The sequence below is a fragment of the Elaeis guineensis genome, chromosome 8, assembly GCF_000442705.2.
Source record: "Elaeis guineensis isolate ETL-2024a chromosome 8, EG11, whole genome shotgun sequence".
NCBI classification, from domain to species: domain Eukaryota; kingdom Viridiplantae; phylum Streptophyta; class Magnoliopsida; order Arecales; family Arecaceae; genus Elaeis; species Elaeis guineensis.
The window spans coordinates 111,410,234-111,482,322 of NC_026000.2; the positions used below are offsets into that span (position 1 = coordinate 111,410,234).

The 72,089-nt window shown below is 38.9% G+C and overlaps 1 long non-coding RNA gene and 1 other non-coding gene across 2 annotated transcripts in view; both read left to right on the plus strand.

The window, feature by feature from the left end:
• LOC140851036 (uncharacterized) overlaps positions 1–3,971 on the plus strand; it is an 11,250-nt gene extending 7,279 nt beyond the window's left edge. The window contains exon 3 of the long non-coding RNA XR_012133820.1: positions 3,555–3,971. This is a non-coding gene — a long non-coding RNA (uncharacterized lncRNA). The remainder of the gene's footprint in view (positions 1–3,554) is intronic.
• Positions 3,972–34,668: 30,697 nt separating this feature from the next.
• Positions 34,669–34,774, plus strand: LOC140851372 (small nucleolar RNA R71). Its single transcript, XR_012134125.1, has one exon. It is a non-coding gene; the product is annotated as a small nucleolar RNA R71 (small nucleolar RNA).
• Positions 34,775–72,089: the final 37,315 nt, after the last annotated feature.

Genomic DNA, 72,089 nt, shown 5'->3' on the forward strand with positions numbered 1-72,089 from the left:
CTTTTCTTTTAGAAATCAAATTTCAAATCCAATTCAATCTGATCTATCTTCTAATCCTAGTCTCATTGAATCAGAGTTTCCTTATGATTCAAAAAAGAGGAAAAGATCTAACTCTGATCATGGACTTTCTGAACCTAGAAGAAGCACAAGGGCTAGAAAAGAAAAAGATCTTGATGAAAGCTTCTTTACCTTTTTTGTTGAAGGTGAATCTTTCACTTTTGTGGAGGCAATGTTTTCACTTGATGCTCCTTTTTGGAAGGAAGTCATTAACTCTAAATTCAACTCAATAATCCAAAATAAAATATGGATCCTTACTAATCTTCCTCCAGGTAGTAAACCATTAGGTTGTAAGTGGATATTTCGCAGGAAGCTTAGACCTGATGGATCAATAGAAAAGTATAAGACTAGATTAGTAGCTAAGGGGTATAATCAGAAAAAAAATTGGATTATTTTGATACATATTCTCCTGTAGCTAGAATATCTATCCTTAAAACTCTTCTTGCCATTGCTTCCATCTATAAGTTGATCATTCATTAAATGAATGTGAAGACTGTATTTCTAAATGGAGATCTAGATGAAAAGATCTATATAGAATAACCTGAGGGATTCATAGTTAAGAGATAAGAGAATAAAGTTTGTAAACTTGTTAAGTCCCTGTACGGTCCTAAACAGGTGCCTAAACAATGGCATGAAAAGTTTGATAGAACTATTCTTTCATTTGGTTTTTCAATCAATGATCATGATAAGTGTGTCCATTTCAAAATCATTGATGCTGATTCTGTGATCTTCTATTTATATGTCGATGATCTTTTGATTTTTGAAACTTCTCATAAAGTCATATCTGTAGTCAAACAATTCTTTTCAAATCACTTTGATATGAAAGATTTAGGTGAAGTTGATGTTATCCTAGGAATGAAGCTGATCAAATCTCCTGAATGGATAGTCCTCTTTCTCATTCTATCAAGAAAATGATTGAAAAGTTTGGATATTCTGATCAGAAATCTATATCTACTCCTTATGATCTAAGTATCCATCTTAAAAAGAATTTAGATGAACCAATTGATCCACTTAGATACTCTTAGATTATAGATTTTTTTCTTTATGTGGCAAAGAGAACAAGATCTGATATTGCCTATGCTGTAGGGAGATTTAGTAGATATATCCAAAATCAAATGAATCTTATTGGTCTGCTGTTGAAAGGTATTTCGATATCTTAAGGGAACCCTTGATCTATCTCTCTTGTACACTGGATATCCTAAGGTGGTTGAGGGTTATAGTGATACAAATTAGTTTACTGATTAACTTGCTCTTAAATCAACCATCGGATATCTTTTTCTTCTCGATGATGCTGCCATAGCTTAAGGATCTTCCAGGCAAGTCATTATATCTTGGAGCATCATAGAGGCTGAATTGATTGCTTTGGATACCACCTATACTAAGGTAGAGTGGATTAAAAATTTTATCTTAGAGCTATCTTTAATACTTAAACTAGTTTTGGCCATATCAATTCATTGTCATAATAGGGTTGTATTCAAACTGACTAATCAAAAAAGTATAAATAAAAAGATGAACCGGCATATTTGGATTTATCATAAATTTGTAAGACAACTCAAAAAGAGTAATGTCATTTTCTTGGAATTTTTTGAGTCAGAGAAAAAACTTGGCAGATCAATTAACCAAGGATTTGTTTAGGAATGGAGTCCTAGAATCATCGAGGGGGATGAGGCTTAAGCCCACTATGCGATCACCGATAGTGGATACCCAACCTCTATGATTCGAGATCTCATGAATGAGGTTCAATGTGGTAGAAATAAAGCTTATTGAGTGATCATTTCTAGAGCATATTATCAGAGTATATTTTCTCCCATCCTTATGATGAGTGCTCTTATTAGTGATAAAATAATTTGAAAAGGATGAGCTAAGCTCTTAATGAGTTCAAGATAAAAAATCTGTAGGGTGTTAGATCACAAATATCCTTGGATGACTTATCTATATGAGAATTATCGTATAGATCGTGACTAGAGGTTTGGGTTAACCCCAACAAAATTTTCATAAAAAAATCAAGATACTAAGCGCAAGGCCTCTAAATGGCATTGACCGCGTAAAGACCCATTTGATCCATTTTATTTGTGTGAAAGTTGAAGTCTGAGTTAAAGGACCTAATTCAAAGTCTAATCCACTATAGTTTCTTCAGATGAATACTATCAATACTAAGTGAAGTTCAAGTCTAGAGGACACTTTACCTATTGTACAATATAAGATGCCTAAATATTTATCTTTCTAATTTTTAAAATTTAAATCTTTTGTTGGGGATTGTTAAAGTTTTATTTTAAAATAAAAAGTAAAAATATTTAAATTTTATTATTTAAAAATATTAAAACTCTATTTTTAAACTTAAATGGTTCTTTCTGAAGAGATACAACTCTTCGAAAGAGAATGTTAGTTTCCTTCCAAAAAAATATGATGTTTCTGAAACATCGTATCTCTTCAAGATCATGATGCCTCTTCGATAATCTGGATAGAGTCTATAAATAGGTTCAGCATCCGACTGTTTAAAAACAATAAAATCTCTCTATCTCTTCTTATATTCTGTTTCTCTCTATTACTTTCTGAGATAGAGACTGTCTTTCTCTTTTTCATTTTCTTTTATTAATTGGGCATCTGAAGAAAATCTCTTGGGTCAGTCTCCCCAATGATTGTGCTCATGAGAGAAGTATTAGACTGAGTAGGGTCGTTGTACATTGGGAATAAGATCGTCGAAGACCCACACGTAGGGGGCGAATCATGTTCTTAGGGTAGTGTTTCATACGCCTCGATTCTGGTAAGGTCTTTTCAATCTCTTATTTGTTTTAGTATTCTATTTTTCTTTATAAAACCATTTAAGAATATAAGAACAATAATCATAATTTCTAGATTTTTTGAACGTATTTATTCCAACACTATTTACCTTAATAGACAAAATGTTTTGACATACAAGGCTTACGGTTCTCAGTTTTTGACACTTTTGTTGTGACTTATGAGTAAAAGTATTCTTGACTAATCTTGTATTAATGCCATAGATGTGTTGGGTCCATTTGTGTTTTATTTAGAAAAACTACGCAAGGAATTGATAGGTCTTAAGACCATGGCCTAGAAAATTAACCAAAGATATTATTTTTCCATCTAGGGCCTTTTTTTCTGAAAAAAAGGGTAAAATCCAGTACACTAACAATACACTCTTTCTTTATATGATTCGCAATAACTTGATATGGTGCATGAACCACGAACTAACTGCATCAATTTACATATTATATAAACTTTGTACCTGTATCAACGATAACAATTCTTTGCTACTATTTCTTGGAAGACCCTTCCTGCCTAGTGGTATATTTATAACTCATGATTTCTTCTCCGAAATGATATTTATCACTTGGTGACATAGGGTTATGCTCTATTTCATCATATAATTTTCTTGCAAAATTTGTTATTGTTCCATATGATTTAAGAAATTCATTCTTACAAATTTTCTGATCATAATTCTCTTGAATTTTCTCTCTGTCTATTCTTCTTTTCAGGCGGTTTAACATTTCATGTTGTGTGAGGAGTATCTATTTTTGGCATTTTCTTCCTTGTCCTCCTACACATGGTTAAAAATGTGATCGCATTGCATGCTGATCTCTCTCATGACCTCTCTCTTTGCGAAGTGAGAGCAGGCATCCATCATTGAAGGAGCAGAACAACAGTCTCAGACCTGTCAACAAAAATGCTTCCTGGCAGATGCTGCCAGCCATCAATTGGGTATCTATGAATCCTGCCAAATTGGTGGTTTAGTTTGTTTATGCTGTGGCATACTAATAGTCTATATGTGATTGCTGCTACAGAGGGTCATGATGTTGACCTCCATTTGGATTTGGTCAGCTTCTCTTGTGTGATAAAATGAAAGGGGATTCAGTTTCTTTTTGTAGCATTTCTTTCATGTGATAAGCAATAACTCTAACGTAATGGTTTTGCAATTCAACAACTGCATTCGAATCTGGACTTTTTTCACATATGACGTTTTTCCCTTCCTTGGACTTGAAACTTATAAATAAGAAATTAAAAATGTGATCAACTCCTAAGTATGTAGTCCTGAACAATGTTATGTAATCATTAACGTCTCTATCATTTTCCCCTAATTTTGTGGGAGAGGCTTGTACCGGGCACCAGCATTCGCATGATCTATGGGTCCTGATCGAGGTTAGCTGTGGATTCTTTCCTGATTCTTAATGAGCTTTCGTTCAGGTAATCTTATTAGTCTTTGATTTTTTTTTTCTTTTTTTTTTTAATGTTATTATCTATTGTACTTTCAAAGTTATGAATTGCAATAGGGGATGGGTAAAACAAGTATAGGAAAAACAATTGCTCAAAACCCGACTTAGGGTGCTGAAACTATCTATGTTAGCATAGAAATGTATTAATTTGGGTTATATCTATTGCATGGACGAGCGATTCACCTTCGATTGTTATGATGTCACCCATTGGATTGTACAATAGCCATTTCAAGATCTATAAAAAAAAGATGAAAGAAATGTATGGAGTGCTTTGAGATCTATGCGATGTGCAATCTAATGGTGGACATCATAAAAGAAGATGAATCGTTTTTTCATATGAAAGGTAGATATATCCGTACTCAGTGGAACTTGGGGTTTTTTTTTTTATTCCCATTGAGGTGGTCAAAAAATGATCTTTCACGCGTCTCTTTATTTATAGTGTAAAAATTTCTGTCATTTAACTGGCATGGTCACATTTTTGGGGTGGGAACTGAAAAAAATAGATTAGATGTGGACATACATTTGCCTACCAATATGTTGGGTGGATGTCTGGTCAGGACACCACCTCCCAAGATCCTTTCAGTACCACGCGATGCAGCAGGAAGAAAGAAGAAACAAAACTAAAGAAAAACAATCAAAATACGTGGATCAGCCACAAAAGGGCTCGCCTTCACGGGACATGCAAACTTCACTATGAAAAAGAAATTTTACAAGAGGAGACCTCACCCTCAACCCTTGTACACCCAATTCTCTCTCATCTGAAGTTTCCCTCACAAAAGCTCTCTCTCTCTTGGAGACCCCCCTGAACCCCTGAAGAGCCTGGCGACCGCTGTCCAGGAGCCTCCTGCTCCTTCTCTCACAGCGCTCTCGCCTTTCTCTCTCTCTTCTCGGATTCGTACGGCTCCGTACGATGCGAAAACCGAACCCCACTCCTCTCTGTTTCGTCACAGGACCCTTTTAAAGGGTTAAACAGGGTTTAAACCTAATCTAATTAGGTTTAAGAGTCCTAAACAAGCCAAATCAGCCTCCTGAACCGTCGGATCGTCACCGGAATCTCCCTGGGCCGTCCGATCGCGCTCCGGTCCATGGAATAGTGCCGTGGACCGCGAGAAACGCGTGGGAAACGCCCACGCGGTCCACAGGCCCGCCGTGGACGGTCCACGCCGTGGACCGCCCGTCCACGGTGGACCGGGGCAAGGGGGCCAGCAGGCCGCTGGCCTGGGCTGGCCCGTGCGCCGGGCATGCGCGCGCCTGGGCCGCGCGCCCGGCTAGGCCGCGCGCCCGCCTGGGCCTGGGCCGCGCCCAGCCTGGGCCTGGGTCGCGCGTCCCGGCGCCGCCGCCTGCGGCCGCGCCGCTGCCGCCCGCCGCCGGTCGCCGGCGGTCCTCCGCCGCCTCGATTCTCGTGCCGACTTCAAAAGCTCGTTTCTCCTCCATCCGAGCTCCGATTCAGGTGATCTTAGTCTCGTTGGACTCCATTTTTCACCGCGAACCTCGCTGTCGGCTCAATATGGGCTGAATCTCGAGGCGTCAAATCCTAACAATCTCCACCTCGACTCGATATTCGGTCTCCTCCAAACTCTGAGAGCTTCTGGATCTCCTCGCCCCCATGCCCTGGAGCAATTGCCTGCTGATCATGGATGGGCAAACATGGGAGTCGAGCCAGGCTGCTCGATCCCATCTCCGTCGTATGCTGTGCTCCTCCTGACCTGAGACCTGCTCGGGGCATCATCCTGCGGCAATAGGAATCTTACCTTGCGACGTCGCCTCTCGTCCTCCCGAGTCTCCTGTCTCGTGCCCGATCCGCCTCCTGGAGCTCCACCTCGCTCTGGGCTCCACCTGGCTCCCGAAGCTCCACCTCGCACTGGGCTCCCTGCCAGGTAATAATGTCCTCTGCTCCCCTTCTTCCCCTCCAGCACAATCCTATTGCCGCGTAGCACCCTCAGGATTCCTCCACCAGCTACCGTCCTGTAGCCTCTCGAATCCAGTCTGCTAAGTGAGATAAGATTCCGCCTGAAATCGGGTATGTATCGGACCTCCCCCAATCTCCTCACTGCACCGTCATGTGTCCTCCAGCTGACCGTCCCAATGCCTCTGATCGCACAGCTCGATCCATCCGGCAGATATACAGTGCCCTCACTGTTCTCCAGGGAGTCAAACTGCTCCTCTCTGCAACACACATGATAGGGGCATGCAGAATCTAATATCCACTGCTGGGAAGAAGTAGATACCTCGTCAGATATCTCCAGGACATCTCCATCTGAATCGCTGCCGGCCGTCGCTACAGCAGCCACCGTCCGATTTTTCAGTTGAGGGCAATCTCTGGCTAGATGCCCCAACTCCTCACACCGGTAACACCTGGTTTTGCTCAAGTCCCTTCTGGACTTGGACCGCCCTCGTTGCGATCTCCTGTTGCTCCGTCTACCGCCTCCTGCACCTCCAGAAGCCACCAAAGCTGAGCTACCGCCACCTGAGCTCGAAGCTGGGTTCTCCCTCCTGAGAACCTCGTTCTGGAGTATCGCCGCGGTGACCTCGTCCATCTTGATAGTGCTCTTCCCCACTAGAAGAGCAGTCACCAAGGACTCGTACGAAGGGGGAAGCGACGCCAGCAAAACCAGCGCCCTGGTCTTCTCCTCAACGTTCTCACCAACGCTGAGAAGGTCGGTGAGGATCTTCTGGAAGTGGCTCAAATGCTCCTGCACGCTCTGTCCTCAGTCATCCGCAGTTGGTAAAACTGCCTCCAGAAGAAAAGTGTGTTGGTGAGAGACTTCGCCATGTACAACTCCTCGAGCTTCGACCACAGCACAGTCGGGGAAGTCTCGCTCAGCACATGGATCACCACCTCATCCGCCAGGTACATGCGGATGGTACTCACCGCCTGCATCTGTAGCCATTTCCAATCCCGCACCTCCATGGTGGTCGGCTTCTCATCGCACAAGAGAGCATCGATCAACCCCTGTTGGATGAGCACGTCCTTCACCCTTGCCTGCCACAAGGAGAAATTGCTCTTACCATCGAACTTGTTGATCTCCATCTTGATTGTTCCTGTTTTCTCCATCTTCAGTCTTGCTCACCACCACTGCAATCTGCGTCCTTGTACCAACCTGGCTCTGATACCACTTGTTGGGTGGATGTCTGGCCAGGACACCACCTCCCAAGATCCTTTCAGTACCACGCGATGCAGCAGGAAGAAAGAAGAAACAAAACTAAAGAAAAACAATCAAAATACGTGGATCAGCCACAAAAGGGCTCGCCTCCACGGGGCATGCAAACTTCACTATGAAAAAGAAATTTTATAAGAGGAGACCTCACCCTCAACCCTTGTACACCCAATTCTCTCTCATCTGAAGTTTCCCTCACAAAAGCTCTCTCTCTCTTGGAGACCCCCCTGAACCCCTGAAGAGCCTGACGACCGCTGTCCAGGAGCCTCCTGCTCCTTCTCTCACAGCGCTCTCGCCTTTCTCTCTCTCTTCTTGGATTCGTACGGCTCCGTACGATGCGAAAACCGAACCCCACTCCTCTCTGTTTCGTCACAGGACCCTTTTAAAGGGTTAAACAGGGTTTAAACCTAATCTAATTAGGTTTAAGAGTCCTAAACAAGCCAAATCAGCCTCCTGAACCGTCGGATCGTCACCAGAATCTCCCTGGGCCGTCCGATCGTGCTCCGGTCCACAGAATAGTGCCGTGGACCGCGAGAAACGCGTGCGGCCGCGGCCTGGACGGCGGGCAGCGCCCGCCTGGGCCGCGCCGCCTGGGCCGCGCGCCCGCTGGGCCGCGCGCCCGCCTGGGCCTGGGTCGCGCATCCCACGCGGGCCTGGATCGCGCGTCCCGCGCGCCGCCGCCCGCCGCCGGTAGCCGGCGGTCCTCCACCGCCTCGATTCTCGTGCCGACTTCAAAAGCTCGTTTCTCCTCCATTCGAGCTTCGATTCAGGTGATCTTAGTCTCGTCGGACTCCATTTTTCACCGCGAACCTCACTGTGGGCTCAATGTGGGCTGAATCTCGAGGTGTTAAATCCTAACACAATAGATTAGTGTGCTTGTTGCTGAATAATACCAAATTTTTGGGTAAAAGATGACCCCTACGATGGACGACATGCGCATTCAATATGTTTATTGATACTGCAAGGCTGATATGTTTTTCTCAACTCATGTTGGAGCACGATCCCGGCTCCTCCCATGGACCTTGGGTGCAGCGGAACCAGCAACGAACAAATCTGGAGACTTCTGGACTCGATCGAAGGCCCTTGACGAAATCAGCCTGGTTGCTATCTTCTTCGTCAGCCTTTCGTTCCAGATGAAGAACGCCTCTAAGATCACCTCTAAAAAATCCAAGATCTGGTACCCAACCAGATCAGGATCTGGACCGAGGTCTTTCAATTCGTAGATCTTGAATTGGGGTGTTCTAGATAGGGAAGAAGGTAGATAGAACCAGACCTTGCAGATCTGTCCTGCTGCAGCCTTTCCTGTAGATCTGTTGATGGAGATCTCACCCGCGCCTCAAACGACCTCAGATCAACTCCAGATTTGAGAGAAACTTGTACCAACCTCGTAGCAAGAGATTTCAAGTCCTGGACCTGATGTTTGGATGGCTGCAAGAGAGGGAGAGGCAATATGGTTGGTGGCACAAAGGGGGAGGGGCTAGCACCTCCCCTGCTTTTCTTGCCTTCTATGGACCTGGCGGCAAGAAACCCTAGGGTTTCTTGCTCCTGGGGCATGGAGAATAGTTGAAGAGAGAGGGAGAAGAGAGAGAGAGACTTGGGAGAAAGAATTTTCGTATTCCTTGGCTTAATCAAACCTATACAGTGCATGTATATATAAACACAGGGTCAAGTGACCCAAACCCAAAACTCCCTTGACCAACTCTATGGGAGATTAGGTTAATTCAAGCCCATGTACACCCATGACTCGACCTAATCTCATCTATCCTGGGCCCAGACCTGGCCCATAAAGAGTTGGTCCCTTGAGGCCCACATAACCTAGACCTCAAGAATCTGAAAGGCCCACAGCCTTTCAACCAGGGCCCAACTAGCCCTAGAGCCTCCATGAAGCCCTCATGAATGATGGACCTTGGCCTTAGCCTTGGTCCTCTAGGCCTTGGGCACACCACTTGGATCACAACAATCTCCACCTTGGTGTCCCAAGGCCTCAACTAGCTCCACTCTGTCCATCAGCCGAATCAGCTCAACACATCTCTGAAAGCTGTCCCGTGGAAGTACCTTCGTAAGTGCATCAGCTAGGTTCTCCTTGGTGTGTACCTTTACCAGCTTTACCTCGCCATCCTCCACAAGCTCCCTGATTCGATGATACTGAATGTCGATGTGCTTTGTCCTTGCATGATAGACTGAGTTCTGTGCTAGTAGAAGTGCACTCTGGCTGTCACAGTGCACTCTAATGGCCTCCTGAGTAAGGCCCATCTCCGTCAACAAACTCTTCAGCCAAATTGCCTCCTTAGCTATTTCTGTCAGCCCGATGTATTCCGCCTCTGTAGTGGATAGGGCCGTGATAGGCTGCAGACTCGATCTCCAAGAAATAGGACCTCCATACAGGCTAAAGATGAAGCCTGTCGTAGACCTCCGGGTATCCACATCTCCACCGAAGTCTGTATCTACATAACCGCCAATCAGCCCCTGAGCCTCCCTGGACATGTCAGAGTATCCCACTACACCTCCTCGCTGTCCGTAGTAGATGCCAACTCCAACTGAACCCGCCAGGTATCTGAATATCTACTTCAGAGCTCTCCAATGCTCCCTACCAAGCTGCACCATAAACCTGCTAACCTGACTCACTGCATGAGCGATGTCTGGCCTACAACAGACTATCGCATACATCAAGCTCCCAACTCCTGAAGCATAAGGGACCGTCTCCATCTCCTGAGCCTCCACCTCAGTCTGTGGCGCCATGGTCTTCGAGAGTCTGAAGTGACCGGCAAGTGGCAGCTCCGTCGGCTTTGCTCCCTTCATCCTGAACCTCTCTAAGACCTTCTGTATGTAGCCCCCCTGAGATAGATGCAGCACCCTCCGGGCTCGGTCTCTGAAAATCTCCATGCCTAGGATCTTCCTTGCAGGGCCCAAATCCTTCATCTCAAACTCCCGAGATAAGGATGCCTTCAGATCCTGCACAACCTTCCTACTCTTGCATGCTATAAGCATGTCATCCACATACAAGAGTAGGAACACCCTAGAACCATCCTCAAGATACTGAATATAAACACAGGGATCAAACTCGCACCTGGAAAGTCCAATGCTGCGCACATAGGAGTCGAACCGCTTGTACCATTGCCTCGCGACTGCTTCAGCCCGTACAGCAACTTCTGCAACAAACAAACCTTTCCCTCTGATCCTGGATCCCTGAAACCTGGTGGCTGCTCCATGTAAATCCTCTCCTCCAAATGCCCATGGAGGAACGCCGTCTTGACATCCATCTGCTCCAGCTCTAAATCCTGAGCTGCTACAATGCTCAGCAACACTCTGATGGAAGTATGTCTGACGACGGGAGAGAAGACCTCGCTGAAGTCGATGCCTTCCTTCTGGGAGTATCCCTTGGCCACTAAGCTCGCTTGAATCTGATACCTCCCTACTCTGAAGGCCCTTCCTTGCGACTGTAGACCCATTTGCAGCCAATGGGCCTCTTCCCCTATGGCAACTGCATCAATCGCCACATCTGGTTCTGGTGGAGAGACTGCATCTCCTCGGACATCGTCTGGACCCACCGCTCTCTGTCCTGGCTCTCAATAGCCTCCTGATACGTATATGGGTCTCCATTCGCTGTCACAGGGCATATGACAGCATCTCCTCGAAGCCATATCGGTCTGGTTGCCTGATGGTCCTCTTGGGCTTGTGTAGGGCAATACCGATATCAGTCCTCGATCTAGCTCGCTCCTGCTGGACCTTTCTGCCTCGATCATCCATCCGAGTCCTCTCCACCTGTGGAGACACCTTAGGTAGGTTCTCCACCTGAATGTCATGTCCTCCCGTAGTACCTGCAAGAGGCAAAATCAAAGAGGTAAGCTGTCCAGCAGCACCCTGCTGGACCTCCTCCTGCTCCTGCTGCTCCTCCATACCTGCTCGCCTCCATAGGACTGACTCCTCATCAAAAGTCACATCCCGACTAATGATGACCTTCTTTTCCAAGGGATCCCACAGCCTGTATCCCTTAACTCCTCGCGGATAGCCTAGAAATACCGTTTTGCGTGATCTGGCATCTAGCTTGCTCCACTCACCAGCTCCAATGTGCACATAGGCCGTGCACCCAAATACCCGTAGATGGCCCAGCCCAACTGTCCTCCCAGACCACACCTCCTCTGGAAGTCTGCCATCCAACCTGGTGTGAGGTGACCGATTGATCAAGTAACCCACTGCGTCAACTGTGTCAACCCAGAATGCCTTTGGAAGCCCTACCTGCAGCCTCATGCATCGTGCCTTTTCTAGAAGTGTTCTGTTCATCCTCTCGGCCACCCCATTCTGCTATGGAGTCTCCTTAACTGAGAAGTATCTCCTGATCCCACACTCCTCACAGTAGTCCTGAAACTCTCTGCTGGTGTACTCCCCGCCATTGTCTGACCTCAGACACTTCATGCTCATCCCCTGCTCCTTCTCCACCTCAGCTCTCCAAATTTTGAACTTGGTGAAGACCTCAGATTTCTCTCTCATGAAGTAAATCCAGAGTTTTCTTGAGAAATCATCAATCAGGATCATGAAGTATCTGACCCCATTCCTAGCTGAAACTGGGGCTGGTCCCCACACATCCGTGTGTACTAACTCCAGAGGGGCTGCACTGCGGATTGTACTGATGTTGAACTGAACTCTCCTCTGCTTTCCTATCTGGCAAGGCTCACAGATCTCCCCTGTAGCACTATCCTCTAGATCAGAGATGAGTCCTCTCCTGCTCAACTCCCTCAGCCCCTTGTCACCCATGTGGCCTAGGCGGTAATGCCACATCCTGTAAGCCCCCTGCTAGTCCTGTGCTGCAACTGCTGCATCAGACTCTCCGATCACCACAGATCCCTCCATGCGATAGAGATTATTGTCCAACCTCCTGCCTCTCATCACCACCATAGCTCCATTGGAGATGTTTAATACTCCGCTTCTAGCCCTACTGCTGAAGCTGTATCCACTGCGCTCCAAGTAGCCTAGTGACATCAGATTCTTTTCCAGCTCCGGGACGTGCTTTACATTTGTCAATGTCCTCACAATCCCATCAAACATCCTCACCCTGACTGTCCCTATCCTAGCCACCTTGCAAGGATGATTGTCGCCTAGAGTCACTGATCCCTCATCTGTTTTGGTGTATGTCGCAAACCAAGACCTGTGTGGTGTGTAGTGATGTGAGCACGCAGAGTCTAGTGTCCACTCCTCTGTGTAATGCCTGTGACCATCTGATACCGCAAGTAGATCATCCTCCACCTGCTACCCAGCAACTGCACTCACTGATTCTGAGCCACTTCTTTCTCCCTTCTTGCTCTTCCATAGTGGACATTCTCGCTTGAAGTGCCCGAACTCGTTGCACTTGAAGCATTTCATCTCTTTCTTTCCCTTCCTGGACTTGGACCGCCCCCTGGACTTGCTTCTGCCTCTGCCTCTATCTGTCCTCTCCCCTACTGCCAAACCCTCCTGGGGAGCCGATCTCTGGTCAACTTTTCCTTTGCTCATTAGACCTCAGCACCGAGACCATGTCCTCATATTCCAGAGTCTCCTTGCCGTAGAGCAATGTAGTCACCAAAGAGTCATATGATCCTGGCAGCGAACACAAAAGCAACAGGGACTTGTCCTCCTCATCCAGCTTCACCCCGATATTCATCAACTCCGTGCACAACTGGTCGAACCTTTGAATGTGGTCAATCACATCAGATCCCTCCTGCATCCGAAGACTGTACAACCTCTTCTTCAGCATTAGCTTGTTGCACATATTCTTCTCCATATACTGTTGGGAATAGTGTCCCAAAGCCAATCGTCAGTCTGTTGACGGTTGTGCTTATTTTTGTATTTGTACATGAATTATTAATTAATAAAAATTATTTTAGTATTTTTCATCACAAAATATTTCATCTTCTAATGAACTCCTATGTTGTGGTGAAGTCCTTAGGACTATTTAGACTCGACAAAGGAGGATTTGTCGTTTAGTCCTTAAATCTGTTCGCGACCAAATGATATGTTGTTACCAAGGACGACAACGTTTATCAAGCATAGGTCGTTGTGTGCCATATAGGTTGGTTGTCCTCTTAACCAATGAGTGTGGAGATACTGGTATGGCATACAGGTGAGATGTAAGGGTACATCTGCACTGAACGTGACCGACTCCGGAGCTATTTCTGCTGTCAAGATTTGCTCCGATGGAATATGAGTATAAATATCCCTCCGACCTGAGACCGCCATGGTGACTTGCAAGCAACTCACTGCACTTAAGTACTGGACTACCTGAATTTTTAATTCAGTGACGGAAGGTTTCTCATGAAATCACTCCATGCATAATTTAAGCCACGCCTCATGCCTTTAGTGGATAAGGGATGAGTTGGTGTCCATTTGAATTCAAAATTTGATTTGAATTCAAATGTGCAATTACTCATATTTATCTTTTCTTTTGGATAAGACGTTTGACGTTGTTATAAAAGGAGGAGAAGAGTGGGGCGTGCAAGAAGAAGATTTTTGGAAAAAAATTCTGGGGCATGAGAAGTCTTGTGCGTGAGAAGAAGTCCATATCCTTCCAAGAGAAAAAGAAAGAAAAGTGGGTGCAAGGTTTCCGGTGAGTTTCCTAGAGTTTTAGCCTGGGGTTCGCGAAGTGAGAAAGTGAGCTACGAGTGTCGTGAGCCCACAAAATCTCAAGAAGATCTTCAACATCCTCTCAAGCACGTCTGTTGATGATCCGGAGCATCCGAAGAATCGACAGACATCGATCGAAAAAGTTCGATCAGCATCGGCCGTCAAAAGGGCTCTACAACGAGCTAGCATCGTGAGGAGTCGATCAGATCGGGAGCTTCGTGTGAAGATCTGCAGAGGTCAGACATACTGTGTGGCTGCGTCGCGACGATCAGACTCTCCCGACGGTGATCTGATTGCGGCGATCTACTACCCGCACAAAGGTATTATGTTCTGAACACATTACAATAAAGTGTTTATTGTTCAAATTCGAATTTCAAATTTAAATGAATGCATGCTATATATCATATTTAGATCCTAGTGCAGGTAAATTTATGTTAATTAATTAGATTAATTAATATTTTTTCACTGTAAAATCATGATTTTGAAAAGTTTTAAAATTACCATTTTACCCCTGCACTGAATTTTCCACATATACATGGTGTGCAACTTCGACCAAAGGCCCTTCGGGGTCTTTTCTTCCAGCACTGAATACAACGCCGCATCCACCAAATATCCTCTGATCACCGAGCATGCTTTCTTCTCCAACGATGCCCACTGTCTATCTGTCATTCCCTCAGGCTTCTCATCCAAAGCCTGATCCAGATCTGCTTGCACCAGAAGATCCTCCACCAGATTTTCCACATGAAAAAATTTTTCTTGCCATCAAACTTCTCAAAATCGACCTTCATATTGCTGCCCATGATTGGATCCAAGCCAAACAAGCAATATAAAATCAAGAAGTGTAGAATATACCTTGATGGTACCTTGCTGAAAATTTTCAGCACTTGGATCTTTAACTTCTCGTGCTTGGAACCGCTTTCTCACCACTGTGGCTCTGATACCAACTATTGGAGCATGATCCCGGCTCCTCCTACGGATCTTGGGTGCAGCAAAACCAGCAACAAACAAATCTGGAGACTTCTGGACTCGATCGAAGGCCCTTGACGAAATCAGCCTGGTTGCTGTCTTCTTCGTCAGCCTTTCGTTCCAGATGAAGAACGTCTCTAAGATCACCTCTAAAAAATTCAAGATCTGGTACCCAATCAGATCAGGCCTGGACCGAGGTCTTTCAATTCATAGATCTTGAATCGAGGTATTCTAGATAGGGAAGAAGGTAGATAGAATCAGACCTTGCAGATCTGTCCTGCTGCAGCCTTTCCTGTAGATCTGTTGATGGAGATCTCACCCGTGCCTCAAACGACCTCAGATCAACTCCAGATTTGAGAGAAACTTGTACCAACCTTGTAGCAAGAGATTTCAAGTCCTGGACCTGATGTTTGGGTGGCTGCAAGAGAGGGAGAGGCAATATGGTTGGTGGCACAAAGGGGAGGGGCTAGCACCTCCCCTGCTTTTCTTGCCTTCTATGGACCTGGCGGCAAGAAACCCTAGGGTTTCTTGCTCCTGGGGCGTGGAGAATAGTTGAAGAGAGAGGGAGAAGAGAGAGAGAGACTTGGGAGAAAGAATTTTCGTATTCCTTGGCTTAATCAAACCTATACAGTGCATGTATATATAAACACAGGGTCAAGTGACCCAAACCCAAAACTCCCTTGACCAACTCTATGGGAGATTAGGTTAATTCAAGCCCATGTACATCCATGACTCGACCTAATCTCATCTATCCTGGGCCAGACCTGGCCCATAAAGAGTTGGTCCCTTGAGGCCCACATAACCTAGACCTCAAGAACCCGAAAGGCCCACAGCCTTTCAACCTAAGGCCCAACTAGCCCTAGAGCCTCCATGAAGCCCTCATGAATGATGGACCTTGGCCTTAGCCTTGGTCCCCTGGGTCTTGGGCACACCACCTAGATCACAACAACTCATTCAATCATTTTCATTAATAATTAAAAACCAATTGATACTCCAATTGACAATGGACTCGCTTTGCATTAACATTTTCAAGTCCATATGCTCATTCATAATGTGTTAAGTTTGTTTTTTTAATTAATCTCCACATTCACCCAGTTAGTTCTATCACTCACCCTCCTCTCATCCTTTATTCTGCTCCATGTCTTCAATTTGATTTCTTTTTTTCTTTTTCAAAATTTTCTTTTATAATATTTCTCTAATTTTTCATTCTTTTCTTTTTCAATCAAAATATTTAATTACTTCTCATTGCTAAATGTGTATTCTCCTTTCATTTTCATGCGGAACACAATAGCCTTGTGGGTATATAAGTTAGAGAATAGTAGACTATTATACTACAATCCAAATTCAAAAAATTGGACTTGAATGGCTTGTTGTTGGCTGGGACTTAAAGCCATGATTTTGGAGGACTTTGTCATTTACATATTTTCGTACGACTAGCTACACTTGAGTATATACAATCATATGGATATTCATGGTGCAATACCAATTGCGTTAAAAAGGAGAAAATTATAATTTTACCCCATCAAATTTGGGCGATACCCATACATACTCTCTTATTTTTAAAAAAAATTCAAAAAAATCCTTCAAATTTCTAAAATATTCCAAAGGATGTCCAACAAGCTGGCTGGACCATCCTAAGATGTCCAAGCCAATGTAACCTGTCTTGCTTTTGGAAGGGAAAGGCATTCAAGGGTATTATTATCCTACAATAATTTTATGTTATCATGCGATAGTGTCAAATGCCACCATTCTGCTGATAAAGCTGAACTACGGCATCATTTTGGGATATTTGGGAAAGTTGAAGGACAACTTTGAAAATTTACGGACGCAAGGATATGGTTAAGAATCACCCAAATTTAAGGAGATGAAATTATAATTTAAAAAAAAAAATTATAATATTAACATTGCAAATGTCTATAATGTAATATATTTGTCTCTATCCCGAAGAAAATATAGTTTTCAAATCCTGAGTTTATACTTTGGGTGGGGAGAATACCTCATATTGGTGGCTCTTTTTAAACATAAGAGAAAATACACCCCAGAATAGTGCCTCTTGCTGGATTATATTGTTAAATAAGATTAAAAAATAGCTTGTTGTTAAATAAAAAATTAAGATTGTAAAAATATTTTAAAATAAAAATGTTGCAGGTCAAACTCGTCGGCATGTTGGTCACAAATATGGGAGGGCGTGAGCACACGAAGGGGATCTGCTCCTGGACCACTGGCATTTAAAATGCTGAGCTAATGTACAGTGCCAAGCGTGCTAAGTAAGTCCCACACGACACTTTTATATAGTTTATAACACAATACATGTGAACTATTCCAACCTACATTATGTAACAAGAACTCATCTTGATACATTCTGCCTAACCATCGTCAATTAAAACGTGCTCATGGCCTGGTGAGTTGGCTGCCTGACAAGCCCCTGAAAGGACATATCCTCTGGCTTTTGAGAGGCCAATTAACAAACGTACGCTTCTACCATTAATCTAATAACAGAATGCTTAATTCTTTTTTTTTTCCTGTTTTTTTAATAAGCAATTCCTTATCTTACTTCTGGAACCCATGTTTTGTTCTTTTTCATTAAATAAAGGAAGATAAAAAATTGTGTTTGATTTAACTCACTTAATATTGACTAAGAAGAGCAATTTGAGAGAATAAATAAAGGAGTAATTCCATCTTTTCATTGGGCTGAGTTATTGTTAGTTAACTAAAATAAAAGAGTTTGGAGGAGAAAAGTTAAGATATTTGTTATATATCCTTTTTTCAGATATATGTTTTATCCTGAAAGAGAAATCTTAATATCTTTTCGGTAGTCAAATAACTTTTTGGCTGTATAAAATAAAATAAAATCAATTTAAAAAATTTTAATCTTACTTGACTTTGAAATAAATACAGCCTTATAAATAAATCTTAAAAATAATATATGACCATTTGAAAATCTCCAGAGCAACAAACTGGAAGAGCCTGTCCAACTACTATATCAATTTTAAAATATTATCTAAATAATGAAGTTTTTGTCCTTTCCATAAAACAACTATCGAAGTATACTTTTATATTTTTGAAAAAGTATTGCTTAGACCAGAGTCACAGTAGACCACACATAATTTATCAGTTAGAAGGAGGAAAAAAATATCACATAAATGATAGGACCTGTTGTTAATAAGGAAAAAGGCATTAAATATATAGCAGCATTTGTTATTATGGCACATGAAATAAGAAAAGTGGAGGAAAAAGATCAAATTACTAATAATTCACCATGAACCTGATCCAACTAATAATTTTTATATATTTTTTAGCACATAATAGTTATTTAAATAGTATCAATCTATAGCTATCGTAAAAACAATATAATACGTGTTACATGACTATTTTAATAGCATCATTTATCTTTTTTTATATATAATGCAAATTAATACTTTAAAACTTGGATTATGGTTTCAACAATATGGAGATCTCTTGATAATAGCCCCTTCAAAGTTGATATTTCCCAGCATCTTATTTTTGGGCTACTGTTTGCTAACTCCAAACCTTTGATGATATTTTTTTAGGCTCAAATAGACCAACTATAATTATTAAAATCATAATGATAAGAAAATAATAATATAAAATTATTATGTTTTTCATTAAATTGTTAGTTTCTTGACTATCTATGGACTGAAAAGAACTTTTATACTAGCATCTAAGAAATGCCAAAGGAACAATTCTGTTTTGAAAATGAATAACAAAAATATCACAGATAAATCATGGTTTGCTCAATATCACACTTTTAAAAAATTATTATAAAAAAGATGTTTATTTCTCTACAGAACAGAATTACTATTTAGATATCTATTATTTGTATAATTAAGTAAGTTGCCTCTAAGGTTCATCACGATGTCACGTTACAAATTTGCAAGATTCTTCTTCTTTCAAACCATGTAATCATTTTAAAAGTTAAATATTTACAAGAAAAAACATTCTATTTTTCCTTTTCCAAGTTCGGTATTGTTTTATCTTTTATAGATTCCATACAATTTTTGAAATTTGGACAAAATTTTCCCCAACCTTCCCAGGTCAAATTTGTTTGCCTTTCATATTGGCAGATCGAGAACTTACATCAAGTTTTCTACACCTTTTACACAAGTTTCCAACTGTTTTTACATAGAATTTAAAGGATGGAGAACAAAGATATACATAACATGATATCTTGTTGATAAATTGATTAATAATAGTAAATAGGTGAATAATCAATATTACAACTTGTTAGAGCACGACATGCAACTGGAATATGAAGCTAACATATTGACATGCTTGCATAATATCCATGTAAGTTTTCTATTATATTCTAAATAAGTTATTAATGACTATATGCAAATTCTATTCAAAACTTTTGTACCATAGACCAACGTGGTGGACTAGTGAACTATCATGGAAGGTCGCTTCTGGACCTTCCAAGTTGGATGTTTTTTTTCTGGCCATGGCATATTGAAAACTTGCTCAAGGTTTTAATACAACTTTAACAAGTTTTGAATAGGATTGGCATAAAAAGTAGAGTTTAAAGATATATTATAAAATTAACTAATAGTAGGTGTTGCTGTCGGATGCCGATGTAGACCACATCCATGTTAGGATTTGATGCCTCGAGATTCAGCCCACATTGAGCCCACAGCGAGGTTCGCGGTGAAAAACGGAGTCCAACGAAACCAAGATCACTTGAAACGGAGCTCGGATGGAGGAGATACGAGCTTTTGAAGTCGGCACGACATTCGAGGTGGTGGAGGACCGCCGGCGACCGGCGGCGTGCGGCAGCGGCGCGGCCGCAGGCGGTGGCGAGTGGGACGTGTGACCCAGGCCCGTGCGGGACGCACGACCCAGGCCCGCGGCCCAGGCGGGCGCGCGGCCCAGGCGCGCGCAGGCCCGCACGCAAGCGCGGCCCAGGCCCGCGCACGCGGGCCGGCCCAGGCCCAGGCGGCCTGCTGGCCCCTTTGCCCCAGTCCACCATGGATCGGGCAGTCCACGGTGGGGCCTGTGGACCGCGTGGGTGCTCCCCACTCATTTCTCATGGTCCACGGCACTATTCTATGGATCGGAGCGCGATCGGAGGGCCCAGGTGATTTCCGGTGATGATCCGACAGTTCAGGAGGTTGATTTGGCTTGTTTAGGACTCTTAAACCTAATCTAATTAGGTTTAAACCCTGTTTAACCCTTTAAAAGGGTCCTGTGACGAACAGAGGAAGTGGTGGTTCGAATTTGCACCGTACGAAGCCCGTACGAACCCGAGAAAAGAGAGAGAGGCGAGAGTCCTGAGAGAGAAGGAGCAGGAGGCTCCTGGACAGCAGTCGCCAGGCACTTCAGGGGTTCAGGGGGGGTCTTCAAGAGAGAAAGAGCTTTTGTGAGGGGAACTTCAGGTGAGAGAGAATTGGGTGTACAAGGGTTGAGGGTGAAGTCTCCTCTTGTAATTTTTTTTTTTCATAGTGAAGTTTGCATGCCCCGTGGAGGCGAGTCCTTTTGTAGATGATCCATGTATTTTGATTGTTTTTCTTTTATTTTATTTTTTCTTTCTTCCTGCTGCATCGCGTGGTACTGAAAAGATCTTGGGAGGTGGTGTCCTGGCCAGACATCCACCCAACAAGTGGTATCAGAGCAAGGCGGTACAAGGACGCAGATTGCAGTGGTGGTGAGCAAGACTGAAGATGGAGAAAACAGGAACAATCAAGATGGAGATCAACAAGTTCGATGGTAAGAGTAATTTCTCCTTGTGGCAGGCAAGGAGGAAGGACGTGCTCATCCAACAGGGGTTGATCGATGCTCTCTTGTACGATGAGAAGCCGACCACCATGAAGGTGCGGGATTGGAAACAGCTACAGATGCAGGCGGTGAGTACCATCCGCATGTACCTGACGGATGAGGTGGTGATCCATGTGCTGAGCGAGACTTCCCCGACGGTGCTGTGGTCGAAGCTCGAGGAGTTGTACATGGCGAAGTCTCTCACCAACACACTTTTCCTCTGGAGGCAGTTTTACCAACTGCGGATGACTGAGGGACAGAGCGTGCAGGAGCATCTGAGCCACTTCTAGAAGATCCTCACCGACCTCCTCAACGTTGGCGAGAACGTTGAGGAGAAGATCAGGGTGCTAGTTTTGCTGGCGTCGCTTCCCCCTTCGTACGAGTCCTTGGTGACTGCTCTTCTAGTGGAGAAGAGCACTATCAAGATGGACGAGGTCACCGCGGCGATACTCCAGAACGAGGTTCTCAGGAGGGAGAACCTAGCTTCGAGCTCAAGTGGCGGTAGCTCAGCTTTGGTGGCTTCTGGAGGAGCAGGAGGCGGTAGACGGAGCGACAGGAGATCGCAGCGAGGGCGGTCTAAGTCCAAGAGGGATTTGAGCAAAATCAGGTGTTACCGGTGTGAGGAGTTAGGGCATCTAGCCAGAGATTGCCCTCAACTGAAAAATCGGACGGTGGCTGCTGTAGCGATGGCCGGCAGCGATTTAGATGTAGATGTCCTGAAGATATCTAACGAGGTATCTACTTCTTCCCAACAGTGGATATTAGATTCTGCATGCCCCTATCATACGTGTTGCAAAGAGGAGCAGTTTGACTCCCTGGAGAACAGTGAGGGCACTGTATATCTGCCGGATGAATCGAGCTGTGCAATCAGAGGCATTGGGACGGTCAGCTGGAGGACACATGACGGTGCAGTGAGGAGATTGGGGGAGGTCCGATACATACCCAATTTCAGACGGAATCTTATCTCACTTAGCATACTGGATTCGAGAGGCTACAGGACGATAGCTGGTGGAGGAATCCTGAGGGTTCTACGTGGCGATAGGATTGTGCTGGAGGGGAAGAAGGGGAGCAGAGGATATTATTACCTGGCAGGGAGCCCAGTGCGAGGTGGAGCTTCGAGAGCCAGGTGGAGCCCAGAGCGAGGTGGAGCTCCAGGAGGTGGATCGGGCACGAGACAGGAGATTCGGGAGGACGAGAGGCGACGTCGCAAGGTGAGATTCCTATTACCGCAGGATGATACCCCGAGCAGATCTCAGGTCAGGAGGAGCACAGCATACGATGGAGATGGGATCGAGCAGCCTGGCTCGACTCCCATGTTTGCCCATCCATGATCAGCAGGCGATTGCCCATGATCAGCAGGCGATTGCCCCAGGGCATAGGGGCGAGGAGATCCAGAAGCTCTCGAAATTTAGAGGAGGCCGAATATCGAGTCGAGGTGGAGATTGTTAAGATTTGATACCTCGAGATTCAGCCCACATTGAGTCTACAGCGAGGTTCGCGGTGAAAAATGGAGTCCAACGAGACCAAGATCACCTGAAACGGAGCTCGGATGGAGGAGATACGAGCTTTTGAAGTCGGCATGATATTCGAGGTGGTGGAGGACCGCCGGCGAGTGGCAGCGGCGCGACCGCAGGCGGCGGCGAGCGGGACGCGCGACCTAGGCCCGCGGCCCAGGCGGGCGCGCGGCCCAGCCTAGCGCACGGCCCAGGCGGGCGAGCGGCCCAGCCGGGCGCGCGCAGGCCCGCCCGCAGGCGCGGCCTAGGCCCGCACGCGCAGGCCGGCCCAGGCCCAGGCGGCCTGCTGGCCCCTTTGCTTCGGTCCACTGTGGACCGGGCGGTCCACTGTGGACCGGGCGGTCCACTGTGGATCGGGCGGTCCACGGCGGGGCCTGTGGACCGCGTGGATGCTTCCCACGCGTTTCTCATGGTCCACAGTACTATTCTGTGGACCGGAGCGTGATCGGAGGGCCCAGGTGATTTCCGGTGACGATCCGACGGTTCAGGAGGTTGATTTGGCTTGTTTAGGACTCTTAAACCTAATCTAATTATGTTTAAACCCTGTTTAACCCTTTAAAAGGGTCCTGTGACGAACAGAGGAAGTGGTGGTTCGGATTTGCACCGTACGAAGCCCGTACGAACTCGAGAAGAGAGAGAAAGGCGAGTGTGCTGAGAGAGAAGGAGCAGGAGGCTCCTGGACAGCGGTCGCCAGGCACTTCAGGGGTTCAGGGGGTCTTCAAGAGAGAGAGAGCTTTTGTGAGAGGAACTTCAGGTGAGAGAGAATTAGGTGTACAAGGGTTGAGGGTGAGGTCTCCTCTTGTAAAATTTTTTTTTTTATAGTGAAGTTTGCATGCCCCGTGGAGGCGAGCCCTTTTATGGCTGATCCACATATTTTGATTATTTTTTTTTTGTTTTGTTTCTTCTTTCTTCCTGCTGCATCGCGTGGTACTGAAAAGATCTTGAGAGGTGGTGTCCTGGCCAGACATCCACCCAACAATCCATGAATCTATAAGACAATGAATAAGAGTAAGAGCTTGCCGGATTGGCTCTGACCAAGTTTTTCAATGCTTAAATTAGAAAAGATTTAGAGAGAAGCAAAAAAAGATAGAATAGGGAGAACAAAGTCTTTCCTAACTATGATGATTTTGGCATTACCTTCTTGGTAGTGGTCCTTTGTATTTATTTATAGCTAGGATCCCACGTCTCTCATGAACTGTATCTCAACAAATTGAGGATTGTAAGATAACAACTACTGACTGGCATAATAATTTTGAAAACGTGCTATAGCAGCTTAACACATGATGAGATTGCTGAGGCCATATATAGATTTGAGGCAAAGGGACTGAGCCGCTTCTTTTGTGGAAAGATCCTACTTGATCTGAATCTATGGGCGAGATTGCTGATCTGAGCTGAGAGATATCAGCCTTGGAGCTTGGCCATCTTAGATATCCACAACCAAACTTTTCCGATCAACTTTTCGACACTTGTCAGGATACTATGGAGAGTTTCTAGATGGGCTTGGGCTACTACATGAGTTGTGAGCTAGATGAATCTCATCATTTCACATCATCTTGGTCATTAAATGCTATAACACCAGTGTCCCCACTTTCGAGCTTGAAGTGTCTTTTTGATTTGAGCAAAAAAAAAAAAAATTGCCAAACTCTGCATCACTTTATTGAGAACATTAAATCTATAGTGGTGTCCCTTGAAGGACGAGTCCTAAAGCTTTGCCTCCTAAGGTGTCATTTGATCATTTGAAGCAATGCTGGTGTGATGCATGTCTATTGATCTCGATGGAAGATGACTAAGTGAACCAATCCAGACTGTCTAAAATTCTTTAAAGGAGAGGAGGGCCTCCTACAAAACTATCAGGCTAGAGAAGGATTTAAACACTCTTTCCATTGCTCTAAGAGGAACTCCTTTGGAATCTATTCATCGAGTTGCTCCAAATCAACCTTGAGTGGTGGTTCTATAACTTTTCTCCTTTCCTTCTTTCTAGGTACTTGGCCTTCTTGTTGATTCTCCCTTTTTACTTTTGTTGGATGAGAACTCCTCAAGAAAGATGTTCCCAGAATCATGAGGAAATACTTTGCCTAACCTTGCGAGAGGCTATAAAGAAGGTTGCTGAGATGGAGGCCAAAGTTGGATCCCTCAAGAGTAGGCCGGCAAACAAGAAGGATTGGACCAAGGCAATGCTGCTCAGAGCAGCTGCTATAGAAGAAGGGCTGAAGGTCACTAGACTCCGAATTGCTTAAGTGAAGAAAAATGCTTCTGAAGTAGTGGAGAGGTTCATGGCATCGGGAAGCTACTGAACATGGCTTGTCCTTATTGTGGTTGAATATTCTGTGGAAGGTTTTAGTGAGTGTTGAAGCTAGGTGTCGAGGCTTTCCCATGGGTTGATTTCAATAGTCTCGATTCGGCTATGGAGAGTAACGACAATGTTGGGGAGCAGGATAGTAGCGTTGAGGCCGAGGAGTCATTGAGTCCAAAGCAATAAACTTTTATAGACCCCCTTCACATGTTTCTTTGTGCCACCATAAAGATTTAGGATGAGACAAAGGGTAGTCTCCTAAGCCGGGTGACCTTCCTGGAGTTGTTAGCCTTGCAAAGCCAAAGCAAGGACAATTTAGATGTCTTTCTCTTATAATGTGATATTTCAATTAAATCTTTGACCTACTATTTAACTACATTATAAATGAAATGAAAGAAATTTTTTATGTGCATCTTTGTGATTTGGATGATTTACTTGTGATTGTCCTAAGGACATCGAGGTGGGCAAGATAAGGCCAGAAGAATAAATATCCAATGTCAACCAAATAAACTCAGAAAACCAAGATAAAGCCATTGTTAATAGAATCCAGATATTGGAGATGAGCTGAGTACTTTGAGATGAAGCCATAACCCTATAATGCTCTTCGAGACTAGTCAAAAGAGAAAGATAAGGCTGCATGACCGTAACAAGGTTAGATCATAGTAAGATTAACTGAAATTATAAATTAGAATGCCTCCTAAGCATATAATATTAGAATTCTATGGAGTGCTTGAGATCGGCAAGCATAGATGTGTATATATAAGAAATAATTAGATATTGACTCATTGGAGGAATATAATCCCTTGCGAGCCTCGAACAGAAAGAGAGTACTTGATCAAAGATGAAAATGAGGGCCAACATGCCCACTTAAATCTCGAGAGGCCCATGGGCCTTGAGACTAAATGAGACTGAGTATAAGGGTCGGGCCTGCTTGAACCCCGAGAGTTAATAGGCCTTGGGAATTTATAAGGATAAGTGTAAGGGTTAGCGGGCTTTCTTGAATATCAGGAGCTATGCACCTTGACAATACAAGAAGATAAGCATAAGAGCCAACAGGCCTTCTCAAATCTCAAAGGCCAACGGACCTTGAGAATATATGAGGACAAGATTCAGTAGGCCTGCTCTAACCTTGGGGACCAATAGGTCTTGAGTCGGTGAATACTTCAAGTGATCGGATCGAGTGTACCTCCTAGATTGAGCTAGAAAATCATTAAATAGGAGATCCTCTAAGGTTGCTAACTTCCATGAATTCATATGATCTATAACATTTTAGCCCCTTAGTGGGAATTTAAAATACAATTCAATGATCGATTAGTGGTAAAAAATACAAAGATTTGAAGATAGAATTCTTACTGGTTTTTATATTTTGCCATTCCTAAGAAAAGAAAATTTTCAGTTCAACCACTCAACATAGATGATCCTGGCTCAATCGAGCTCCCCATCATTTCACTTAGGTCGAAGGGCTCGAGCTTCTCGTAGGAGGTTTTTAGAAGATAGTGGCTATCATCTTAGCAAGTGCTTCATCACCATCCTGCCTTTTTAGAAGTTACGTATCTTAACCAAAGCTTTGATGATTGCACACATACTACCCAAGATATCCTTATTGGAAAAGAGCTTCAATCTTGTCCTTTAGTTGAAGACATCTCTTTGAGTCATGATGATCATCTTCATGAAATTGGTAGTATTTTCCCATAGCCCTCTTTTTGGTGGGCGTTCATAGCTTTTGAGGCCAATGTAAGTCGTCTCAATCATGGATCTCCATCAAAATTTAGATTTATGGTGCATTGAGAGGAGTTTACCTCTCAACCTTGTATAGTGGACTCCATGGTGGTTTTTTGACTATGTTTTTTCCCTCAAATCATTATTCTCATGATCTTGATGCTTAAGGCCTTCTTTTCGCTTTGCTTCCTTCAGGGCAATAATGGTTTCCTCGGCATTGGTTTACTTCTCCACCTAAGTCAAGAGTTCGGCAAAATCATTTGGAGGCCTCTTCTTTTTGGGTAGAAGCTAAAGCATGAGTTCTTTTACCTGTTCATCAGATGTTGGGTTCTAGTCATGCAGCAGAATACGGATTTCAAAAAATTTTTAATATGCATAAAAAGAGTTTTAATACTTAAAACTAGCATACCGGAACTCAAATCCTAGAATCATCTTATAGACTCCAATCAAACTATTCAAGTATGCAATAGGATAGAAATTATACTTACTAAAGAAGATGGTCAAATGGCAAAATGATTTCCACAAGGCTCCAAAACAGAAATCCTTCAACAGTGATGCATACGGAAGATGATCAAGGTCCTTTCCAACCAAAATAGTGCTGCAGCCTTTCTTCACAAGAATACTGCCGGTGTCCTTCTCCAAGAATGAATCACACCGCTATCTATTTGCCTCTAATTTCTCTACTAGGACCATGTCAAAAATCTTTTCTCAAGAGATCTCACCACTTAGAGTTTGATTTTGTACTCCAATACATGAAAAAATCAAACCTTAGGTCAAGCAGCCCTCACCTTTTTCTCTCTTCTTCTCTCTCTTTCTATTTTTTCTCTCTTCTTTTTCTTAATTTTTTTCAAAACTTTTTTACATAATCCTCACTTATCCCATGCCCAAATTCCAAGATATCTGCTCCAAAATCCATAGGAGGCATCCCTTATAAATAGAAAATGAAGAAATGAATGGGTCTCCCAAGGGGAGCCAACTCTTGGTGCTCTACCTTCTCATATAGGAAAATAAATCCTTATGCAAGAATAAATGGTGTGGAGGAGTCTCAAGTGTAGAAAAACTCCTTCTCTTCCACATCCATAAATATTATATATTAATAGTGTGTGAAAAAAATAAATGAAGTGGAAAATAAAGAGATATATTAAAAGAAAGACTCTTCTTTTACCACACCCATAAATTTCAGCATTGAATTTAGGTGGGTGGCATAGAGAATCTCTTTCACACATGAAACACTTTCATATAAAGACAAGAAATTAATTAAATATTGATGCGTAGTTGTTGATAGCACCAAAAATAACTCTACTCACTACGTAGGTAGGATGAGTCGAGATCGTATCCTCAGGAACCTTGGGCTAAGTTGAGATTGCAAGATAAAAGAAAGAAACGTTGTTTTTGATTTAGAAAATAAATTATCTTAAAATTAAGATAATTAAAAAATAAAGAACTTGAGAGTTTTGAATCACTTTGCACTAGCAGAGTTGTATCTCTTTTTCTTTTTTTTTTTAATTAAATGGATGCGATTAATCTTAGAAAAAATATCTATCTTTCCTCGGCACGCTCTGTACCCGTAGATCACGGTGCATCTCCGAAAAGTATTGGGTAAATAACCCTTCTTTTCTCAGCACGCCCCGTATCCGTAGATCACGACGCGTCTCCGGAAAGTAAAAGCTATTCCTAATATTAATCTAACAAGAAAGCAAAAATAAAAACATATAAATGAGAGCAATTAAAGAACTCATGATAATTTAAATAAAAAACATAATCTTTATTGCATATAAAGAAATACAGGAAAGTTTAGAACAATAAACCATTTCTGTGTCGTTACAAAATTTCTTCTCCACTCCCGAGACTGCCAGCCTAGCTGCTCATGAAGTAGTCCCTTTCTATTCCTCTATGCAAGGCTCTAGAAGAATTTCTGAGCTCCCCCTCCAATGAGAGTACAAAAGTCTTTTTATAGGTGTTAGGAGGGAGGAGTTTTACATGATTTTTCGATGTGGGACTAAAAAAAATACAAATCTTTCAAAATATTTCTAAATATTATTTTTTTCCTTATTTTGAACTCGTCTACCGTGCACCCACACCCGCGCGATGCTGCACCTGTGCCCGCGTCAGCGCCCGTCCCTCGTCCGCACCCGTCCCCGCATCCATGCTGCGTCCCGCATCCACACATCCACGCCGTGTCCCGTCCCGCACGTCCACACCGCGTCCCGCGTCCACACGTCCACTTTGTTTTGAATTCCTGTGAAACAAGCGCCAGCCTTTGAATTCACGTGAACATTTTTTTTAATATTCCAAAAAGAAATAAAAATTTCTTCACAATGACATCTATATCCTTTTGAATTCCTTTCATAGTATCTTCATTTTCTATAATACTGGATGCGTCTTTCTTTTATTTTAATTTTATTTTAAATCCAAATTCTTCAAACTTGAGTCTTTTTGATCTATGATTTGAACTCTTTGTATCGGTGATCATCTTTCCTGTAAAACATAAAAAGAAACATCAAATTCTTAATAAATAAAATAAATTAAATATAATTTTTTACTTTAAATGACTTAAATTATGTGTTTATCACACCTTCCAACTTGAATTTTGCTCGTCCTCGAGTAAAATAGATATATCAGCATTGTGTACCGATTCGGTTTTGAATCAAAAATTAGTTTAGGCATCCCAAAAGGTAGATGATACTTGGTCAGACCATTAAAGAGATATTTCATTGGATTATCAATTTGACCCAATTAGTGGCTGAGTATTAACTAAAGAAATTTCAGAGCTTTTCTTTCACCAACTCCCCACTTTACTCTTTAAATCCTCTAACTTAATGGGAAAGAGGTTTTTTATCTTCTTGCAATTTAGTCCCCCTTTTTTTTTTATATATATATATATATATAACATTGCCTACCTTTTTACGCGAACCACAATGCTTACTTAGGCGAAAGGGCCCGGTTACTCAGTAGGAGACCAATGTTGTTTTTCTCTATTTTTTTTTTTTTTTAAGGAGAATTTTTGCATACCTCGATCTTTCCACCCAATTTTTCATGAAGCAGATTCTTTATTGAGATCAGTAAGAAGAGGGTTGTAGAATCACTCCTAAAATTTGGTCTAGTTCAAACCCTACCATTCATTGGGTTTTCTTAATAATTTATTCCTCAGTATCTCTAAAATTATCTTGACCGTTAATCATTCATTTATTAGGATGCCTAATTGACTCTTAATCAAAATAAAATTTGAATACACAAAACTAATTATTTCTGACCATACTCGAGGATTTGATTAATTCTCCCCCCCCAACTTAATCTACATTGTCCTCAATGGAGTAAGAAAGCAAAGAAAATAAAAGGAGAGAGTGCACCTGGGATAATTTTACTTCGGAAGTTGAAGATAGCTTCATTGATTAATAGGCTCTTGTTCTAAATTCCTGCAGCTGCGGTAAAGTAAAAAAATATGAAATCGTTGGGTTGCCTCCCAACAAGCACTAAGTTTTACGTCTTCAGCCAGACTGAATTGAGTATTATGGCAGTTTTGGATCTACTAAATCAACAGATTCAATTAATTCTCCATCACTAATTCCATCTATGTAAGGTTTCAATCGCTGATCGTTCACTTTAAAAGTGTTCCCCTGTTTAGGATTTTTGAGTTCTATAGCTCCATGAGGAAATACCTGAGTTACAATGAAAGGTCTGTCCCAACGTGAGCGAAGTTTTTCAGGAAACAGACGCAACCTAGAATTGAAGAGCCAAACTTTTTGATTGGGCTCGAACATTTTTCGTGCAATAAATTTATCATGATATGCTTTAGTTCGAGTCTTATAAATTTTGATACTCTCATACGCTTCATTGCGTAGCTCTTCAAGTTCATTTAATTGGAGTCTCCTATTGGAACCTGCATTTTTCATATCAAAGTTAAATTGCCTTATGGCCCAAAATGCACGATGTTCTAATTCCACCGGCAAATGACAAGCTTTTTCGAATACAAGTCGATAGGGAGACATTCCTATGGGTGTTTTAAAAGCAGTACGGTAAGCCCATAATGCATCGTCTAAGCGAAGAGACCAATCCTTTCTATCGGGCCTAACCGTCTTTTCTAGGATATGTTTAATCTCCCTATTTGACACCTCTACCTGACCATTAGTTTGGGGGTGATATGGTGTGGCCACTTTGTGTGAAATATTATATTTTTTCATAAGTGCTTCAAAATATTTATTCGTAAAATGAGTCCCCCCATCACTAATGATCACCCTTGGGAAGCCAAATCGACTAATGATGTTTCGTTGGATAAAACTAATTACAATTTTATTATCATTAGTCCGTGTAGCTATTGCCTCCACCCATTTTGATACGTAATCAACTGCCACCAGAATATATTCCAATCCAAATGAGGCTGGAAAAGGTCCCATGAAATCAATCCCCCAAACATCGAAGATTTCTACTACTAAAATGGGGGTCAGCGGCATCATATCCTTCTTGGATAAATTTTCTATTTGCTGACATCGCAGACAACTTCGGCCAAATTCATGTGCATCTTTGAAAAGCGTTGGCCAATAAAACCCACTCTGCAGTACTTTTGCTGCAGTTTTTCTTTCACTAAAATGTCCCCCACATGCCGAAGAATGGCAAAAAGTGAGAATGCTTTGGAATTCACTCTCGGGGACACAACGGCGAATAACTTGGTCAGGACAGTATTTGAATAGTTCAGGGTCTTCCTAGAAATAATATTTAATTTACGAAAAAAATCGATCCTTTTCTTATTTTGTCCAGTGAGAAGGTACTTGTCCTGTTGATAAGTAATTGACAATATGGGCAAACCATGGAGGACGGCTAGAAGAGATTGCAAAAAGTTGTTCGTCAGAAAATTTTTCTTTGACCTCATCTATGCCTATCGTGTGTTCAACTAAGATCCTGGAGATGTGATCAGCTATCACATTCTCAGAACCCTTCTTATCTCGGATTTTTAGATCAAATTCTTGTAAAAGAAGGATCCATCTGATCAAACATGGTTTAGTATCTTTCTTTGAGAGGAGATGTTTCAGAGCCGCATGATCAGAGTAAACTAGAACCTTAGACCCTAACAGATATGAGCAAAATTTTTCAAGGGCAAACACTACTGCTAGTAGCTCTTTTTCTGTTGTGGTGTAGTTTAATTGGGCATCGAAAAGAGTCTTGCTAGCATAATAGATCACATGTGGCTCCTTATTGATTTTTTGGCCTAAGACGGCACCTATTGCAAAGTCAGAGGCATCACACATAATCTCAAATGGAATGGACCAGTCAGGGGGTTTTATTATGGGTGCTGTTGTCAGGGCTGTTCGTAATGTGTTGAACGCTTTCAAACAATCTTCATCAAAGACAAATGGTGTATCCTTGGCCAACAGATTGCACAAGGGTCTTGAAATCTTGCTAAAGTTTTTGATGAAGCGTCTATAAAATCCAGCATGACCTAAGAAAGATCGTATTTGTCGGACCGAAGTAGGGGGTGGTAGTTTTGAAATAACCTCAACTTTGGCTTTATCTACCTCGATCTCTTTTTCAGAAATAATATGTCCTAATACAATTCCTTTCCGCACCATGAAATGGCTCTTTTCCCAACTTAGGACAAGATTTGTCTCCATACACCGTTTAAGAACTTTGGAAAGATTATGGAGACAATCCTCAAAGGTGGTTCCAAACACAGAAAAATCATCCATAAAAACTTCAAGACATTTGTCCACCATATCCGAAAAAATAGCCAGTATGCACCGTTGAAATATAGCGGGTGCATTGCAAAGCCCGAATGGCATACGTCGAAAAGCAAAGGTGCCATAGGGGCAGGTGAAGGTAGTCTTTTCTTGATCATCCAGAAATACAGGTACTTGATTGTACCCTGAATAACCATCAAGAAAATAGTAGAAACTTTGTCCTGCTAACCGTTCTAGGATTTGATCGATGAAGGGCAATGGAAAATGATCCTTCCTAGTAACGGCATTCAGTTTTCTATAATCTATGCATACTCGCCATCCAGATGATATGCGAGTTGGAAGTAGTTCACCTTCTTCGTTCTCCACCACAGTAATACCAGATTTCTTAGGTACTACTTGAGTGAGACTGACTCATTTACTATCGGATATGGGGTAGATGATTCCAGCATCTAACCACTTTACCACCTCTTTCTTTACTACTTCACGCATGTTTGGGTTCAATCTCCTCTGCATATCTCGATGGGGTTTGGCATGTTCCTCAAAATGAATATGGAGCATGCAAATGGAGGGGTAAATTCCTTTTAAATCGGCAATGGACCAACCGATAGCCTCTTTGTGTTCCTTCAGAATACCAACCAATTGTGCTTCCTGATTAGGGGTCAAGTCTGATGCAATGATTGCCGGGAGGGTGTCATTGAGTCCTAGAAATACATACTTAAGCGTAGCAGGAAGAGGTTTCAATTCTAACGTAGGTGGTGATTCTAAAGATGGGACTTTTGGTGTACTGGCTAATGTGGGCAATGGCTCATACTTGATTGTCCATGGAGGAGTGGTTTTATCATGTGGTGTATCTAACAAGATGTTAACTTCTTTCATATATTCCTCAAAGTCACACACTCCAAAGTGAGCCAAGCAAGTATCTAAGGGGTCTGGTGCTAGAATTATGGGTGTTGCATCTTCTATAATATCTTCTAGTGTATCTACTTCGAAGCAACTATCCATTGATGGTCCTTGAGAAGCACCAAACACATTCAGTCTTAGTTTCTTATTCCCAAACGATACGTCCATGACTCCTGTCCTACAATTAATGCATGCATTTGCCGTAGCTAGGAAGGGTCGTCCTAAGATAATAAAATTTGTCTGGGGTTGCCACTTAATTCCATATCGAGAACCAAAAAATTAACTGAAAAGTAAAACTCATCTACCTTGACCAAGACATCCTCAAGCATTCCACGTGGTTCCTTAATTGATCTGTCGGCTAACTGCAGTGTGACTGATGTGGGTTTCAATTCTCCGAATCCAAAAAGTTCATACACTGAACTAGGTAAAAGATTCACACTTGCCCTTAAATCCAGAAGAGCTTTTTCAATGTGATAATCTCCTATAACACAGGAAATGATGGGGGCTCCTGGGTCCTTAAGCTTTGGAGGAGTGGCATGCTAGAAGACAGAACTAGCCTGTTCAGTGAGACGTACTTTCTTTGAGATTTGTGATCTAGATTTACGTTTTTGGGTGCACAAATCCTTCAAAAATTTGGCATAAGCAGGGACCTGTTTAATTGCGTCTAGAAGGAGAAGATTAATTTGGACTTGCTTAAACAATTCCAACATCTCATCAAGTTTTTCTCCCTTCTTATCTGCAGGAATAGGGGCTTTTAGGGCATCCAGAAATGGGGCTTTAGGCAAGTAAGATGACTCCGGTGCAGTTGGTTCCTTCTCTATTTTTAGGTCCTCCTTGTTCTTGGGTGATTTGGATTCGGTTAGAGGTTTAGGGTCGGTCTCATTGGTTTTACTAGTGTGTTCAATGACCTTCCCACTTCTCAGAGTCATGATTGATTTGGCATATTCAGAAAAAGCTTCTGGGGTATTAGAACTCTCAATCACAAATTGTCCTCTTGGGTTGGTCTCGGGTTGGCTAGGTAATTTTTCTCCTTCCCTCCTACTGAATGCCGTTGCTAATTGACCTATTTGGGTCTCTAGCTTAGCAATGGATTGTGTGTGGGAGTTAAGGGTCTGAGTGTTGACTTCTAATCGTTCTAGTGCTTTCAGGACTTTTTCCTCAAAAGCTGAGCTGTGACCAGTAGTAGACGGTTGAGAAATATTTTGGAATTGATGGTATGGTCCATGCCTATATGTTGGGTCTTGATATTGAGGTCGAGGTGTGGCAGGACCAACCACTGGTTGTGGTCTCCAAAAAAATTTGGATGGTTTCTCCAGTCGGGGTTATAAGTGTTCGAATATGGATCGTGTCCTGGTCTGCGAGCTTGTTGGACTTGAGCTTGCTGAACCTGCTCGTGCACAAACTCAGAAAATTGAGGTGCGGCTGGGCATTCACTAACAAAATGGTTCGGACTTGCACACAATGCACAAACCTCTTGGATTGGGTTAGGTGGAATCGGGGATTGTCCGATATTTAGAAGATGATCTAATTTTTGGGACAGTTCATCTACCTTTTGATGGATATCTATGGCATTTCCTACTTCATATATTCCACCTCTTTTTGGGTTTAACATGGGTTTATCTCTAATAGAGGCAGACATATGATGTAATGAATTTTCACTTAAAATTTCAAACAGTTGCCATGCCTCATCCTCACTTTTCAGCATAAATGTCTCATCGCATGATGCATCGACCATTTGTCGATGTCTTTCAGAGAGCCCATCATAAAAATATTGGATTAACTGCCACTTGGGTACAGCATGGTGGAGATATTTTCTAATAAGGTCTTTTAATCTCTCCCATGTTTCATGAAACATTTCTCCATCTAATTGGGAAAAACTAGTTATGGCTTTCCTTATTTGATTAGTTTTTCCTATGGAAAAATATTTCTTGAGAAACTCTCCTTGCAGCTGGTCCCAGGTTGATATAGTCATGGAATCCAAAGTATGTAGCCAGTATTTGGCTTTGTCCTTAAGTGAAAAAGGGAATAATTTCAACCTAAGAGCATCATCAGAGAAGTTGTGAATTTTGACAGTTGAGCATATTTCAAGAAATTCTTCAAGATGTTTATAAGGGTCCTCATTACTAAGTCCATAAAATGAAGGTAACATTTGGATTATACTGGACTTAATTTCATATTGAGTGGCCTCCACAGGGGGCACTTGAATACAAGGAGAGTAGGTATATGTGGAAGGAGTAAAGTACTCCTTCAATTGCTTGGGTGGATCATTCTCTTGATTTCGGTCCATGTTTTTACGTCTGTTGGCTCTAAAGGTTCTTTCTATTTCTGGATCAAAAGGTTGGATTTCTGGTCGTAACGATCTACGGCCAAGCATACACCTTACAATTATACTGTAGAGCACACACAGAAATTTTTTTTTTATTTATAATATATATTTTTATAATAAAGTGAGAAAAGAATGAAGAAAATCTAAAGAGAAGAACCTAAGAATCTTAAATCTATGAAAAGGAAGAAATTAATTAATGTTTAGATGTTAATTGCAATCAACTTAAACAATCATAGACTCTCTATCCTAAGGTTAACTTAGATCTAGACAGCTCCTAACTTTCAAGACCGCCTTTGAGCACTCCAAGCTCAAGACTGACTAACTGACTCGGCCAGGTAAGCATAAGATGTGGGAGGTTCCCTGCTCGTTGCTTTCCTTAGACACCAACTGAGTTGGCCAGGTCAGTCAACGGAACCAATTGAAAACCACTTTCTTTAACCACTTGCCTTAGACACCGAGCAATTAACCAATCCGCACTCGGTTCAACTCTAGAGCTTTCTTATCCTATTGAGCTCGAAATTCCTAGGGCTGACGTCTAGTTGATTTTAAATTAAGGTCTAGGTTATGCAAATGCAAGAGAGTGATTTGTGGGCCAAGGAAGGGTGATCAAATCTCCACCTTATCTGGTTAATGGGTTATTACCCTTAAGATTAATTATGGAGATGCAATGCAAGGAAACAAGGTATCCAATCAGGTTAGAAATTTTTATATTTGAGGTTACGCTATTTTAGTTAAGTGTTATGAAATGTCAGTGGCTTCTTTTTTTTTTTAGTTTATAGTTTTATCTTTTTATATATTTTTTATTTTTATTTATTTATTTATTTATTTAGTTTTGCAAGAAAATAAATTTAAGTGATTAAGTCTAAAAAACAATAAATCACTAGGCTATAAAAAGTAGCAAATTATTCTAAGCAAAAAAATTTCTAAAATTAAAAAGTAATAAATTATTTATGCAAGGTAATTATGTAATTATGCAAATAAGATTATCTAGCTAGAAAGCACTGAAAAAAAAAATTAGAGCGAGAAATAGAAACTGAAAAGTATTTTTTTTTTTTTTTTTTTTAAATTTTCAATTTTTTTTTAATTCAACCGTACCAAGATCCCCGACAACGGTGCCAAAATTTGATGCATAGTCATTGATAGCACCAAAAATAACTCTACTCACTACGTAGGTAGGATGAGTCGAGATCGTATCCTCAGGGACCTTGAGCTAAGTTGAGATTGCAAGATAAAAGAAAGAAACGTTATTTTTGATTTAAAAAATAAATTATCTTAAAATTAAGATAATTAGAAAATAAAGAACTTGGGAGTTTTGAATCACTTTGCACTAGCAGAGTTGTATCTCTTTTTCTTTTTTTTTTAATTAAATGGATACGATTAATCTTAAGAAAAATACCTATCTTTCCTCGGCACGCTCCGTACCCGTAGATCACGGCGCGTCTCCGAAAAGTATTGGGTAAATAACTCTTCTTTCCTCGGCACGCCCCGTATCCGTAGATCACGGCGCGTCTCCGGAAAGTAAAAGCTATTCCTAATATTAATCTAACAAGAAAGCATAAATAAAAATATATAAATGAGAGCAATTAAAGAACTCATGACCATTTAAATAAAAAACATAATCTTTATTACATATAAAGAAATACAGAAAAGTTTAGAACAATAAACCATTTCTGTGTCGTTACAAAATTTCTTCTCCACTCCCGAGACTGCCAGCCTAGCTGCTCATGAAGTAGTCCCTTTCTATTCCTCTATGCAAGGCTCTAGAAGAATTTCTGAGCTCCCCCTCCAATGAGAGTACAAAAGTCTTTTTATAGGTGTTAGGAAGGAGGAGTTTTACATGATTTTTCGATGTGGGACTAAAAAAAATATAAATCTTTCAAAACATTTCTAAATATTATTTTTTTCCTTATTTTGAACTCGTCTGTCGTGCGCCCACACCCGCGCGATGCTGCACCCGTGCCCGCGTCAGCGCCCGTCCCGCGTCCGCGCCCGTCCCCGCGTCCACGCCACGTCCCGCTTCCACACATCCACGCCGCATCCCGCATCCACACGTCCACGCCGCGTCCCGTCCCGCACGTCCACGCCGCGTCCCGCGTCCCGCATCCACACGTCCACTTTGTTTTGAATTCCTGTGAAACAAGCGCCAGCCTTTGAATTCACGTGAACATTTTTTTTAATATTTCAAAAAGAAACAAAAATTTCTTCACAATGACATCTATATCCTTTTGGATTCCTTGCATAGTATCTTCATTTTCTATAATACCGGATGCGTCTTTCTTTTATTTTAATTTTATTTTAAATCCAAATTTCTTCAAACTTGAGTCTTTTTGATCTATGACTTGAACTCTTTGTATCGACGATCATCTTTCCTGTAAAACACAAAAAGAAACATCAAATTCTTAATAAATAAAATAAATTAAATATAATTTTCTACTTTAAATGACTTAAATTATGTGTTTATCAAATATGAACCTAATTCAATTAGGTTCAAGGCAACAGAATAAGTCTAGCTCAAACACTTTGAACTAATCAAATTGGAAACTTAGGTTAACATAATATGCTAGCATATCAAATTAATCCTTAAAACTTATAATAAGTTTAAATAAAATTAGACCAAGATCAAATCTCAAAGTGTGAAATTCATTGGGTTCCAAATCTAGCCAACAGTGGACTTAGGCTCTTGACCTAACCCTAATATGATTAGATTAGGTCAATCCAATTGTACCAATTAATCAAAACTCTTTCTAATTAATTTTTAAATTAAACTCCTTTAATTCTTATATTTGAATTAAACTTCTTTAATTCTTATGGATCCACAAGTCAAGATTGACATCTAGCAATGTATCATGACTATCTGGAAGAGATAAAATTTTATAAAAATATTAAAATTATCTTTCAGTGGCAAGTTATCATGCAATTCAATCCTTCAGTTATACAATATTTTAGATGAGCAATGGGTATAGAATCATGTCAAAATCAAATGCTCATCTATATGTATCTCAATCAGAAGGTGATGATTCAGTTGATGATACATTAGAAATCTCTTTCTAATTATCATCCTATTTTGGCTAAAGATTTTTTGAATCATCATCTTGTGAGATCACATCGGATGTTCGCTCTCCTTATTAAGAGTGATCGATCTCTTATAGACCACTCACAATATGCATGCATACTTCACCATATCCAGAACACCCCACACAAAGATCAGAGAATCAAGCTAGGGAATGAACTAAAATATAGATTCATGTATACAAGGTACCGTGGTGATCTCAGTTCTAAGGATCACTTGCATAACTTTCACTAAAAAATAACTAGCTGACATGCAAATAAAGCTCCATCAGATATTCTCTCATAGGTCAATTCAGTGATATCATTCTCTAATGAGCATCCACATCTTTATATTAGTATCACATATAAGTGATTGTGAGATCAACTATCCTCTCCATCGAGCATATATAAGATGTGCCAGTCTTATTGGTATCATTAATCTCTGACTCAATGAATAAATGATTGAGAATATTTTAGATCAGGACTATCAAAGATTTAGATCTCACTGGCATGATCTCATCATGGCCCTAAAATCATTATCCTAATCTATAGGGTTCATTATAATCTTAAACAAGTATAAGATGCAGCATATAATGAATCAAAGATGCTTAACTTTATTAATAAATAATATCAAATATATGAGTTTGAAAGATAAAATATAAAATAATATTTCATCGTATCATATATGTGATTGACTTGTAGGATATTATTCTTTCAATCTTGCACTTGCACTAAAGCCAATTGCCTTATACTTGATGCCCATGCAATCTAGGTGGCGGTCAAACTACTACAATAATAAGATCTTAGTGAATGGATCCACTATATTATTTTTGATGTCAACTCGCTCAACGATCACATCATATCTTTGACTATCTCTCGAATAAGGTGAAACTACCTTAGAATGTATTTGGATTTGTGATGAGACATTAGTTTCTTAGCTTGAGCAACTACCCAGTATTGTCACAATAAAGAGGCACTGGTTGTTCAATTTCAAGAACTACATCCAACTCTGAGATGAACTTCTTCATCCAGACGGCTTCCTTAGCAACCTCACTAGTAGCAATATATCCGACCTCAGTGACTGAGTCAGCAACAGTTTGCTTTTTGAAATTTTTCTAACTCACTGCATCACCATACAGGATGAATACATATTCAGATATGGATTTGCTATCATCCGATCAGATTAAAAATTGAAATCAGTAAAGCCTTTCAGTTTTAAATCAGATCCATTATATATAGAAAAATATCTTTAGTCCTTCTTAAGTACTTGAGAATATTTTTTATAACTTTTCAACGATCCTCTCTAATTTGTCTGAAATTTGCTTACAATTCCCAAAGCGTAAGCCACATCAAGCCTGGTACACAGTATAACATACATAATCGATCCTACAGTCAAAACATAAGGAATGAACTCATTCTATTTCTCTCTTTAGATATCTTAAGATACATTTTCTTAAAGAGTTGTATACCATGACTCATGTAAGTAACCTTTTTTTACTTTCCTCCATGTTGAACTCCTTCAATATAAGATCTATGTACCTAGACTGGGATAAGCTAAGCATCTTTTTCGATCTATTCCTATAGATCTTTATACCAAGTATATAGGATGCTTTACCCAAATCTTTTATAAAAACTTTTAAGATAGCTATACTTTGACCGATTGCAATATAAGGATATCATTCCTAATGAGCAGTATGTTATCCACATACAAGATCAAAAAGATAATAGCACTTTCACTAGTCTTTTTCTGTTGAGAAATATGTCCCAAAGCTAATCATTAGCTTATTAACGATTGTGCTCATTCTTGTAATTATATATAAATTTTATTAATAAAAATTATTTAATATTTTTATTACAAATTATCCATCTTTAAATTTTTGTGTTGTAATGAAGTTCTTAGGACTATAATTGATCGATAAAAGAGGATTTATCATTTAGTTCTTAAAAGTATTCGCGACCAAATGATATGTTATTAATAGGATGATAGCAATATCGAGTGTAGATCGTTATGTGCCATATGAGTTGATTATCCTTTTAACCAAAGAGTATGGAGATAATATTATAGTATGCAGATAAAATATTAAAGTATATTCATATCGGACGTGACCATGTGTCGAGCACTCTACTATCAAGAGTAGCTCATGAAAGGTATAGGTATAAGTGTCCTTCAGACCTGAGACCACCATGGTGACTTCTAAGCAACTTACTGTACTTTAGTACTGGACCATCTAAGTTTCTAATTCAGTGACAGAAGGATACTAGGTGTAGTCAAGTACTTATCAAGTTAGTGTGTGAGTCAAGATGGAATTGACCTCTCTGAATTAGTAGGAGATATGCATCAGTGTATTTCAATTTAGTAAAATCTTGATTAGAAAAATTCATGAGATAGATTTGAAAGGTTGAAATACAATGTAGTCAATTAAATTAGAGTTGACAGTTAAATCTTAGGTCACCTTAAGCATTAGGGTCAAAGAGATAAATTATACGATAACCATATACCAGTAGGTTCTAGAATATTGCTTTGCAATTCTTTGACCTATCCGATCATCGGATCACCATTGCTAGATGGTTGCATTGATTGGTATAGGAAGTTATTCCTATGCTACTAGCTTAGGTTCGAACTTATGAGGTCATGTACATTAAAAGATTTGATTAGATTTGATGGCTGAAGAGTTCAATTAGATTATGACTCTAGTGAGGAGTCCTACTGGGACTGAAACTCTACAGGAGAGTCCACTGGACTGAGACTCTACTATCAATGGAGAATTAATTAGTAATTGACTCAATCTGATTGAGTAAAGAGCTTTGGATCAAGTCTAATTGAATTGGATTTAGTTTGACTCAAATTGATTTTGATATGATCAATCCTGATTACAAGAAAAATTTGATCTTGATTCGATCAAAGTTTGAAATCAGCTAATTTTAATTGGATTAAAAATTTATTGAGATATTTAGATTTCTAATTAGATTAGGTTCATTTCTATCAATGGGTTCAATCTAAATTGAATTTGGATTAGAATCAGATTAGAAATAAAGAGTACAAGTTGACTAGGACTCTATCCTTATCTCCTTGCACCATACTTGGACCCATGCCCTTATCTCCATGCCAAATAAGATTTGGCTTGACCTTTTGGCATCAAAGTAGTAGACCCAATAAGGGTGGGCGGTAATGATTGATGACTCATAATCCTATCTCTTGTCAAACTCGAATGCGATCCAATTAGAGATAAGATGAAAATAAGAAAAAAAAATTTCATACAAGGAAGATTGTTGGTGCCATAATATTTTTTCTTTATTTTTCTTGAGAGTTCTTCAGCATGTGATATGCCAGATTCCTTCGCCATGCCATAGAGCCCTTTTTGGAATTTTTTGGGATTCCAAAAGTGGTTTTGGCATAGACTCTTGGTGCCCTTCTCTTGGATGAAAAATCTTAGTCTTTGCCTATAAAAAGGAGTCTCCTATTCTTGGCGTCATACATTAATTTCTTTGCTAGTTTTATCTTTTTCAAAGCTCTTCTCCTCCTCCTCTTTTCTCCTCTAGATTTTTTCATCTTTTGGAGCATCCAAGATGCTTGAAGAAAAAAGAAAAGATCAGCCATCGAAGTTGCTTGCAGGCTAGCACCTCCAAGCCCCTGATCTGTGCCAATCTTCGCATGGATTTTTTTATAGAGGTCAGACGACTTCATATGGTTGCAAGTGATCTGAAGAACATCTTCTCTAAGTATTGAACCAGCAAAGATCAAGATCTCATTGGTTTGATAATTGTTTCTAACTTATCTTGATTATATCGTTAGATCTAATATTAGATTTAGAATTTCAGCATCGATGAGATCGATGTGAGTTTTTATTTTCAGATCTAAAATACATCATATTTTATATACTTTATCATGATATGATAGTCTAGATTAGATCTTATACATATAATTTAGATTAAATTATTTAATCTTTTTCTTCTACTGTATAAAATTTTTAAAATTGCATGCATAGTACTACCTATATTTCTTCAACTAGTATCAGAGCCATGGTTATTATGATATGATTTATTATGCCTTTAGATCTGATTTTATGATGTTAGATTTAATTATTTATAATTTAGATTAGATCTAAATATATTTATTTTCAGATCTGATTTTTATCATGTTTAGATTAGATGTTTTGAGTAGCAAAGTACTCAGATTGGATAATCACCAGGCCGTCGATCATAGGAATAAGTAAGATTTCATGATCCTCTCTTTCTATTCAATGGGATACTTTTATGGTGTGTAGGAGTGCCACTGTGAAGTCTCATGAAGAAGAAAGTGAAAAGAGAAAAATTTACTTTCTTGCAAAATCCTAGATCTTGAAACCCTAGGTGTTGTTGTATGTGATGCAAGTTGTAAAGAAACTAGTTACATCTAATATTGATTAATCAAAATTATTTAGATTTAAAATCATAAAAATTTATATTTGATCTAAAAGATTTTATGATTTAATGTAAAAAATTTACATAAAAATTATTTTCAAAATCATAACCATGTTGATGCAAAACTTAATTAAGAATTAAGTATTGAGTTGATTAGATATAGAATTATGATTTAAGATCTAATTACAATGCATAAAATATGGGCATGGGTTAGCTCAAATCAGGTCCTTCTCTTTAATTAGATTAGACCTAAGGTTAGAATCAAAGAATTAATTGATCATGTAGTAAAATTGATTAAGTCTAACCAAGTGTTGAATTAGATTAATCAAGATTTCTCTAATACAATAGTTATAGATGGTCAAGTCTATATCTTTGATTAGACCAAATGGACCTTGATTGTAACTTAGTAGTTGAATCCGAATCATTAAATTGGTCAAATCAAAATTAATTAACTAATTGGTGTCTAAGATAAGTTTGGCATTTTGACTGATGGTTTTTAATTGAGAGCGGCTTATCTGATTATTTCGATGGTATCTAAGACAAGCTTAACAGACCTTCCCATCGATCTCACTTACTTGGCTAATTTAATAAATTAGATTTTGATCAGATCGCTAAGTGATTTGAGTTAACCCATGCTATTAAGGTTGATTAGTGTGACTAATCTAGGTGCCATTTCAATCAGCATGACTCTAATCCGATTCAGTGACTTGGTGAAATCAGTAGGAGGATTATGATCTACTGATTGATTTCTTCTCCTCTCTTCTCTAAATTGATTAAATCTTCTAAATTATTAGGTTTCTAAAATGAGCTGGTTATGGTGATAACTAGATCATAGCCTCTCATTAAGTTGGGTGATAATGGATCCATTAGTATGATGATTATTGGAGGCCCAAAGGCCTAGTGCTCATCTGCTATTGAAATTATCATTCATAATATGATGATTTAGTCGAGTCTCTCTATCAGGTGGTTAGATTAGCCAGCTAAAGTCGGGCCTAATCATTTGATAGCTAGATTCGTAAATATGATCATGTTAATGGTTGGACCTAATCAGGGGCTTGCAGAGAAGATCAAAGTCAATTGAAAAGTTATCTGGAGCTAAATCAACTACTAAAAATTATTTGATAAAATAATTGATTGATGAACCTACCCATGGATACACATGGGTGAGTCGACCAAAGTCGGGCTTATATGCCGTCTGTGTGAATTCTAGTACTCGCTAAGAAATTAAAGTAATTTCTCGAATTGGAGGTAGAGACTACCGATTCATATAAAATAGTGAGAGAACTTTTAGACTAAAGTTCATATTTTTAAGCTTAATAAATTCATATACTAATTAGATTTTAATTTTTTTTATGTGTGTAGATATGGCCTCAAATTGTTGCTTCGATCACTATTGGACAATAAGAAATTGATGGGACTCAATTTCGATAACTGGTATCGAAAGCTTAAGATCATCCTGGAGTACGAGTGGATCCTGTATATGATTACAGATCCGACACCTGAGGAGCCTGCTCTCAATGCCCAAAGTGTGGTCCAAGATACTTATTTGAAGTGGCTCAATGACTGCACCATAGTTCGTTGCATCATACGGGCCTCCATGAACGATGAGTTTAGCCAAAAATTTGAAGAGGCTCAGTCAGAGAAAGTGCTCCAAGTGTTGAGAGAGTTCTTTGGTACTCTCGATGATGTTGAGCGGCACAAGACTAGTTGCACCATTTTCAATCTTCAGATGAGGGAGGGAGCATCTATCACTGATCATATATTATACATGATTGAACAAACTGAGAAACTGAGCAAGCTTGGCTTTTCTTTGCATAAACAGCTAAGGGAGGATGCGATCCTGAACTTTCTATCCAAATTCTACCTATTATTTCTCAGTCATTTTAAAATGATGAGTCTGTAGTCAACTACCACATTGGGGTTGTTACAGACTTTTGAGAAGGATTACCAGCTCCACAAGGAGATGGTGAATTTAATGAGAGGATCTTCTTTGGATAGTCATCATCTCTTTAAGAAAGAGAAAATGAAGAAAAATAAAAAGGTATAAAATACTGGGAGTCAGATCTAAAAGTCCAAGTTCAAGATCGATCAAAGTCAGGCAGAGTACTTCTACTGTAAGAAGCAGGATCACTGAAAGAGGAATTGTCCTCAGTATAAAGCTTCCCTTAACCCAAATAGGCCAAAGAAGTAGTAATCGATTGCTGGACAAGATACTTATGTGATAACACTTTGTAACTTCTCTCTTTTTGATACAATGATCTGAGTATTGGATACTGAAAGTCTCATTAATATTTGCAATTCGTTGCAGGGTCCTCAAGTCAGTGAGAGATTTGGAGACGGTGAGAGATTTCTAAATGTTGGAGATGAAAGATTAGTTCCAGTTCTAGCTTTAGAAATTATCAAGTTTGTATTCGAGTCTCATTCTATTGTTCTTAATGAATGTCATTACTATCCTAGTTTTCTTTTGAATGTTATTTCTGTAGACCATTTGGCCAAATCGAATTATGAAATATCAATAAAGAAAAAATTTTATGATATCATTTTGAATGGTGTTACAATATTGTGTGAACAGTTGGACAATGGAATCTATATTGTATCTAGGCCTAATATAATGTACATGTCAAATAAACGCCCTAGGATTATTGATGTCACGGATGCCTACCTTTGACATTATAGGCTAGGTCATATCAACAAAAATAGGATGAACATGTTAGCTCAAGAAGGGATTCTTGATAAAGACAATTATGAATCGTTACCTACCTGTGAGTCTTGTTTACTTGAAAAGATGACCAAGTCATCTTTTACTGAAAAAGATAAATAGACTAGTGATATTTTGAATCTAGTACATACTGATGTATGTGGATCCATGAGCACAAGTGCCACAGGAAGGTATCACTATTTCATTATATTTACAGATGACCTATCGAGGTATGGGTATATCTACTTGATGAAATATAAGTTTGAATCATTTGAAATGTTCAAATGGTTCCGTAATGAAGTAGAGAAACAAACTAGAAAGAATATTAAAACTCTTCAATCAGATTGAGGAGGAGAATATCTTTCTAGTGAATTTCTAACATAGCTTGAGGAGAATGGGATTCTCTCTCAATGGACACCTCCTGGAATGCCACAACATAGTGGTGTGTCGGAAAGAAAGAATCGAATCCTGTTGGATATGGTTCGATCCATGATGAACTTTTTTACTCTGTCCATATCCTTTTGGGGGTATACACTTGAGTCAACTTGTTGTGTTTAATAGGATTTCTAGTAAGTCTGTAAGTAAAATACCATATGAGATATGGATTGGATGTAAGCCAGCGCTCACTTACCTTAGGGTTTGAAAATATCCAGCTTATATCAAATATTTGAAAATAAACAAACTTGGAGGCAGGTCTAATAGATATAATTTTATTATGTATCTTAAATAAATTAAAGGGTATTACTTCTACCTTACTGACGAATAAAAGGTGTTTGTCAACCTTAGGGTAGTCTTTTTAGAAAAAAAATTTCTTGGGGAAGGAATTAATATCTCTAAGGTTGAATTTGAGAAAGTTCAACAGGTAAAACTGACACAGTCTAGTGAACCTACAGAATCAAATTTGATAATATTAAATTCAAAATCTATTGTAGAGGCACCATTAAGTAGATTCGATAGAGTATCGTATCAATCAAACAGATACTATGATTCTTGGTCCAAGATGGAGATCCGGTTGAACTCGATGAGAACAATGAAGACCTAATCACCTATATGAATGCAATGCAGAGATCTAACTCTGATAAATAGCTTGAAGCCATAAAATCTGAAATAAAATCTATGAAGATCAATGATGTGTGGACATTAGTTGAACCACCTGAAGAGGTTAAACCCATAGAGTGTAAATGGATTTTCAAAAGAAAAAGGGGCACAGACGGAAAGGTAGAAACCTATAAAGCTTGTTTGATTATCAAGAATTATTGTCAGCATTATGGTATTGACTATGACAAGATGTTTTCTCCTGTGGCAATGCTCAAATCTATTCGGATTACGCTTGCGATAGCAGCATACATGGACTATGAAATCTGGCAAATGAATGTGAAAACAATATTTCTAAATGGAGAGCTGCAAGAGGAGGTGTATATGATACAACTTAAGGGTTTCATATTCACAGATGAGTCCAAAGTGTGCAAGCTTCACAGATCTATCTATAAATTGAAGCAGACATCCAAGAGTTGGAACATACATTTTGATAAGATTATCAGAACGTATGGCTTTGTTAGGAATGGAGAAGAACCCTGCATTTACAAATGGGTAAATAACGCTATGGTTGTATTCTTCATTTTGTATGTGGATGACATTCTCTTAATCAAAAATGACATCCCTGCATTATAAGAGATAAAAATTTGGTTATCATCTCAGTTCTCGATCAAAGACTTGGGAGAAGCATCCTATATTTTTGAGATAAAGATCTATAGAAATAGATCGAAAAGATTGCTTGGATTATCTCAGTCCACGTATATAGGCACCATGTTGAAGTGGTTCAGCATAAAAAATTTCAAGAAAAGCTATCTTCCGATAGGCCATGGGATTTCTCTCTCGAAAAAAGATTATCCGACAATTTCTCAAGAGAGAACATATGAGTAGAATTTCATATGCTTCGACAGTGGATTCTCTAATGTACGCCATAATATGTATAAGATCAGACGTGATATACTCACTAGGAGTAGTGAGCAGATACCAATCTGATCTAAGAGAGAACTATTGGAAGGTCGTAAAGACCATCCTTAAGTATTTAAGAAATACTAAGGGTCAGTGGCTTGTATATGGTGAAACTGACTTGAAACTAGTGGAGTTTACCGACTCCAGCTTTCAGTCAGACCATGATGATAAGAAGAGTGTGTCGAATTATATTTTTATCCTGAATGGTAGAGCGATCTATTAAAAAAATTTCAAGCAGCACACTGTGGCTGACTCTATTTGTGAAGTAGAGTATATCGCGGCATCCGATACTGTGTAGAAATCTATATGGTTACGAAAGTTCATCAGCGAGCTCAAAGTGGCACCCTCTGTTGATGGCCCTATCTTGTTATATTACGACAATACTGGAGTCATTGCTTAAGCCAAGGAGTTGAAGTTCCATCAACGCATCAAGCATCTTTTGTGCCGCTATCACCTTATCTGAAGGTCATGGATCGAGGTGATGTCGATATTCAGAAGATCGATGGGAAGAAAAATCTGACCGACCTATTTACTAAAGCTCTCAGGATCAAGAAGTTCGATGATCACAAATCAAAGATGGGTATACGATACTGTACGATTGACTTTAGTTCAAGTGAGAGTTGTTGGAAAATATGTCCCAAAGCTAATCGTTAGCTTATTGATGATTGTGCTCATTCTTGTAATTGTATATAAATTTTTATTAATAAAAATTATTTGATATTTTTATTACAAATTGTCTATATTTGAACTCCTGTATTGTAATGAAGTCCTGATCGACAAAGGAGGATTTGTCGTTTAGTCCTTAAAAGTATTCGCGACCAAATGATATGCTATTAATAGGACGATAACAATATTGAATATAGATCATTGTGTGCCATATGAGTTGGTTATTCTCTTAATCAAGGAGTGTGGAGATACTATTATGGCATGCAGATAGAATGTAGGAGTACATTCTCATCGAACGTGATCATGTGCCGAGAACTCTACTGTCCAGAGTAGATCATGAAGGGTATGGATATAAGTGTCCCTCAGACCTGAGACCACCATGATAACTTGTAAGCAACTCATTGTACTTTAGTATCAGACCATTTGAGTTTCTAATTCAGTGATGGAAGGATATTGGGTGCAGTCAAGTACTTATCAAGTTGGTGTGTGAGTCAAAATGGAATTGATCCCTCTGAATTAATAGGAGATATGCATCAATGTATTTCAATTTAGTAAAATCTTGACTAGGATAATCCATGAGATAAATTTGAAAAGTTAAAATATAATGTGGTCGATTAAATTAGGGTTGACAGTTAAATTCTAGATCATCTTGAGCATTAGAATCAAAGGGATGAATTATACGGTAACCATACACCAGTAGGTTCTAGAATGTTGCTTTGCAATACTTTGACCTATCCGATCGTCGGATCACCATTGCTAGATGGTTGCATCGATTGATATAGAAAGTTATTCCTATGCTATCAGCTTAGGTTCGAACCTATAAGATCACACGCATTAGAAAATTTGATCAAATTTGATGGCTGAAGAGTTCAATTAGATTGTGACTCTAGTGAGGAGTCCTACTGGGACTGAAACTCTAGAGAAGAGTTTCACTGGGACTAAGACTCTGCTATCAATAAAGAATTAATTAGTAATTGACTCAATTTGATTAAGTAAAAAATTTTATATCAATTTTAATTGAATTAGATTCAGTTCGACTCAGATTGGGTTTGATATGATCAATCCTGATTACAAGAAAAATTTGATCCTGATTCGATCAGAATTTGAAATCAATCAATTCTTAATTAGATTAAAAATTTATTGAGATATATAGATTGGATTAGATTCATTTTTATTAGTGGGTTCAATCCAAATTTAATTTGGATTAGAATCAGATTAGAAATAAAGAGTCCAAGTTGACTAGGACTCTATTTTTATCTCCTTGCGCTATACTTGGACCCATGCCCTTATCTCCATGCCAAATAGGATTTAGCTTGACTTTCTGGCATCAAAGTAGTGGACCCAATAAGTATGGATGGCAATGATTGATGACTCATAATCCTATCTCTTGTCAAATTCAAATGCGATCTGAATTAGAGATAAGATGAAAATAAGAAAAAAAAAATTTCATACAAGGAAGGTTGTTGGCACCATAATATTTTTATCTTTATTTTTTTTAGAGAGTTCTTGGGTGTGTGGGATACAAGATTTCTTTTCCACACCATACAGCCCCTTCTAAAATTTTTTGGGATGCCAAAAGTGGTTTTGGCGTGGACTCTTGGTGCCATTCTCTTGGATGAAAAATCCTAGTCTTTACCTATAAAAAGGGGTCCCCTATTCTTGACATCATACATCAATTTCCTTGCTGGTTTTTATGTTTCCAGAGCTCTTTTCCTCCTCCTCTCTTTCTCTTTCAGATTCTTTCATCCTTTGGAGCATCCAAAGTACTTGAAGAAAAAGAAAGAGATCAGCCATCAAAGTTGCTTGCAGGGTAGCACCTCCAAGCCTCTAATTTGCACCAGTCTTTGCATGAATTTTTTTGTAGAGACCAGATGACTTCATGTGGCTGCAAGCAATCTGAGGAATATTTTCTCCAAGTGTTGGACTAGCAAGGATCAAGATCTCATTGGTTTGATAATTGTTTCTAACTTATCTTGATCATATCGTTAGATCTAATAGTTAGATCTAGAATTTCAGCATCGATAAGATCGATATGAGTTTTTATTTTCAGATCTAAAGTACATCATATTTTATATACTTTATCATGATATAGTAGTTTAGATTAGATCTTATACATATGATTTAGATTAAATTATTTAATCTTTTCTTCCCACTGCACAAAATTTTTGAAATTACATACATAGCACTACCTATGTTTCCTTCATCTTAATGCACATGGTTCATCTATATTTTTGATAAAGCCAAATGATTTGACTATCTCATCAAAATAGATATTCTAACTCCTCGATGCCTGCTTTGATCCATAAATAATTTTTTTTAGCTTGCATACTTGATTTGCCCTTCCATTGGAGATAAATTTCTTTGACTGAGTTATATAGGCTTCTTTCTCAAGATTTTTATTGAAGAAAGTAGTCTTGACATCCATTTATCAGATCTCATAGTTATGATATACAGCTATAGCAAGCATAATCCTAATAAACTTGAGTTTGGTTACGGATGAAAAGATTTCTTCATAGTCAACACTTTATCTTTGTCTAAAATCTTTTGCCACTAGCCTAGCCTTATAGGTCTCTACCGGGCCATTTGCTCCAATCTTTTTTCTTGAAGACCCATTTATAGCCTATTGAGCTCACACCCTCAGGTGCATCGACCAAAGTCCAAATATGGTTGGCATACATGTAGTCCATTCTGGATTTCATGATTTCAAGCCATCTGTCAGAGTCACTACTCATGACTACTTTCGAATAGGTCATGGGATTATCATTCTCAATGATGTGTGATGAGTTATCATTTTCAATAACAAATCCATACCTTAGTGGTATATTACGTACTCTATCTGACCTTCGGAGAAGAGGTGTGTGTTATAACTGTGCCTCAATAATGGGCACATCAAATTAAGGATCAACTTATAAATTCTCCACATGTTGCTTCTGGATAGACTGTAGATTTTAAACTTCCTCAAGTTCAACTGTTCTCCCACTGCCCCTTTCTTGAATGAACTCTTTCTTCAAGAAAGTGGCATGCCTACTAACAAACACCTTTTGTTGAGTAGGATGGTAGAAGTAGTATCTTATACTCTCCTTAGGATAACCTACAAACCTATATTTATCCGACCTAGCACTTAGCTTATGTCCTTCAGTATTATTGACATAAGCAAGACAACCTCAAAGTTTAAGATACTTAAGATTAGGCTTCCTACATCTCTATATCTTATATGTAGTACTAGGCATAAATTTGTAAGATACCCTATTTAAAACATGTGTAGCAGTTTTTAGGACATGACCCCAGAAAGAGATCGAAAGATCTATGAAACACATCATAAACTGTACCATATCTAATAAGGTATAATTCTTTCTTTCTATAATATCATTTAATTATGGAGTGTAGGGGGGAGTTCATTGAGAGTAATTTCTATTTTCTTTTAAATGATCAAAAAACTCACTAGTTAAGTATTCGCCTCCTCGATCGATCAAATTGAAGAGCCTTAATACTCTTACTAGTTTATTTCTCAACCATTTTTTGGTACTTCTTAAACTTATCAAAGACTTCAGATTTGTATTTCATTAAATACATATATCTAAATCTAGATAAATCATCAGTAATTATGATGAAGTAGGAGTATCCACCTCTAACCTGAGTCGACATTGGACCACAAACATCAATATGTACAAGGTCTAAAATATCACTCGCCCTATCTCTATGTCCAGTAAATGGATCTTAGTCATCTTATCTATAAGATAAGATTCACAAATTTCATATGATTCGAAATTATAAGGATCAAAGAACTTTTCTTTGTATAATTTGTTAATCCTTGACTCATTGATATGACCAAATCGACAGTGCCAGAGGTATGTGACATTCATATCTTCTCTCTTTCTTTTCTTTATTTGATTAACATAAAGAACATTATCATTAAGTGACAAGAATAAAAGACTATTATCAATAAAAGTACTTCCATAACATCAATTAGAAAAATAAATAGAGCAACTATTGCCTTTTTCTCTTATTTTAAAATCTTATTCCAGTAACATAGGTATAGAAATAATATTTTTAACAATGTTAGAAATATAATAACAGTCCTTCAATTTCAAAACTTTATCCAAAGGTAACTTCAACAACTTGGTTCCTACGGCTTCGACCTAGATGGACTCTCCACTAGTATCGAATAGCACGAAGTCACCTTCATTCGGACTCTTTATGTTCTTCAGATCCTACAACGATTTGTAAAGGTGTGAACCATAGGTAGTATCCAATATCTAAGAATCTGAAGTTGAAGTACTCAATGATAAGTTTGTTTGTATCATATACAACCTTTAGCAATGCTTGCTTCCTTATGCTTCAAACTTGCAAGGTAGTTCTTATAGTTTCTCTTCCAATATCTTTTCTTACTATACTGATAATAAGTATCTTTGGTGGAGACGTTCACCTTCTTCTTCGAGATGCTAGCTTTAGGGTTCAACTTTTTCTTAAAACCCTTCTTGCCTTTCTTCTTAGAGATCTTATCCACAAGAATAACTAGAGTCTTTTCACTCTTGAAATGACTCTCTGCTATCTTCAACATATTGAACAGCTCCGATAGGCTGGTGTTTAGTTTGTTCATATGATAGTTTATGATAAACTGTAAGAAGAAATCAGAGAATGATTGCAGGATCAGATCCTGAATAAGCTCACCATCCATTGCAAAATCTAACTATCCTAAACGAGTGATCAGATTAATTATCTTCAGGATATGAGTCTGCATAAATGTGCCTTCACTCATCTTGATACAAAATAATTATTTAGATATCTTATATCTAGCAGTCTGACTTTATTCCTCATATAACTTTTTTAGTTTAAGGAGTATGGAAGGAACATCTATGCCTTCATATTGCCTTAGAAGCTTATTGCTCATAGAGGCAAGCATGACACATTTGATAGTCACACTGTCATCTTGCCACATCTTGTATGTAGTTTTTTCCTCCTCAGTTGTATCGTCATCGATCATATTGGATGCAGGGATATCCAAACTATAGGAGACTTCTATATGAGAACAATTCTTAGATTCCTCAATCAGTCCATATAATTGGATCCGATAAACTTGTTGGTATCAAGTATGCCATGTAGTAAAAGTGAAGATGCCATTATGCAGATTAATCTACAATAATAAGGAACCAATATAAGCGGATAACTCATGATGACATGTACAACTAGATTAGATCTTTTATCTAATTGTTACTCCTACTATTTTATCGAATACCATAACCCTTTCCTATAATAAATGAGAAATTCTATTGGTTTTCTTAGTGGGGTTGAGATCTTAATTTCTCACAAAAGATTTTATAGTTGCACAACAAACCTTCATGAGTTCAAAGGTAAAAAAACTCTCTTTCAATTGCATCTCATGCAACTCTCAATATCTTCCTACCTCTAAAATATTCATAGCCTTATGGTTGCACAAGAAACTATAATATTTTAATTAAGTTAGACCCTTCATTTTTATACAGTTACATCTGAATGATACTGTCTTTGTAGTTGCACAATAAAGTAATATATCCAAAATACTGTAAGCATCAAATATGCACTAAGATAATCCCATATCAATCTCCATAATAAGCCTTGTGGTTGCACAACAAACTCATTATAGCTTTTGACATGATATTGGCTTAGCATGAAGGAAAGCATATGTAGTGTCTACATCACTAAGCAATCCAAACTGAAAACTCAATAGACCAAATTGACCAGGTAAATAGGTAGGAGGCTCTCTGATGCTTTTCTTAGAAACCAATAACTTGGCCAGATAAGCAAACAGACTTAATTAAATAACCACCTTTAATATTTTCTTAGACACCAACTAATCAATGAATCCGATATTTGGTTAGCAAGTGAATTTCGACACTATAACTTAATATAATTTTTTATGAGGGTTTTAAACTGGTCTCTAATACATCCTAATACTTACATCACATGTAATATGCATATAATAAGAATAAAAATAATTTTCATGTATCATAGCATGCTATATAACATGCTATTCAAGTTGTAATATCATTTATATAACTATGTCAAAAATTATGATTACTAGAATCATACAAGGGTATACTTTGGTTCAATACTTGAGCCAATACTATTTGACTATGATCTGGACTCAACCCTTTGGTCCAATTTATATGTCAAATTTGACTTGAGTCAACAAATTGAATCAATTTCCAAATCCTAATCATATTAGGCTTGATCAAGTCAATAATAGGCTAGGAACAATACACCCTAAAAAAAAATTGATTCAAACATCAATCTACCATGAATCATAAAATTTTAAATTATGATAAATTCAAAATTTAATAACTAAAATTTAAAGTCATACTTGAATCATGGTCACAAATAATTTTTGATTTTAAGTTGATGCAAGAAATCGATAGAACATTTAGGCATCATATGAATCAGATCACATCTATACTATAACAATAGCACCTATTTGATTGAATCTAACAAAGATGGCTCTGATATCACTGTTAAGTTTCAGTCATGTAGCAAAATATGGATTTTAAAAAAAATTTAACATGCATAAAAAGAGTTTTAACACTTAAAATCGGTATATCAAAACTCAAACCCTAGAATCATCTTATAGACTCCAATCAAACCATTCAAGCATGCAATAGGATAGAAAAAATACTTATTAAAAAAATGATCAGATGATAAAATGATCTCCACAAGACTCTAAAGTAGAAGCCCTCCAAAGGTGATCCATACAAAAGATGATCAAGATCCTTTCCAATCGAAATAGTGCTACAGCCTTTCTTCATAAGAACACTGTCGATGTCCTTCTCCAAGAATGAATCACACCACTACCTATTTATCTTTGATTCCTCTACTAGGACTATGCCAAGAACCTCTTCTCAAGGGATCTTATCATCTAGAGTTTGGTTTTGTACTCCAATATATGAAAAAACTAAATCCTAGGTCAAGCTACCCTCATTTGTCTTTTTCTCTCTTATTCTCTCTCTTTCTATTTTTTCCTCTCTTCTTTTTCTTAATTTTTTTACTTAATCCTCACTTATCTCATGTCCAAATATCAAGATATCTACTCCAAAATCTATAGGAGGCATCCCCTATAAATAGAAAATGAAGAGGTGCAAGGGTCTCCTAAGGAGCACCAACTCTTGGTGCTCCATCTTCTCATATGGTGAGATGAATCCTCATGCAAGAATAAATGGTGTGGAGGAGTCTTAAGTGCAGAAAAGCTTTTGCTCTTCCACACTCATAAATATCATATATTAATAGTATATGAAAGAAATAAATGGAGTAGGAAACAAAGAGATGTATTAAAAGAAAGACTTTTCTTTTACCACACCTATAAATTTCAGCATTGAATTCAGATGGGTGGCATGGAGAATCTCTTTCACACATGAAATACTTCTATGTAAAGGTAAGAAACTAATTAAAGATGGATCTAATCGAATTAGATTCAAGGCAACAAGTTAAATCTAGCTCAAATACTTTAAACTAACTAAATTGAAAATTTGGGTTAACACAATGTACTAGCATATCAAATTAACCTTTAGAACTTACAATAAGTTCAAATAAAATTAGATTAAAATTAAATCTCAAAATTTACAATCTATTAGATTTCAAATCTAGCCAGTAGTGGACTCAGATTCTTGATCTAACCCTAATCTGATCAGATTAGGTCAGTCCAATTACATCAATTAATCAAAAAAATTTTTAATTAATTTTTGAATTAAATTTTTTTAATTCTTGTGAGTTCACTAGTCAAGATTGACATCTAGCAATGTGTCATGACTATCTGAAAGAAATAGAATTTGATAAAAATACTAAAATTATTCTTCAGTGGTAAGTTATCATACAGTTTAATTCTTTATTCATATAACATTCTAGATGAGCAATGGATATGGAATCATATCAAAATCAGATATTTATTTATATATATCTCGATCAAAAGGTGATGATTCAGTTGATGATATATTAGAAACTCTTTTTTAATTATCATCATGCTTTGATCAAAGATTTTTTGAATCATCGTCCTATGAAATCACATAGGATGTTCGCTCCCTTTATTAGGAGTAACTAATCTTTTATTGACCACTCATAATCTTCATGCACACTTTACCATATCCAGAACATCTCACACAAGGATTAAAAAAATAAGTTAGGGATAAACTAAAATATGAATTCATATATACAAGATACTATGGTGATCTTAGATCTAAGAATCACTTAGACAACTCTCACTAGAGAACAACCAGTTGACATGCAAATAAGACTCTATCAGATATTCTTTCGTAGGTTAATTCAGTGAACTCATTCTCTAATGAGCACTCACATCCTTGTATTAGTGTCACACATAAGTGGTTATAAGATCAACCACCCATCTTCTCCATCGAGCATATATAGGATGTGCCAGTCTTATTGGTATCATTGATCTCTGACTCAATGACCAATGACTGACAATAATTTAGATCATGGCTATCAAGGATTTAGATCTCATTGGTATGATCTCTTCATGATCCTAAAATTATTGTCTTAATCTATGGAGTTTATTATAATTTTAAATAAGTATAATATACAGTGTATAATGAATAAAAAATATCTAACTTTATTAATAAATAATATTAAATATATGAGTTTGAAAGATAAAATATAGAAAAATATCCCATCATGTCATATATGCGATTAGCTTATAGGACATTATTCTTTCAATGGAGTGGTCTAACTTGCACACTTCTAATCCTTCAGCATTGAACCAATCAATGTAGTTTTGAAGGGACTCATCTTCCACTTATCTGATAGTGAACAAGCCTGTTAAGTTCTTTCTCTATCTTCAGCTACTAATGAAGTGGTTGGTGAATTAGCTGTCGAGTTGGTTGAAAGAATAAATCAACCTTATTTGAAGGCTGAAGTGTCAAAATTGAGCCACCTTCTAGAGCATGGCCGAGAAAGCCCAGCATATCATAGCTTCCAAAGCTCCTTGTAACAATATAAGAGCTTTAAAACTCTCAAGATTATCCAACAGATCTATGGTGCCGTCATAGACATCGAACTAGGGCATTTCAAACTTCTTTAGTAGGTGCTCCTCCATAATTTTTTTGATGAAAGTGTTAGATTTTGGCACCTTTAATTCGACCCACAGCAAAGAAATCCATAGCGTAGGCCCACAAGAGAGTGGCCCACAAGCATGCAGGCCTACAGGCGTGCAGGCCCATAGGCATGCAGGCCTATAAGTGCAGCCTGCAGGCGCACTGCTTGTAGGTGCGCAGGCCAGTAGGTGTGGCCCACAGGCACGGACAATTCGTAAGCACACATAGCCTGTAGGTGTGCCTCCCAAGATGCATGAGGCACGATCTACCGCATTGTCCATTGCATGGTCCAGTATGCGCAGCGTGCAGTCCACATGCGGGTGCGCGGTCCAGGGCTTCACGTTGTCCATGCATCACTTCACATGGTCTTTGTCATGGTTCACACATGGATGTGCACGATCGGGTGGCTATGGGTGAGCGTGGGCATGATCGGATGACCGCAGATGCGTGCAGGGGTGATCAAGTGGCCAGAATCCTAACAAGAGTTGGTTTTAGGATTTTTTTCAGGTTTCTAATGGCCTATAGATAGGGATAGTGGCTTAAAGCATGAGTAGAGGGGCTAGCAGTGGCCAGAGAGAGTCTTCTTGGGGGGTTTTGAGAGCTTTGTAATGGTTTTTGTGCTTCTTATTGATAGAGAGATTGATGTATGAGAGTTGAGAGGGTATAATCTTCTCTTGTATTTATTTTTTCTCTCATAGTGAAGCTTGCATATCCTATGGAGGTAAGCCTTACGCTGATCCACATTATTTTTGATAGTATTTTTTATGCCTCTCTCTTTTTCTTTTTTGTTATAGTATCGACATCATGATCAGTGTTTGCAATCTTGGGCGGGGGACCATATTCTATACTCGTAAGGAATCCTACCAACAGAAAGGAGATTTGTCTATTATCTTAAGATCATCTCCAGTTTCAACCTTCTGCTCCTATAGGACTCTGATCTGTTTGTCCATCTTAATTCTATGATTGAGGTTTGCCTCTTGTCTTGAAACTCTCCTTGGTCAATGTGGAGAGAAATCATCGGAGAGATCATTAGGACCCAAGCTAGCTCTAGAAGGGGAGTAGGAGCAGCCTTGCTTTTGACCTCTTCCACAACTTTAAAGATAGAAGTGACTACTACATTAGGCTAGATCATCTCAATGACCTATCCGACTCATTGAAATAGTGATCTATTGTTGCAGGTCTAAAAGCATCACCATGAGAGCTTATAGCTATTGAACTAGTAGGTTGAGTTGTCTAGTGTTGGTAGTCTATGCTCCTGATCAAGAGGGTGGAGATCCTAGGGAGCTTTGTAAGAGAGTCATTGGACTAGTTGAATGGCTCCTAAGTGGTTGTTCCTTTTGAGCTTAAGGCTCTTCTCTCTTTATTCCCACAAACTTTGCCAATATATTATTGATGATCCTAAGATGCCGATGTAGACTACCTCCATGGACTTGCGAGACAATGGTCAAGGATGGAAGCTTATCGAATTGGTTTCGACTGGGCTCTCTGATGATTAAATTAAGAAGAATTTTAAAGAGAAAAAAAGGAGGATGAATAGAGAGATAGAGTCTCCCCTGATCATGGTGATTTTTGATTTATCTTCTTGGCAAAGGGCCTTTAAATTTATTTATAGCTAGGATCTTGCATCTCTAACGAATTGGATGTTAGCAAACTCGGATCGTACTGTAACAACCTATGGACATGGCACAACAACCTTAAGGGCATGCTGCAACAGCTTAGCATATGATGGGATTGTTGAAGCCACATGCAAATTTGAGGTGAAGGGAGCGAGCTGCTTCTTTGCGGGAAGATCTTACTTGGCTTGGATCAATGGATAAGGTAGCCCAGCTAAGATGGTAGATATCGACTTTGAAGGTCGGTGGCCTCAGGTCTACTCGGCTTAACTCTTTTGATCGACTTAGCAATGCTGGCCAAGATGCTTTGAAGAGTTTCAAGATGTGCATGAGCCACCATATAAGTTATAAGCTAAACGAATCTATAAACATATGGAATAAATAAGTAATACTATAAATTATTAAAGAAAATTAAACAAGCATGGTATAAGATAACAAACTTGCATAAGACTTATGTAAGTTTTTTTTTTGCCAAGTATATACTAAACATAGTGAAGCTATCCCTAGTTTTTAAATGATTAGAGTTTACCGCATTTAGGAGTTGAATTATACTACTTACCTCTCTTTTAGAGCATATATTGGTAGATGTTCTGGTGTCCTATATGTTCTATCTACTCATCGTCGGTATTAGTTTTAACTTGCTACTTTGGCTTCTTCACTATGGTTGGTTCCTGGTTTTGCAGGGATGTTTACATGGATGGTGCCTCAACTAGATTTGGTTAGTAGTTAGAGGGATTTTTTTGTTAGGCTTACTAATTTTTTGGGCTAGCCCCATGTGGAGCGGCTCACACCATACTAATGGGTATTGGGCATGGACTTTGTTTGTAGGGCATGTATTTTTTAAGTGGTAGCCCATACAAGAAGAAAAGAGAAGGTAAGGGAAAAATAAAGAAGATATAGAATTTTGAGTTTCTACACACAACAAGGGTTTCTTATAAAAGGTTCTTCTTGGATTGATGTTTAAGGCACAAAGGTTTGATTCTCTTCACTCATCTCATCTAGAAGAGTGTTTGGTGCTTCCAAAAGGTGGAAGATTTCTCTTTTTGGGGTGTGTTTACAAACTTTGTAAGTTGAAAGCTTATTGATATTTTTTTATAGAGGTTTTCTTAAGCTCTTGTATTATCTTATTGTTGTAAACCTTTTGTACTCTTTATATCATTGATTAGTGGATTCGCTTTTAATGCCCCATGGTTTTTTCTTTTCTTAAAGAGTTTTCCACAAAAAAGTTTGGTATTTCCATTCTCTTGGTTACTTCATTTTTCTATTTCTATTGGGTTATTATTTTTTATTATTGATTGGGCTTGTGAAATATTATCTATAGCTTGCCTAGGAGGGGAAGAAAGCACTTCTTCCCAACCAGTGGTATCAAAGCTATTGTTTGCACCTATAAGATGTTTGATAAAATTTATGAATAAGTTATAAAGGTAAATACAAGCAGAATGGTGAGCCTAAATGGTAGCAATTGGAGAACATGGAAGGGCAAGATGCTAGACTTACTTTATTGTAAGGAGATGCATGCTCCTTTGGAGGGTAATGATGCTAAGCCTAAAGATACAATCGATGAGAAGTGGAAATGTTGGCTTCATTCAATAATAGTTTGATGACAATGTTTACCACCATGTGAAGAATGAAACATCGGCTAATATACTTTGGAAGAAGCTTGAAGATTTGTGTGAAAGGAAAACTACTAACAACAAGCTTTATATGTTAAAAAGGCTTGTTAGTTTGAAGTACAAGGAGGGCACACCAATGGCGGACCAATTGAATGAGATGCAAAGTTTGGTGAATCAACTTACAACCATGAACATGGTGTTGGAAGATGAGTTCCAAGTATTACTACTCGCAAGTTTGTTTCCAGATAGTTATGAGCCTTTAGTAATAACCCTCACTAACTTGACACCAAATGGAGTAGTAACAATGAATGTACTTAAAGCTAGTTTGCTTGAGAATGAGACTAGGAGAAAGAATATATATTCTTCACAATCATAAACTCTTATCTTGAACAATAGAGGAATGAGTAAAAATTGGGATTCTCATTATCGAAAAAAATTTAAAGAAAGATCCAATTCTAGAAAAGGCATACATTGTTATAATTATGGTAAAGTCGGCCATATAAAGAGAAATTGCAGATTTCTTAAGAAGACTAAGAAAGAAAAAGGTGAAGGCAAGTAAGAGGATAAGGATACCACTGCAGCTCCTTCTAATGAAGAGTTAATTATTTTATTCGCTTGTGATGAAACTTTCCTTGGCATTATGTTGCTCCTAGATTGATTTTGATGATTACAAAGCAGATTGAAGGGATACAAATAATTTTAAAATGAAAAAGTCCTTATGCTCTTCAAGGGTAAAATCATAATTTCATTAAAATCCTGATTTGATAGTACCATTTGGTAGAACAAATGATTTGAAATCTATTGGTGAAGATTTCATTGTGTTTGGACTTATATTTTTGAAGTTATGAAGGTTTGAAGTGCATGAGTCGACTCATGAGTCAACTCATGGCACTGTGAGCTGATTGGCATGCAAAATTTCTCCTTGGCACGCTAGTTTTCTGGCTTGGCACGACCTGTGAGTCGACTCATGAGTCGACCCACAAGGCATGAGTCGACTCATGAGTCGACCCCTGCTAATTTGAGCCAAGAATTTCCAGAAACGTATTCTCTGATTTTTGCAACAGAGGTCGACTCATGAGTCGACCCCTGAAGCATGAGTCGACTGATGAGTCGACCCCTACGACGGAAAATGTCAGCAACGGCTATTTTTTTGCCCGTTTTAATTGCCTTTTATGCTTCCTAAAAATCCTCTAACGGCTCTTTATCTGCCTAAATTATTTTTTCTTGCTTCTAATGCAATAAAATGCTTTAAATGGTGAAAGAAATTACAGATTAAATAGCAGATCAAACGTGAAATCAAAAATGAGAAAAAAAAACAGAAGAGAGGATCCGAAATCTGCACGAAAAAGCCTGAGATCAACGAAATATCCAAAAAGAAAAAGAGAGAGGATCCACAATATACAAGAGAGATTGTGAAAGAGAAAAGCAAGAGCATTCAAGAGGATCTTTCAAGCCTATTGTTCAAACTTGATCTAGAGATCTTTCAAAGCTTTCAAAAGATCTTCAATCAACAATCAACCTCTTCTCAAGCATTCGTTCAAGCGTTCATCCACCTTGAGAAAATCCGAAAAGGGGTTCTTCATTTGAGTAAAGTTTTTATTGTTATATTCGCTCATTTAAAGGAGCTATTATTGTATTAATCTGTGCTCAAAATTTTCTAACTCTTTGTGAGTTTTTGTTATTGTTTTTGGAGGATTTCCAAAACAAGGAAAGGTTGATCCGAACCTGAAATCGGAGTATTTTGAGTTTACTTGTACCCGAGAAACAAGTGATCTAGCTTGGGATAGCTAGTGTCGGAGTTTTCGACATTTTGTATTCAGGTTGAATACAAGCATAGTGGATTGAAATTCCCAAGTAGGAGCTTGGGGAGTGGATGTAGGTGCAAGGTTGGCACCGAACCACTATAAATCCTTGTGTTTGTGGTGTGCTTTATCGCTTTACCTTATTTCTTTATTATATCCTTGCAATTCTGCTTCAGATAATTAATATTGAATTAAAATCTTTGTCTTGTTCATCATATGTTATAAATTAAGTCTAAATTTTTAGAAACCCAATTCACCCCCCCCCCCCCTCTTGGGTTGCATAGCTGGGCAACAAGTGGTATCAGAGCCGGTGCTCTAGCCCTTCTTTGATCTAACAATCAAAGAGCCAAAGATCTATGGCAACCCATGTCGGTACTTCTCTAGCCGAGGGGCAATCTACAAACCGACCTCCACTTTTCAATGGGTCTAATTACACCTATTGGAAAGCTCGGATGAAGATATTCATACAAGCACTCGACTATGATATGTGGAGTATCATAGTGAACGGTCCTCACACACCCACCAAGATTATAGATGGTGAGGAGTCAACCAAACCCGAAAAAGAATGGGATGAGGTTGACAAGAAATTGGCACAATTAAATGCCAAAGCCATGAATGTTCTTTATTGTGCACAAGATGCTAGTGAATTCAATCGCATTTCTACTTGTGCATCTGCTAAAGAAATATGGGATAGGTTAGAAGTAACTCATGAGGGAACAAATCAAGTAAAAGAGTCTAAAATAAACATGCTTGTACATAAATATGAATTGTTCAAAATAGAGCATGATGAGTCCATAACTGCTATGTTTACTCGTTTTACTGATATAATCAATGGTTTAAAGAGTCTTGGCAAATCTTATACTAACAGTGAACTTGTAAGGAAGATTCTCAGGTCACTGTCAAGAACTTGGGAAGCCAAGGTGACTGCCATCCAAGAAGCAAAGGACTTGAACACTCTACCTCTAGAAGAGCTTCTTGGATCCTTGATGACTCATGAACTTAGCATGAAGCAACATCAAGAGGATGAAGTCAAAAAGAAAAGAACCATTGCCCTCAAATCCACAACTTCGCCTGATTATAAAATGGATGACTCTGAAGATGAAGAACAGGATGAAGAGATGGCACTCATCACTCGGAAATTTAAGAAGTTTCTAAGAAAAAGGAAACAGGGGATGAGAAAGAAATGTTGGGAAATGTGTCCCAAAAAGCCAATCATCAAGCTGTTGACGGTTGAGCAACCAAGTATTGTAATTGATTTGTTAATAAATAAAATATATTTGGTATTTTCATCATAAGCTTTCATCTTCTAATGAACTCCGTTGTTATGATGAAGTCCTTAGGACTATTTAAGTTCGATAAAGAGAGGATTTATCGATTAGTCCTTAAAACTGTTCACGACCAAATGATAGGCTGTTAATAAGGACGACAGCTTCTATCGAGCATAGGTCGCTGTAGGCCATATGGGTTGGTTGTCCTCTTAACCAAAGAGTGTGGAGACACTGGTATGGCATACAGGTGAGATGTAAGGGTACATCGTCATTGAACGTGACCAACTCCAGAGCATTCTGCTGTCGAGAATGTCTCTGATGGGATATAGGTATAAGTGTCCCTTAGACTTGAGATCACCTCAGTGACTTGCAAGCAACTCACTGTGCTTTGATACTGGACTAACTGAATTTCTAATTCAGGGACGGAAGCTTCTGGGCACAGTCAAGTACTTGCGAAGTCAGAGTGTGATCGAGATGGGATTGACCACTCCAAGAGTTGGAGAAGAATGAGTCGCTGTATTTCAATTTAGCAAAACCTTGGCCAGGGTAATCCATCAGATGGATTTGATATTTTGAAATACAATGTGGACAACCTGATCAGAGTTGACAGTTAAACTCTGGGGTGTCCTATGATCATTTTGGTCAAGGGGATGAATTATATGAAAACTATATCCGCATGGGTTCTAAGGATGTTCTTCTACACATTCGACCTATCCGGACGTTGGGTACCATTGCTAGATGGTCACTTCGATTGGTATAGAAATTTGTTTCTATGCTACCGGCTTAGGTTCGGACCTATGAGGTCACACACATTAGAGTTCATGATCCGATCGGATGGTTGATCAACGATTAAGAATCATTCTAGGGTTAAATGATCAATACGATTGACATTTAACCCAGTACAAGTGTTACAGGAGGATCGATTAGCAATTTGATTGCTAATTGGCTTAATTTGATTAAGCCAATGGGCTGAGATTAAGTCTAATTAAATATGATTTAATTAGATTTGGTTTGGGCTTGATTGGATCAAGTCCAATTGGTTTATTGGATAAGCCAAGTGCAAGGAAAGACTAGTCCTAGTTCAACTAGGACTTGGGTCAATCTAATTTCTAATTTGATTAGAAAATTAAATCAGATTTAAATCTAATTTAAATCTGATTAAATTAGATTCTTAATTGGGTTAAGACCTATTTTAATTGGGTTGATCTAATTTTGATTTGATTTGGTTTGGGAAACCAAATTAAAACAAGTTATGAGACAGAATCCTAGTAGGACTAGGATTCCACCTTGCGCCACATAAACCTTCTCCACGCCCTATCTCTTATTCAACGCCAATCTCCACTTATTTTGTGCGACAAAAGCCCTCTCCCAGATCTCTCCCACGTTCACAAAAGGTCTCCTCTCTTCTTTCTTACATGGAAGGTGATTTGGATCAAATCTAAAAGGAATAAGTTTGGATTTCGAATTCTATGAGATAGAGTTTTAGAAATCCAAAACTCTTTCAATTTTGCACCGAATTTATCCAATTTTTTTTTGGAATTTTCATGGCTTTTAGGGTTTACATTGTACACCCTTTTCTGGTGATCCATGCACGAAAATATGAAGGAGGTGCTCAAGAGTTGGGTATCCCTTTACTTGCCATGTTTGGATAAGCCTTGACTAGGTGTTTGACCTAGACAAGGACTCTATCATATCTCTCTATATAAGACGAGTTTCTTTATGAAATTTTAAAGAGAGATATATATTTGAGAGACCTTTCTGCCATCCAAAAATCAAAGAGAAATACCTTTGGGTCGTGGAGATATAAAAGATGCAAGTTTGGGTGTCTAGAGAGAAAAACGTGAAGAAGAAGAGGGTCTTCTTCTAGGGTTTTTATTTTCATATCTTTCCTCCTTCCATCTTGAGTTTCCTGAGAGCGTCTCAGATCTGAAACTCCTCCTTCTACTTTCCATCTTTGGAAGAGTCCAAATCAAGAAGAAGGAGGCACCTGATCAACCATCAAAGAAGGATCAGCGCAGTACTAGCATACTGTGCTGATTTCCTGAAGCAGGACTTCTGATCGAGATTCGTGGGCTCGTGTGGATGACTCCTAGAGGTCGGACGCATGTGCGGCTTGCAACATCATCCTTAAGTCCGGATCAGTGAGGTTAGAGCGTCTAACTTGCAAGGTAATAGATCTGATCTATTATTTAATACATACATTAGATGTAGCTAGTATAGAAACATGTTGATATGATCAACATGTAGTTCTTACTATATTTATATATATTTTAATTTTTAATGCTATGTAATAATCATGTAATAGGATCTTAGATCTAGAGATTTTCTGATCTTAGAAAATAAATTTTGATTTATTTTAGTCTTCCGCTGTATGATCTTGAAAAAGTTTCAAGATCTAACCCTGAAACCCTAGATCTGGTTCCTACAAGAAATTCACAAAAGGGGATCAAAGTAAAGAAAAGGAGAAAGATCAACCCCTTATATGCTACGAGTGCAAGAAGCCGGGATATTTCAGATCCGAATGTCCACAATTGAAGAAAGGTCTAAAGAAGTTCAAAAAGAAGGCAATGATGACGACCTGGAGTGCGAGTGATGACTCAAGCTCCGACGAGGAAACCTCAACAGAACAAGCCAACCTGTGCCTGATGGCACACGAAAATGAGGTAACTTCTGAATCCACTAGTGAATTCACATTTGAAGAATTGCATGAAGCATTCTATGACTCAATTGATGAATTAAAGAAACTAGGGAAGAAAAACAAAGAACTGAAATTGGAAAATCAGTCCTTAGTGAAACAAGCTGAAATTCTTTCAATTGAAAAACTCACCTTGAGTCAAGAAAATCAAAACTTAAAGGATGAAATTAACAAGCTGAAATCTATAATAGATAAGTTCACCTTAAGTTCAAACAAACTAAATATGATCCTTGAAAATCAGAAAGCTATATATGATAAGGCTGGACTTGGCTATAAACCTCTGAAGAAACAAAAATTTCTGAAGGATATTTATGTTAATTATTCAGGTAACAAGTCTACAAATATTACTTGTTTCAAATGTGGTAGAATAGGACATAAATCATACACATGCCTTAAATCTACCAAAACAACTATAAAGAAAATATGGGTTCCAAAAGGAACCATTCTGACTAACCCAAAAGGATCCAAGAAAGCTTGGGTACCTAAGACAGAGACTTGACCTTTGCTTGCAGGTGTGTCTAGCATCCCAAGAAGGAAACAGGAAATGGTATCTTGACAGTGGATGCTCGAGATACATGACTGGTGATGAATCATAATTCATCACGCTTGATGCTAAGGATGGAGGGATGGTCACCTTTGGAGATAATGACAAAGGAAAGATCATCGGGATAGGTAACATTGGTATCACTCCCTCCAAATACATTGAGAATATTTTACTAGTTAAAGGTTTAAAGCATAACTTGCTTAGCATTAGTCAATTCTGTGATAAAGGATATAAAGTAGTTTTTGAATTATCTGTTTGCATTGTGACTAGTCCTATTAACGATGGCATTAAATTTATAGGACATAGGCATGGCAATGTTTATATGTTAGATTTGAATGACTTAGCCAAATTAGACATGCAATGCCTAGTATCCTTGAATGCTAAAATCAATGAGACTAGTTGGCTATGGTATCGTAGACTTGCACATATCAGCATGCATTCTCTTTCAAAATTAATTAAGAAAGATTTAGTTCTCGATTTGCCAAAACTGAATTTTGAAAAGGATAAAATCTGTGATGCATGCCAATTAGGTAAACAAACTAGAGTTTCATTTAAATCCAAAAACACTGTTTCAACTTCTAAACCTTTAGAGCTCTTACATATGGACTTATTTGGACCAACAAGAACCACAAGTCTAGGAGGAAAATGATATGAATTTATAATTATAGATGATTATTCTCGTTTTACTGGGGTTTTCTTTTTGACTCACAAAAATGAAACTTTTCATATTTTCACAAAATTTCATCGAAAAGTCTCTAATGAAAAAGGATTTTCAATTCAAAATATTAGAAGTGATCATGGAACTGAATTTGAAAATCAAGATTTTGAAAATTTTTGTGATGAAAATGGAATTGGCCATAACTTCTCTGCTCCTAGGACACCCCAACAAAATGGGGTAGTTGAAGGGAAAAATAGAATCTTAGAAGAAATGGCCCGTACCATGCTTTGTGAAAGCAACCTTCCAAGATATTTTTGGGCGGAAGCTATTAACACAGCATGTTACATTTTAAATCATGCTTTAATCAGATAATTTTTAAAGAAAACCCCCTATGAACTTTGGAAAGGAAGAAAATCAAATATTGCATATTTTCATGTTTTTGGTTGCCGATGTTTTGTATTAATTAATGGCAAAGAAAAACTTAGTAAATTTGATGCAAAATCAGATGAAGCAATCTTTCTAGGTTACTCCTCTACTAGTAAAGCATTTAGAGTTTTCAACAAAAGAACTTTAGTAGTTGAGGAGTCCATACATGTTATTTTTGATGAATCTAACGATCTTCCTTCAAGGAAGAATGAGGGTGTTGATGATGCAGATCCACTAATAGAAGGTATGAAGGAGATCACTCTGAAAGATTCAGCAACTCCAAAAGACAAGGATCAAGAAGATGAACAAAATGAGAGAGGTGAAGAAATTCAAGAACAACCTCAAGGTACAAATGACCTACCCAAGGAATGGAGGTATGTTCACAACCACCCTAAGGAGTTAATTATTGGTGACCCTATGCATGGGGTAAAAACACGTTCTTCACTTAGAGATGTACTTAATCATTGTGCTTTTGTATCTCAACTTGAACCTAAAACTTTTGAAGAAGCTGAAAATGATCATAACTGGATTAATGCTATGCAAGAGAAACTTAATCAATTTGAAAGAAATAATGTTTGGACCTTAGTATCAAGACCTAAAGATTATTCAATAATTGACACAAAATGGATCTTTAGAAATAAATTAGATGAGCATGGAAATGTAATTAGAAATAAAGCAAGACTGGTTGCTAAGGGATATAATCAAGAAGAAGGAATTGATTTTGATGAAACCTTTGCACCTGTTGCTAGATTAGAAGCTATTAGACTTCTACTTGCATATGCTTGCTTTATGAAATTCAAATTATTTCAAATGGATGTTAAAAGTGCATTTTTAAATGGATATATCTCTGAAGAAGTATATGTAGAACAACCCCCTGGATTTGAAAATCATGCTTTTCCCAATCATGTCTTTAGATTAAATAAAGCTTTATATGGATTAAAACAAGCACCTAGAGCATGGTATGAAAGGCTAAGCAAATTTCTACTAAATAATAGTTTTTCAAGAGGCAATGTAGATACAACCCTATTTATTAAAAGAAATCAAAATGATATGCTAATTATACAAATTTATGTTGATGACATAATTTTTGGGTCTACTAATGAATCCCTTTGTCAAGACTTCGCTAAGCTTATGCAGGGGGAGTTCGAGATGAGCATGATGGGAGAACTCACCTTCTTCCTCGGACTCCAAATCAAACAATCAAAAGAGAGAATCTCCATCACCCAAAGCAAGTACATCAAGGAACTATTCAAAAGATTTGGAATGGAGAACTGCAAACCAATTGGCACACCAATGAGTCCCTCATGTAAGCTTGACAAGGATGATGAAGGTAAATGTGTAGACTTAAAATACTATAGAGGTATGATTGGCTCATTATTATATTTAACTGCAAGTAGGCCTGATATCATGTTTAGTGTTTGTTTATGTGCTAGATATCAATCTAATCCTAAAGAATCTCATTTGAATGCTGTTAAAAGAATCCTTAGATACTTAAATGGTACTCAAACTCTAGGGTTATGGTACTCTAAGGACTCACAAATTAATTTATTAGGATATTCAGATGCTGATTTTGCTGGATGTAAATTAGATAGAAAAAGCACAAGTGAAACTTGCCAATTTCTTGGAGTTAACCTAATCTCATGGTTTAGCAAGAAACAAAATTCGGTGGCACTGTCTACGGCTGAGGCCGAATACATTGCAGCCGGAAGTTGTTGTGCTCAAATCTTGTGGATTAAGCAACAACTCGAAGACTTTGGAATCAAACTTAATGAAACACCAATAAGATGTGACAACACAAGTGCCATAAATCTATCAATTCAACACTCAAGATCCAAACATATTGAAATAAGACATCATTTCATAAGAGAACATGTTCAAAACAAAAATATAATTCTTGAATATGTTTGCACTGAGAATCAATTAGCTGATATCTTTACAAAGGCCCTTAGTGAGGATAGATTCTGTGAAATTAGGAGAAATCTAGGAATTCTAGATCCATTTGCCTAAAATTTCTCAATTTCCAAAGAATTGATTAGAGCTCAAGTTTCAACATCTATCTTGGTCCCAAAAGCTCAAATTTATTATTCTAAAAACTTATCATTGAGCAAAATTCCTTCACTCAAAATTTCAAATTTTTCTGGAATTTATTCATATTTTTTCTGATTTTCTGAACTTCATGAGTCGACCCCCATGAGTCGACTCAATGGCAAACTTGTAAATCCCACCAACTTTCAACGGGTTCATTGTTTTTATAAGGGTTACTGTTTGTGAGACGACTCATCTTCCCATCGTTCTTCTTCCAAAAGCCGTCTTCTCCAACTCTTCTTGCTCCAAATCCAAGGATTTATTTCGTGGCAATTCTCCCTCCTCCTCTCCACCAAAAATCGCCTCCTTGAAAAAGATTTTCTGTGCTTTCTCGCATTGCTTGGCGTGGTTGGAACGTGCCCTAGCACTTTACCGAACTTCCAAAATCCACTTCTTTTCTCCACCAAAATCCTTCGTCACTCTCTTGTGATCCCTCCTCCACTCAATTCAAGTCTTCTTGTCTGCTACTTTAGTGGATATGGCTCCAAAGATGAAGCTTCCCCAAAGAAGAAAATCAATCCGTGAGCCTGAAGAAATTGTCCGAAAGAAAAGGCATGCTCAATCTTCAACTGCTCCCACTCCAGTTTCAGTACCTACTCAAGGTCCCTCTCAATCCTCCATAAGCCCCAGTGTGAATCCTCTTTCTGATAGAAAAGTAGAAATCGGGAAGAATATAGATTTTCGGTTCTTTGAGAAAGAAGGCTTTTCTTTTGCGAGTAAAATTAAAAACCAAGGATGGGAACTCTACTGCTCCCTTAAGGAAGTCACCTATGTTGACCTAGTTAGAGAATTCTACCAGAACCTACATTATGGAAATGGGTCAGTGACTTCAACTGTAAAGGGAATTGATATCTGCTTGGATTCTAGGATATTGGGAGAAATACTTCAGTTGCCTAGTGAAGGATACTCATATATGGAACTCCCAATTAAAGAAGAGGGGATCAGAATTATCTTAGGAGAAACTTATTCAGGAAGTTTAAACAAGTTAGAAGCAAAGATTTTGTCCATTGAGATGAGGGTCCTGCATCAGATTGTAACAAAACTCTTCTTTCCTAGGAGTGGTAGACATGACTTACTTTCCAGCAGAGATGTATGTGTCATGTTTCATGTCATCACTCAGACCCCCCTGAACCTCCCTGCACTTATGATAGAGGCCATGAGAGAAATTTTGAACAGATCCAAGGCACACTTGCCTTATGGTATGGCCCTTACTAAAGTGTTTAGGAGTTTTGGAGTTAGTTGTGAGGGGGAGGCACCTACCAAACTCTCACATGTGGACACTTTCAACCAACACAGCCTGCACCGAATGGGAATTACAAAGACTGTTGGTGGTTGGATCAAGGGCTCTGAAGAAAGAACTGAGGATAGAGCTGAAACTAGAGCTGAAGACAGAACTGAAGGCAGAGTAGAAGAAGAAGGTCCATCTTCTCCTGTACATGACTTCAGGGCAGCTTCACCAGATACCCAGTTCATTCCTGATACTGAGGCTGGCCCTTCAGAGTTTACTAGGATGCCCACACCAGTGTATCAGCCAGAGAGCAGAGCACCTCATTCAGAGTTCAGACTGGCTGACGATCAGATCGAGCATATATCTCAGCGTGTGGCTTCTTTGCTGTCTAGCCAGTGGAGTAGTACTTCTTTTGCACCTGGAGCTACCTCTTCTGATCAGACCATTACTCCCCACATCTCCACCGTATTTCAGATGATTTCAGATCAGTCCATCAGGATACAGCAACTTGAAGACACAGTCTGGAGATTGACTGGCAGAGTTCTTGACTTGCAGGGGCAAGTCCTTGCATTGGCCCATCCCAAGCCACAGGAGTCAACTATTGAGGTCACAGACCTCACTGCAGAGGCTGGCAGGCTCAGAGGAGCACTAGAAGGTGGATATGAATTACTGAGGAAAGAGATCCGAGGATCGAGTGAGCATGCTACCACTCAGTTCACTGCTCTACTTCAATCTATTTTCAGAGCACTGAACGTACTTGATTCTATCAGACTCACCCTTTCTGTTCAGTCCTTAGCATCTCAGCGTTCTCAGCCACCCAGTTCATCTCGCTCCCCTGCTCGTGCCAGAGGCAGACGGGGTAGAGGACGCACTTCTGATCCATCAGCGTCTCATACCATATCTGATGACTCCGATCCATGATTTGTCTTGATCATTACTAGGTCCTAGGTGTTAGTATCTTGTTCTAGGATCTGTACCTTGGGGCCATGTATTGACAATTAGCTGGTTGATTTTTATAATATGAACTATGTATTGAAATAATTATGATATTAATGGAATCATCTTTTACCTATAT